This window comes from Myotis nattereri, assembly GCF_964212035.1.
Source record: "Myotis nattereri genome assembly, chromosome: 9".
In the NCBI taxonomy this organism is placed as follows: Eukaryota; Metazoa; Chordata; class Mammalia; order Chiroptera; family Vespertilionidae; genus Myotis; species Myotis nattereri.
In genome coordinates, this window is record NC_138084.1 from 46,283,532 (window position 1) to 46,346,123 (window position 62,592).

The window sequence follows — 62,592 nt, forward strand, 5'->3', positions numbered from 1 at the left end:
CGAGAGAACGGGCCCGATCGAGCCCAGAGGGGTTAGGCTGAGCCGCACGGTCCCCCACACCCCTTCCTATTTCCCAGCGGGAGCTCTGCAGCCTCCTCCCAGCGGGTTCGCCCCACAGCGCGGCGCCAGTTCGCATGCGCAGCAGGCAGGGTCCTCCCGCCCCTTTAGAGACCACGCCTCTGTCCCCCGATGGGCGGAGGCCGGGGGGCGGGGCGGGGTGGGCCGCAGGCAGGGAGTCCCAGCTCCAGCCCCGGCGTTTGCCAGCCCCACCTGATCCCCGGCCGGAACCGAAGCCTACTGCCCGGGCCCGTCGAGCCTCCGCTCCGGCGCCCGCATCCCGGAGTCCGGCTCGGCCGGTGGCGGCGCTGCAGGTAGGAGGCGCTGCGCAGAGGGAGGCGTGTGCGAGCGCGCGCGTGTTCCTGTGTGTGCCTCGGGTGCGTGTGCTTCGGGTGCGTGTGCTCCATTCGGGTGTGTGTGCGGGTGCAGTGCCGGCCAGTGCGTGCCCTGCGAGCCCCGGTCGGTGGGTGTGTGCACGTTCCTCTCCGCGGAGAAAGGGGGTGAGCGCTGGCTTCCAGCCCGGAGGACCGCAGCTGGGAGGATCCGACGGGGCCCCCAGGGTTCGTCCCCACCCAAGCCTCCACCCCGCAGCTAGGGCCCCACCCCCACCCCCACCCCCACCCCCCGGAGTTCCGGAGCAAGTTTCCTAGTTCTGACGCTCTGGGGTTGAACCGGGGGCTTGACCATCCCTTCCTCACGATTTTCCTTTCAGCCTTCCACCCATCCATGCCACAACCCTCCGGGGTGCCCGCCCTCCCTCCCGTCCCCCGTCCCCCGTCCTGGGAGCTTGGGAAAGGAAGGGGGGCAGAGTAGCTTCTCCTCCTGACCCTCCTCCGCTTGTGGAGCTGGGGCCTCCCCCCCCCCCCACCCCTCCCCCCGGCTGCGGGGTTTGGGTGTGGTGTGAGGGGCGGGGGAGGGGCGGGGAGGGCCGGGAGAGAGTGGATCGTGGGCTTCTCTGATCCTGCCTGGGCCCTTCAGATTTGGGGGTCTGAGGAGACCCGCCTGGGTCCAGAGATGAAGAAGGATAGATTGTTAGCAGGTGCCAAGTTCTCTCCAGGCTTCCTTCCTGTGGAGGGATCTCCCCTCCCCCTCCACACACACACCTCAACCCACAGGAATGGGGAGAGAGGGCACCCTGGGGTGTGAAGTGAGCCGCTCTCAGGGGTGTTGAGCCAGAATTTGAACCAGGGTCGCCTGGCTCTCAAGCCAGAATCTTCTTCTCCCTGCACCTGCCGCGGTGGAGAGAGAAGTGCCCGGGGCAACTCCTCCTGGGATCCTGGGGATGGAGACATCTGAGTGGACTTCCTGCGAGGCGGGGTTGGAGGGTGGGGTTCAGACTGGCTTGGAGAGTGAGGCCTCCCGGGGGAACCACTGTGTTCAGCTGCAAAGATGAACACCCCCCACCCCCCGCCCCCAGGGTCCTTGGGCCTGGTACTTGCTCCAGTCCCCAAAGTCCTGGGGTGGGGGTGGAGGCCTGGCTGCTGTCCCTGGCAGAGGGACTGGGCGGAGTAGGGTGGACCCAGCTGCTGCTTCAGGCCAGAGCTGGGTGCCAGGACAAAGGTGCTCAGGCAGGGTTATGCCCTGAGGAGCAGCTCCACTGACTAGTGAGTCAGATGGGGCCACAGATAAGCCCTTGCCCAGAGTTCCATCCTTGCTGGGAGCCAAGGTGGGAAGCCAGCCCCTGCCTGGGTGCTGGGGGAGATTTCCCTTTAGATACCTGGGTGTGGGGTCTCCAGGGATGCAAAGTTCACCAAGCAGAAGAGAGGGCAGGACACTGCAGGCCCGGGGGGCAGATGGGTAAGGGCCTGGAGGTGTGAAACTGAATGGCAGTCTGCGGGGAGGGCATTAGCAGTCAGATGTGTGTCTGAGAAAGGTCACCTTTAGCTGCTGTGGTGGGTGGGTCGCTACGGAGGACAGAGCTCCCTCACTCCCCACCCCCCACTTCCCCACTGGTGGGCACCTGCTACGGGTTCCGGAACAGGGGTGGGGTGAATGGGGGTCGCTCAGGGACTGCACCTGTCCCCAGCTTGGGGAAGGGTGGGTGGGGGAGCCCTGTCTGAGATGGGGTAGGCCTGGGAGATATTGACAAGGTAGGGGTTGGACACTGTGGTTGTGAGAGGCCTGTGGGCTTTTGGGGGTGACATCCGGACACTGCTCCCAGACCAGTGCTGCTCTGGCTGCTTCTGCCTCTGCTTTTCCCGCGGGCTGTCAGGACAGCCCAGACACTCTGGTCCCAGAGGGCACAGGGAAGCCCCTCTGCGTGACCCCTCCTACCTGTGCCTAAGTTACTCCTTGTGGAAACTGGCTCCGGGCATGACCTGGAGGCAGGGAACTTCCCTGTGGGTCTCAGCTTCTTCATGTGCCAAATGGGAATAAATGCTGCATAGTTGCAGGGGTTCAGGGAATGGCGATTAAGTTTAAAAGTGTCACTAGGGCCCCGCCTGCATGGCTCAGTGGTTGAGCGTCGACAGTTCAATTTACAGTCAGGACATGTGCCTGGGCTGCTGGCTTGATCCCCAGTGTGGGGTGTGCAGAAGGCAGCTGACCAATGATTCTATCTCCTCACTGATGCTTCTATCTCTTTCTCCCTCTCCCTTCCTCTCTGAAAGTCAATAAAAACACATATTTAAAAAAGTGTCACTGAAGCCCTGGCTGATTTGCTTAGTGGTTAGAGCATCGGCTCATGGACCGAAGGGTTGTGGGTTTGATTCTTGTCAAAGGCACATACCTCAGTTGCAAGTCTGATCCCTGGCCCTGGTTGGGGTGTGTGTAGGAGGCAGCCAGTCGATGTGTCTCTCTCAGGTTTTTCTCTACCCGCCCACCCCCCGCCTTCCACTCTGAAAAATCAATGGAAAAAATATCCTTTAAAAAAGTGTCCCTGAAGTGCTTTACCAGGACATGGTGTTTGGTAGCCATTGTAATTAATCGGAAGTAACCACCAGCATCACACAGCCTCTTCTTCCCGGGAGGTGGGGCGGTGCAGAGGAGGAGGGGCCCCATTTGGGAGAAGAAGGGTGAAAGGAAATGGGGTCCCCCATTGAAGTGGAAGCCCCTCTTGGTGTCAGTGGGTGTGACCCCCTGAGACCCCTCAAGTGGATGGTCTCTCTATCTGCCTGCGCTTCCCTAAAGCTCCTGACCCCGAAGTGTCAACATGAAGCTCAGCAGCCGGCTTGGCTCCCCCGGCGCAGAGGGCAGGTCTGCAAACCTCCCAGCCCCCTTCTGCTCCCCTGCTGTCTGGGGCCTGGGCAGTTGTGGAAGTCAGTCTGTCTGTCTGTCTATAGCTGGTCTTCTCACCTGGCCCCTTGCCTTTCGTGCCCCCATCTCCTCAAGTGTTGTGAGCACCTTTAAGAGCACGCGCCCCCCAACCCCCAGATCTCTTCCTTTCTCCATGCCTCACCTTTCCTGCTCAAAACATGCCCTGGCTGGCGGTGGTCCTTCCAGCCTCTCCTTGCCCCCCCCCCCCCCGCTCCCCCTCCCCCCGCTTCTCCTTTCTGGCTTGAATGTTATGCACAGATTTCAAGATCCCCAAAAGACCACACCAGGGAGACAGCCAGTCCGATGCAAAAGCTGAGAGTCTTTTATACAAGCTCGCTTGCCCCCCCCCCCCCGCCTCCATTACTGGATGCAAGAGAGAGCCCCGAGTTCAAGATAGGGGAGAGGGAGGGGAGTATGTTTCTGCTTTGTCCTTTCAATGTGACACCTGGGCTTGTCTTGCTTCGGTTCTGGCCAAGCAGCCAACTTCCCTTTGGCCTCAGGCCTTGCCTTTCCTGCTCCCTAAAGGCAGAAGGGCGACGTCCCTTTGGGGTTCTAGGAGGTTTTAAGGAGCCAGCCTCAGGCTTGGGCTGGGGAAGATGTAGAAGGCGAGCATTTGCAGTGACCCGAGTTACTGCTTCCCATTCTAATTGCTCAGGGATGTGTTTCTAGGGTTAGCTTTCCCAGGGCAAGGGGTGTCAGGGTGCCCGTGGCTGAGGCTGCGGTGGCCTGTGGACACGGCCTATGGTCAGTTGTGGGAAGAGGGGCTGGTGGCCAGAGCAGACAAATCCCAGCATTGGTACCTGGTGGCCACCCCTGTCCGGCGTCAGGGTGTGCCCAGTAATGGCCACAGGACCTTGAGGCCTGAGGGCAACAGGCAGAGGCCTGCTCTGCCTGCCGCTGCCCCAGTCGCCACCCCCGCGCCCCGCCCGCTGTGTAACTTCTGCCAGTCAGGTGAGTGGGACCCAACCAGTTTGTTACTAATAATAGCAACTCAGATACTGAACTTTGGGGTGACTTTGTTTTACACTGGAGCAGTTCCAGGTGTAATAACTTCATCCTCACTCGCTCACCCACTTCCTTGAGCAGGAGGGAGGAGTGAGGCCGTGCTCCCACCCACCCTTCCTCATGGACAGTGGCGTTCTCCGTTGCTGCTCTGACAAATCAACACAGACTGAGGGGTTTTAAACAATGCACGCGCATCCTCTTACAGTCCTGGGGATCAGCAGTCCGAAATGGGTCTTACGGGGCTAAAATCAAGGTGTCGTCAGGCTGTTCCTCCTGGAGGCTCCGGGCAGAGCTGCTCTGTGCCTCTCCCGGCTTCTGGTGGCTGCCGGCAGCCCCGAGACCTCATCCCCCGACTCCTCTACTTCCCTCTTGTGGAGTCCAATCTCCCTGTGCCTCCTTCTGATAAGAACACGTGTGACTACATTGAGGGCCCCCCTGGGTAATCCGGGATTAGCTGCTCATCTCAGAATCCTTCATGACATCTGCAAGGCCCCTTTGGCCATATAAGGTAACATTCGCTGTTCCGGGGTTAGGATGTTTATAACTTTGGGGGCCCTTATTGTACCTGCCACAGGACCCCACCGCAGTGTCATTGCAGGCTCCTTCCGCAGGGACCCGCAGTGCTGGCTGCTTCCCCACGAGGTCACGCTCCGTGTCTGTCTCCCCCCAGCCTGGGAGCTGCTGTGGGCAGGGCCTGGGCCTGCTGCACCTCCGGCCCCAGAGCCCAGCCTGCGACTGTGGTAGCCAGAGCTCAGGGGTATTCGGACGAGAGGCATGTCTCCATGGGCGGCTCCAGTGACCAGACCCAGCCTCGCATGTGACAGTTAGGCCTTTAATGAGCGCAGCTCATTTCATCCATTCATTCTATAAGCCCAGTGCTGGACAGGGGAGATCACCCTGTGAGGCTTGGCCGGCCGGCCGGCCGGCCGGGAGCCCCATTTTGTAGATCGGAGGCTGATGGAAGCTAAGTTCTGCCCGGGCAGAGGTGTGTGAGGGAGCAAGGCGGGGGGGCGGGGGGGCAGGCTGGGCAAGCCGAGGGAAGACCTTCATTTTACAGATGAGAGGTCTGAGGCACGCGGTTACAGTTGTGCCTCACCCGGGGCCTGTGCCCCCCTCTGGGGGGTGAGGATGTGGGTGGGCCATTCTGAAGCTCTGCGCTGCCTGGGCACGGGGAGAGGCGGCATTGGCAGGAAGGCCACCCCGGGCAGGAGGGGGACGTGGCGCCGAGCAGGGCCAGCGCCTGGGAGCTCGGCCAGCACACCCCTGCACGGAGACGTGGTTGCCATCCTGGCCGGTGACGAGCCTCCTGGGGCCGCCGAGGAAGAACCTCCAGCCCAACTTGCAGAGAGCCCCTGGCCTGCAAGCAGCAGATCCTGCCGTGTGGGTCTGCATTACCTCCCACGACCGAGGCCATGCCGCATGGAGCCCTGCCTCTCTCTCAGGGGCCATTTTCACAGCCAGGTCTCTGGGCCTGCGTCCTGGCCTCCTCTCCATCCCACCTTCCTGAGGACCGTCCAGTAGCACAGCAAACACTCCCGCACAGCCCCCAGTCCTTAGCCTGGCTCTCAGGCTGCCGTAACCCGGCGGTGGCAGTGTTTCTGGGGTAGCCCCCTCTTCCTTCTCTCTCCCCCCTGCCCCCTGCCCCCCAGCCTTGCGGAAGTGGTTTCTTCCTCCCGGAATGTTCCATTCATCTCCTGAAATCGCAGTCCACCCTTTGAGATCCCGCTTAGATGCCATCTCCTCCGTGCAGCCTCCCCTGCCCCATTTGAATGAATCGCTCCCCTCTGAGGGCAGATCGCTCTCCTCTACCAGGCGGGCCTCCGGGCAGAGCCCTGTCTGACTCCTCACTGCCCCAGAGCAGGCGTGAGTGAAGGAGCGGGACTCCCAGGGGCTGGCTAGTGCACGACTGTCTGCGTGAGTGGCGGGCCTGGCAGAGCAGGGGTCTGACATGAGATTGGCTCCTGGCTCGGCCTTGGTGCACCTTTTCCCTCTCTGAGATGCTGGATCTCATCTGTGCCATGAGAACAGCACAGCTCCTTTCTGAGGTTGTGCAGCGGCTTGGCCTAGGAATCAAGCCTCAGTTTCCCAGCCTGAGAAACGGGCACCCTTTCGCTAGATTTCCAACCTTGAGACTTAGAGGCAGGTGGTGCCAGGGGCAGAGACTGCCCATGCGGGAAGCAGGAAAAGAGGCTGTCCTGGTGACAACCCCTGCAGATGGGGAAAGAGCTGGACGTGTTCCCTTTCTCACAGTTCCATGGTGAGAACCTACCGGCCAGAGAGGGTAGGAGGCTGCCTGGAGTCACACAGCACAATGGAGCGGAGACGGCTTCTGTGACCTGATCAAGTCTCATTGTGTGGGGTTGCTTTCCCTGTGGAAAGCTCCGTGCTCCTCCCACTGCCCTGAGACTGAGAAAAGCCCCCACGGGAGGCACTCAGCTGCCCCTGCCCCTCCCTTGGCACAGTCTCCACAGGATGTGGTGGTGGGCTGGGCGCCCTGCGGCAGGCGATCGCTGCCCTGGGTTTCTGTGACACCCAGGTGTGGGGACTTTCAGTGCCCACACCAGCCAGACGGGCTGCTCACCCCACCCTGTGGGGCTGAGCCTTAGCCGTCCCCTGAGCCGGGAAGCCCCAGCCTCCAGGAACACGGCCAAGTTCCCCGCTTTGTCCTGCCTTCACTGGAGCGTGCTTGTGGAGGTCTGTCCCTCAGGTACTCCCCCGCTTACCCCGCCTCCCCAACACGCTGGGGTGGGACCCGAATCCCAATGAAGAACAGCTGTGGGGCCGAAGCCTGGCGACTCAGCCTGGCCACACAGCAAGCGGAGCTGGAGGCTGGGTTTTCCCTCCAAGCGCTGCCAGGGCGACACCAGTGCCTCAGGACCACTGCCCCCAGCACCAGTGAGGGACCCTGCACCCCCAACCCCTGGCCCGCCCTCCAGGCCCTTTGCGTCTCCCAGCAGGGGAGCTGCTGGCCGTATCTGTGCGAGAAAGTTGACTGCAGCTGGGTGGAGAACGGATTGGACGCAGACAGAAGCGATAAGGGGAGGGGAGGTAGAAGAAAGACAGGATTTCCCAGCCCTGGTGCCAGCCTGCTCCGCGTAGGCTGGACTGACTCACTGGGCATGGCCCCTAGCTCTGCTGGCGGAGCCTGGAGCCCAGCGCCTGGAACCCGGAATCTGGAACCCGGAACCTGGAACCCGGTGACCCCAGCCCCGCTCTCCCTCCACATTCTCCTCCCCAACCCTGTCATCCCTCCCTCCGTACACAGTGAGTGGGGTCCTGGGAGGCCAAAATGTACCCCACCTAGAAGAGGTACACATTAAGCTCATTATTGAAATGGTGGCTTGTGGGACAAGAGGAGGGTGGGATCAAAGAGAATGAGTACATTGACAAAAACACAAACACCCAGATAACCAGGAAGTCACCGAACTCCGGGGCTCTGCCCTCTCCCTGCCCCTACCCCTGGCACCTCGCCTTCCCGGCTGTTACTCAGGGCTCTGCCTCCTCCCCTCCGTCCATTGTGTCCCCTGCCTGCTCCCCCTGGGACCCTGGTGCAGCCTTCAAGCCCGCTCAGGTTCCATCTTCAAGACCACCCCCTCTCCCCGCCGCGCTAACCTGCCTGCCACATGCCTTCCTCCTCGGAGCACTGACCACTGGTCCGTGTCTGTCACGCTGGGCTCCTCCCCTCCTGGGACTTGACCCTTAAGGACCTGACCCCTTGTCGGCTCGGGGCCAGCCTAGAATGGGTGTCAGTGAAGACGTGCCCCCTGAATCATAAGACACAGCTACTCAGCCCTTCCCTTGTCATGTGGCAAAGAGAGGGGGTCCTGTGCCCTGGAGTGGGGTGCAGTGGAGTGGAGTGGATTGCCAGGCATTGGTGTGGGGCATCACCAGCTCCCCCACTGTTACTGAATGGTACCCACTCTGCTGGTCCCGTGCTGGACGGCGGGCACCGCTGTGGGGGTGGGGAATTGCGGTCCAGAGGAGGCAGGCCTTGCTTCCTTCTCCCTTTCATTCCCACAAGGGCTGGCCACAAGCAGGGGCAAGTCTCCTGCCCACAGAGCCCTGGACCGCGTCTGCTCACCACTCCCACGTGAGCTTCCCAGTGCCAGCTCTACCGCCTTCCTCCCGCCTTCCCGCTCCAGTCTTTCCTTTCCTAGTGCATTCTCCATGTGGCAGCAGGGGCATCCCAAGTCCCTGCCCTGCTCAGTACCTTCCCAGCTCTCCGTCCCCTCGGGACCAGGCCCGATTCTTGTGCCCGCACCCCAGGATCTCTGACTGGGACCCTGTGTACCTCCCCACTCTCCTCCACTCTGTCAGCTCAGCTCCTCTCAGGGCTGAGAGTGTCTCTGGGGATGGTCCCTGGGTGGCTGGCACCCCCACTCAGAGGGAGAGGAAACCTTGGAAGGAGGCAGGTTCCGGGATGAGGGGAGGGGGCACCCCCTTCACCTGTGGGACCCTCTCTGGGACATGAGCGCTCCAAGGGTGAAAGCTGTGGTGTTCTGAGAGATGGAGGCGACTTGCAGAAGGTCCCACAGCCTGTGTGAGCCAAGGCCAGGCCAGTGCTCTGACCCAGGCCAGGGCTCTTCCCTCCGGGTGTGTAATGTCCGGCCAGAGCTGGTGACGTCGGGTCTCCAGGTTCAGCCAAGCTTTCTGTCCAGGGCCACTGCTCTGACTTTTCAAAAACGTTTCATTGAAGCATAAAGAACAGTTCATACACCACAGGTGCGCAGCTCAGTGACATGCCCGTGAGGCCACCTCCCAGATCAAGGAGCCGTGGTCCCAGAACCCAGAAGCCCTCTCATCCTCTTTTAGTCGCCGCCCCCACAGGTGGCTGTTCCCCTGCCTTCTCTTCACCGGAGCTGGGTTCGGCCTGCTTGTCAATTTTGTATAAATGGGATCACAGTTTAGCTTCTTTTTTAATATTGTGCTCGTGAGATTCATCTGTGGAGTTTCATACAATAGTTTGTTTATTATTTGCTGTATAATATTCCATGATAACAGCATATGTATCCTTTCTTCTCTTGCACTGTTGGGCTGTTTCCCCTTTTCAGGTGTAACAAATACTGTGATAAAATTCTTGTACATGTATTCTGTTGAACACGTGCATGCATTTCTGTTCAATATGCACGTAGGAGTAGACTCGCTGAATGACAGAGTATGTGTTTGTTCAGCTTTGGTAGATATGGTCAGACGTTTTTGCAAAGTGGCTGTACCAACGTACACTCTCACCACCAATGTAGATCAGTTTGGGAGTGTGTGAGTGAGTGAGTGTGTGTGTGTGTGTGTGTGTGTGTGCTGTCTTCCATTTTAGCCATTCTAGGCGGGGGATGTAGTGGTATCTTATCGCATTTTTTTTATTTTTACCTTAGAGGACGTCTATTAAAGTTGAGGACAATGAAACAAGGAAGGCTGGGGAAATGAGCCCAGGCTGCTCTGCTTTGGTTCACTAAGAAGTCAGAACAAAGGGGCCTAGGGGACAGGTTCAGGGAGTTTGTCTGGGATGAACTGCTGCTGCTCATTGCTGCCCTGGTTGTAAGCCTGATCTCTCATTGCATTTTTCATGTGTATTTATTTTTCTGATGATTGGTGAAATCAAACATGTTTTTATTTATTGGCCATCTGAACATGCTCTTTTTCTTTCTTCAGAAAGCTTCGTTGTTTTATTTTTCATACTTTTGGATTCATACTCTCTGTGGAGTTGTTTTGTGTATGGTGTGAGGTAGGGGTCAAGGGGAAGCTTTTCCCATATGGATAGCCACTTGACCCAGCACCTTTCATTGAGAAGACCATCTTTCCCCCAGTGCCCTGTGGTGTCACCTTTGTCATACGTCAGGTGTCTGTGTCCTAGTGGCCTCCGTCTGGGCTTTCTGTTCTGTTCCCTACCCTCCGCCAGTTTCACACTGAGTCAATTACCAGAGCTTTGTGGTAGGTCTGGTTAACTGTTAGTGTGAGTCCTCCAGCTGTTCTTCAAATGGTCTTAGCGACTCATGACGCTCTGTGTGCTGGCTCCATTATCCCACCTCTTAGAGGAGATTCCCAAGGCTCAGAGAGGTCAGCTGACTTGCCCCTGCCACACAGCCCTCACTCCACAGCACCCTGCCCTCTGACGCTTGCTGTAACGCTAAGGTTCCCGCCTACACCACTAGGAACTCAATAGTTTTTTAAAATCAACTTCCTTTTTCCTTATTTCTTAAAGGAAACGGTGTCTATGTAAATGGAAAGTCAGCATTACTCTCCAGTCCTGGAAGAATCTTAAAAATCAAGTGAAAACAATAGAAAAATCCACCCCTTTCCAGGCAGGTGCCATGGCTCTGAGTCTGAGGCTGGCTTCTCCCTTGTTAGAGGAGGTGGGCAGGGGCTGTGCGGGGCTAAGGACCTGCTGGACCACAGTGAGCTCTCCTTGAGAGAGAGCTGGCAGAGGAACCACTTTCTGACGCCTTTATTGCTGTGTTTGCCCTAAATGGTAACAGTATTAACGCAGGCCCTGCTTCGGGAAGCCCTGGTGTGAAGCAGAGCCTGGAAGTTGGGATCCAGCTAACAAGCCACAGATTTTTTTTACGTGTGCTGATTAAAAGCTTTCATAATAAAATGAGAGTAGAAAATATGGTGTATGGTATAACAAAATGTGTTAAGATATTATGGGCCAATCATGCATTTAAACACCTCAAGACATTCTGCACAAAGAACTTACAGATCCTATTTATTTAATAGCACAACGTCTAGTCCTTTAAGAACATGCTTTTAAGAACATAACTACAATGAAATTTTCAAAACCAGAAATTAAAATAATATTTTTTTATTCATTAAAATATTGAACAAATGACTTTATGGGACAGGATGCCATAAACTTGTTTCTGTAATATAGCAGGCAGGTTGTGTGCTAGAAACGGAAGAGAGGAAGCTAAGTCAAACAAAATAAGTCCAGGGAGTGGGTAGTCCTACATTTCTGGTTAACTGAGGCTTCATATTGTTAAGGGGAGGGGGGTCTTTGAGCTTCAAATTTTGTTTATAAAAATAAAAACTTCGCCCTAGCCAGTTTGGCTCAGTGGATAGAGCGTTGGCCTGTGGACTGAAGGATCCTGGGTTCGATTCCAGTCAAGGGCACATGCCTGGGTTGTGGGCTCGATCCCCAGAAGGGGGCGTGCAGGAGGCAGCCAATTGATTCTCTCTCATCAGTGATGTTTCTAGCTCTCCCTCTTCCTTCCTCTCTGAAATCAATAAAAATATATTTAAAAATAAAAACTTCCCCAAACATCAGAAGTATGCCTTCCTACCTCAGCAAAGATTTCCCCCCCTTTTTACAATTTAGAATTCTGTGGTTCGTTTTTCAAATATATGAACAATACCTGGTTAATTTCTTAAACTACCAGTGTCACCCTTCAGATTATGGTTTTGTTGCATTTCCATATACTCCCCACCCCCACTCCCCTATTCCCTCGTGATGAATGTAGGGCCGGTGATAGGAAAGTTACTGAAACATGCTTAGATAAAAATTGCTCTCAGAAACACCTTATTTATAAATAATTCAGCAAGTGTTTTTTGAAAGCCTGCGACATTTCCAGGTCTAGGAAGAGCAGGACAGACACGAGGCCTGCCCCAGAGAGCTCACCATCTCGAACACGGCAGATCGAGCCCTGGTTCCAAGCCACTCTGAGCCTTCATTACATTTGTAAAGATTTGCATAGCTGAAACCGGTTTGGCTCAGTGATAGAGCCTCGGCCTATGGACTGAAGGGTCCCAGGTTCGATTCCGGTCAGGGGCATGTACCTTGGTTGCGGGCACATCCCCATTGGGGAGTGTGCAGGAGGCGGCTGGTCGATGTTTCTCTCTCATCGATGTTTCTAGCTCTCTATCTCTCTCCCTTCCTCTCTGTAAAAACTCAATAAAATATATTTAAAAAAAAAAAAAAAGATTTGCATAGATACGGATGTCCTCTGTGAGGGCAAAGAAAACATCCCTTATGCACATCGTCCTTTAGGTTCTCATGAGGGGAATTTGGAAACCTGCATGTTGAGTGGGGACTTTGCTCCGATTGCCTTGCGCTCCTTCTGACAGCGCCGAGCATCCCCGTCCGCTCCCCCAGCAGCCTCCGCGCTGTCTGGCTGGCTGGCTTTTCCTGTGATACTTTGCTACACCTTGCTGCTCCCCTTCGCTGGTGTTTCCTGTTTCTTTGCTTCTTACCAGAAGCCTGGCCACCTGGGCTTCCCATCTTCCCTTCCCTGGCTTCTCATTCACTTACCTAATCTTAACGCTTCCTTAAATGTTGGGCCTTCAGTGAGTGCAGTTCGCTGGCAATTCCAATGAGCATTCCCTTGAGCGCTGGTGTGAACTTCCCATCTTCTTTACAATACTCTCTTCCTGAATGCGATTTAGAAATATTATTCTCAAAAAAATAACGTTTCTTGAGAATTCCCGCTTTAAAGGCCGTATTGAAAGGAGACCGGTAAAGGAGTGCATAGCTCAGCAAGGGGCCCTTCTACTTCATCTTCGGTTCTTACCATTGCACGTATCGGATTCTGCAAGGTCATCGTTAAAACTCTTTGGTGGGGGATGTCAATTTTACACATAAGTGCTAAATCTAAAAATTTAATTTGGGGCTCCTTGATACCAAATTAAATTTTATATGAACACATGATGCTTGAAACTTAAAAAAAAACACACCTATGGGATAAAAAGTTAAGACAGTTAAGTATGCATTGATATGTCTATTTCCTGTATCATAAATGAAATATAATTAAGAATTCAACTGTTTTTGAGTCTGCAAGTCAGATGCTGTCAAGCAAACTGCCGTGAATAATCCACAATCCTGTTACAATTTTAACTTACAGGCAAATAGGGAGATTCAATACATTTTCCAAATGTTCTCAGAGAGGATTATCAGAAGCGTCCTCCAGTAATAAAACACAGTTGGATGATCCGTTTACTGCCGATGAACTGGCCGTGCGGGCCGTGAGGTAGCAATGAAAGACGGCATCTTCTGGGGACGTGGTACATGCCTTCCATGCATACGCGCTCCCTCTTCACATGAAATGTGGGAAGAGCGAGAAGGGACCGGCAGTCACCGTCCACTATTTCACCAAGTATTGGTGTTTTCATAGCTTTAAATGCCTGGTTTCCGTTTTACAACACCAAGACCAATAATTTATTTTGTAAGGTAATCCTGTCTTCCAAGTAGCAGATATGAACAGCTTCCAACACAATCTTTAGGCATGATTTGCCGTCGGAGCCATGCTTTAGGAAAACATGTCCAGCGTCTGTGGCGGATTTATTCCTTTTCCATCATTGCAGTTGGGGCTGCAGAAACTTTACCTTCTTCTACTGCAGACTTTGAAGACTGCTGTGAAAGGCGTGCCTTCAGAAACACAGAGGACTTGGTACACAGCCTCGGGTCGGACGTCAGCGTGATCTTAAAGGAAACCTTCGCCGTGGTGGAGCTGGTCTGGACAGGGAACACCGACGAGCCACAGGTTTTGGACACATTTCTGGACGTTCTCATCTACGAAACGGGACTACAGCCCTCTCTCCTGTTTCTTCCTGCCTTTGGCGCTGCACTGTCCCGGGGAGGCTCCTGGGAGTCAGCTGCTCAGCGTGGCCTGCTGCAAGATGAGCCCCCTCTCTGCCCCGTCCACCGTGTGAACACTTCCACAGATCCAGGGGAGAGCAGACAGGCTGCAGCCTCCTGGGAGCGGGTGCTCCACGTTTCCACGGCGAGGACAGAGACTCCTGTAGGGCAGGCCCGTGGCTGATGCCGCCTTCTTACCCTGCCACTTGAGAAGCTGGAATCAGGCGGGGCTGATAGCAGCTCAGAGGGCTTAGTGACTTGCCCCAGGACACAGCTCTAAGTGGTGTAGGCAGGACTTGAACTCAGGTCTGACTGACCTGCTGGAGGACTGGGTTCTCTGAGCTGCCTGGCAAGCCCTGGTTCTGACCCAGCTCAGTTCCCCTGCGCTCGGTCCACAGGGCCCCACTGTGCTAGCTGTGTCTGAATGGCTTTGCACTTTCCTGTGTGAGCCTTCTCTCTCTTCTCTCTTTAAAATATATTTTTATTGATTTCAGAGAGGGAGGGAGAGGGAGAAAGAAATGGAAACATCAATGATGAGAGAGAATCATTGATTGGCTGCCTCCTGCATGCCCCACACTGGGGATGGAGCCTGTAACCTGGGCATGTGCCCCGGCCTGGAATTGAACTGTGACCTCCTGGTACACAAGTCGATGTTCAACACGGAGCCACGCCAGCCGGGCCATGAGCCTTCTCCTGAGTTGTTCTCTCCTAAAGGACATCTGGCTCCTGGGGCCAGACCTTTGTGTCCCTCTTGCTGGAACCTCTGAAATGACACATTTTTTCATTTTGCTTGTATTCATGAAGTTCATCGGCGGCTGAAACCCTGAATTGTTGTAACCGTCCTGCCGGAGTCTGGGAACTTCGTAGATGTCCCCAGACATTGATGCTGACGTCCCCGGGGCGCAGTGCCTTAAAGTGTACAAAGCGCTCTTCCGTGCTGCGCGTCTCATTTGATCCTCCCAGAGGCCCTGGCACATTATCTCTTCCTTCCAGACTAGGACCGGGCAGGCCAGCGAGGCCACGTGGCCTGTCCAGGATCCCACAGCTTATGGCGACACTGGGGAACGAAAGTCCGTCTCCATCAGGAGCTGGAGAGAGGCTGGGCCGCTGCTGAGAGCACCCAGCCATCAGGAGGGGAGGGAAGGAGAGAGCGCGGCCGGGCCGGAGAGAGGGCGGGCCCTGTCTTCAGGAGGCCTGAGAGCTGGTGCCGCTCTGACATGGAAAGCTGATTCCCCCCCCCCCCCCCCCCCCGGCATCCCTCCACCCTGTGAGCCTGCTTCCCCGTCAGTGAAGGAATTCCTCCTGTAGCACCTGTGCTGGTTCATTCAGTGCAAAGTTACTAAATATGCCCCTCGATGCTGGGCCCTGGGGCACAGGCAGGAGCTGGGCAGGGCCCCCGCCTTGCAGGTGCGCAAGCTGGGCTAGAGAGATGGACAAGCCGTACAGAAGATGGGGTCCCACATAAGGAGCCTGTCGCAGGGGTTCCGGGATGGCGGGGGGGTGGGGGGCAGTGTCGGAGGCAGGTGGGAGGTACGTGGCTGCGTCTCTCAGGTGACGGGTCCTCCAGGCCTGCTGGTGCGGCAGGAGCAGTGTGCACAGAGGCCCTGAGTGCTGGAAGGGGCTCGCACCGCTGGGCGCAGGTGGGGATGGCAGAGGGTGGGTGAGATTGGCAGGGCGGAGGGATGAGGGCAGGCAGGAGGGAGGGCCGCGGGGTAGCTGGGGCTGTCCTGCTAGTGCCTGGCTCACACAGAAGACAGGCCGTGCCGCGGCCCCGGCAGGTCCAGCAGGGGAGGCCTGGCTTTCCTGTCTCTGGGTTATCCGTGGCCTTCGGTGCTTATGCCTGGAACTGCAGGGAGAGGGCAAAGTTCAGGGGCTGGTGGCTCAGTGACCCCAGGGGTATTGACTCAGTGGATGGAGTGGAAATGACCCCGGGGCAAATGCAGGGGCGGGAGGGTAGTCAGCATGAGGTGCAGGCTGTGCAGAGGCCGGGCCAAAAGAGCCTGCATAAGTAGGCCAGGGTCAGCCTGGCTGGCAGGGGTGAGGCAGGAGAGGTGGCTGGACTCGGTCAGACGCTCAGCAGCCAGGGGTGGCCCAGGTTCTCCCAGGCCCCGGCCCAGCTGAGCTTTCCCCTTTCCTACCCTCCCCCACCTCCCTGCTTCCCTTCTGTCCTCCCCAGGAGCAAGCCTTCCCAGCAGTGTTAGCTGTGCAGCCTGGAGGGCCGCCAGAACCCCCATCCTCCAGTAGCCGGGCTGTGTGACCCCAGCCAGCTCGCTCCCGCTCCCTGGGCCCTTTGGGCTCTGAGCACTGGAGCTGCTAGGGCTGATATCTGGGCTCCTGCTTTCAGCTTCTTTGATCTAATTCTCGCAGCTTAAATTGCTTCCTGAGAGGCCCTGCAGAAACTGGAAGCCGCGTTGCTAATGACTCTCCTGGGTGGCCGTGTGCCAGAGGCCCAGGGACTGGCGCCCCAGGCTCCCCCCTCTCTTTCCTTCAGGCCTCCAAGGCTGGGAGGCTGGGTGGGAGCCGGCAGAGTTATGGGCCTTCCTGGGCAGAGGATTGGCAGAGAGGTGAAGTGGCCAGCCTGAGGCCACAGCAGTGGAGCAAGCCATCCCAGTAGGATGTGGGGGCAGAAGATGAAATGGCTGTGGGTCCAGTGCCGAGGACAAACCACTTGTCAGCCCGAAGCAGGGACCACAGGCCCGCCGGCTGTCCGTGTTGTCCCTCATGTTCCACGCTCATTGCCCATTCTCACCTCCTTGCCTTCCTGCTTCTCCCTTCCCTGTGGATCCCCTTTTCCCTTCCCGGAGGCTGACGCAGCCAGGGTGTGTGTGGGGTGAGCCCTGCCCTGCCTGGGACTCAGCCCTCCCTCCTGCCTCGTGGGGTCGCCAGGCCAGGGGGGAGGCACCGAAGTCGGAGGATATGGCTTTGAGTCAGACTCTGCCATGGAACGTGGACAAGTCACCTCCCCTCATGAGCCTCAGTTCTCTAGTCTGGAAAATGGAAACCAGAAAAGGCCTGCCCAGCATTGTTTGCAAATGCCACGCACACACCTCTGGCCCCGCAGTTTGCACATGGGAGGTGCCAGAGGAATGGGGCTCTCTCTCGGAAATGAGAGGTGGCCTGCCCACTTCCCTTCTCCTTCCTCTCCCCGCTGGCCCACGAAGCAGTCTCCTTGGCCTTTGGTTAATTTTATCTTCCAATTACTGAAGCAATGATTGTTCCCATTGTGAAGATAATAGGATGGGGACTCAGAGAGGTTGAGGGACTTGTTTAAAGCCACGCAGCACAGGTAGTACAATTGGGACTGGCACCCACATTGGTCTTGCTCTCAAAGTTGTGTTTGCCCCCGAAGCCAGCCTTCCTTGCCTCAGTTTCCCTCAGCTGCACTGGACGTTGGAAGCTGTGCCTCCATGGGGCTGCAGTGTTGCTCTGGGCAGGTCCAGGACGGGTAGACGAGGGGAGTATGGCGCTCTGCCAGCAGCCCAGATGGAGTCTGAGACTCCGGGACGTACATGGGCTGTCAGTTATGTGTGTGCCCGGCTCTCTGAGCATCTGTCAGGGTGTCTGATGTGTCAGGGCCCACCCGCTGGCTGTTGCTCCTCACCCTGCCCTCCCCTCCCGGGGGCCTTGCCATGTCGGTCCAGGCCGTGTCCCTCGTGTTTGGTTGGGACATGGCTACGAGGTTCAGGGTGCTGGGCTGGGTCCGCCTGGACTCCAGGGGGCTAAGGGGAGGATGACGTGTGCAGCCACCTCCTGTGCCAGCCTCTGTGCCAGCCGCTGTGCGTGCAGGGGGACCAGACCAAGTGTACTCTGCCCTCTGGGGCTTCCGGTCTTGTGGGTGCTTGTGGGCCTATTCCCTGGGTTGGGGGAGGTTCGTGGGGAGATGAGGAGTTGGGTTTGGGATTGGTACCGGTAAGGGCCCTTGGCTCTCATAGGGAGTGGGCCAGCCAGGGGCCCAGAAAAGGCGTCCAGCCTGAACACAGGGGTCACTAGCTCAGGAGGCAGGAGTGAGCAGGCAGACCCCTGGGGTCCCTAGTGGGGGAGGAGAGGTCGGAGATGGGGGAGGGGCCCGAAGCCCAGGAGGAGGGGCTGCGGAGGAGTGTGAGACACCGAGGTCTGAGAGGCTGTCCTGGGAGGGTCAGACTTGGGGGACTGGGAGATCACGCGATGGGTGGGGGCCTTCAGGGGAATTAAGCCATTGGGATGAAGGAGCAATGATAACTGAAGACATTTATTCCAGAAGTGCTGGCGGGAGGGGCCAGAGGGAACGAATGTAAATGATGGCTGGATGGGGCCTGGGTCGAGGTTTCCCCCTCAGGGCAGAATTGTGCCGCTCCAGACTACGGACAAGGGTCCAGAGGAGGGACTTGGAGACAGTGCTGCTGTTTTCTGAGGGCGCGGCCAGGGAGGTCTAGGGAAGGCTGGTGAAACAGGAAGTGGAGTGGGTGAGGCCTGGCAGCCCAGAGCACCCCGTGGTTGTGCCCTAGGCCTGCTGGCTGGCTGGTCTGGTGTCACCTCTAAGCATCAGAAATCAGTTGGCTCCTCTTCCTGCTCTGTGTGTACTTGCTGTGTGACCCTGGGCAGGCCTCTCTCCCTCTCTGAGCCTTCATTCCTGGCTAATGGAAGTGAGGATGAGGGAGGGGCAGGTGGGGATCACCTGACGCAGGGCCTCCAGGCCTCAGACACTAATGATCTTCTCACCTCTGTCCTCCCAGGTGCCCCAGGGGCCGCCCACGCACCCACACAGCCCTCTGCTGGCTTGTCTTGGCCTCCCCGCCCTGGGCAGCGGCCACCATGTTCTCCTGCGTGAAGCCCTACGAAGAACAGAACTACTCAGCCCTGAAGCGGGCCTGTCGGCGCAGGAAGGTGCTCTTTGAAGACCCCAACTTCCCAGCCACCGATGACTCGCTGTACTACAAGGGCACCCCGGGGCCTGGCGTCAGGTGGAAGCGGCCCAAGGTCAGTGTCTGGTCTGCATTGGAGCTGAGGCCAGCAGGCCGGGACCCACCCAGGGCGCAGGGCACAGGGCGCGGGGCAGCGGGGGAGCAGGGGGGGGCGGTGATCCCGAGGCCTCAGGTGGCAGAGAAAGTGGAGGGGCTGATGCTGGGCCCTCCTGCTGTGGGATTTGATGTGGATGGGGGGAGGGGGTGCCAGGAGAATGGGCCCTCCTCCCCACTGCCCTGCCAGGACTCACCCCCTCTCTGGGCCTCAGCTTCCTTTGCCCTGTCACCCTCCCAGGGCCCCTGTTGGGATAAAAATGAGGTGATGTGACCTTTCTTAGTGAAATTCAAGCGTAAGTGACGTTTAAGTCCCATTTAGTGACGTTCAAGAGCAAGGCATAAACTTTGCTGATTATGTTCATAATGACTTTGAAATAGTCATTTGCTGTAAGTGGCAAGTACTTATTACGATGATTAATCAATAATAATAACAGTAGTAAAAACTAATAGCCCTTCCTGGGGTTGTTGTGAGCAGTAAAAGAGACGGTGCCTGGGAGCCTGGCTCGGAGCCTGGCGCCCAGTCCAGACGGCTCTTAGCCTCACTCGTGGGGATGGCGAGTTATGTGGCATCTGGCTGGCTGCTCCCGTCCTGGCCTCTAGCTGAGGCTAGAATGTGGTTAGTGGAAGTGCTTGGCCTCCTGGCTTGATTTCATCCTCTTTAACCTCGATTCCTGAGTCTGAGGGTGGGTGCCCTCGGGGCCTAGGTGATGGGGAGGCTGCTGGAGGCCACCTGTGAGCGTGGGTCCCACGGGAGGGACTAGTGCAGGAGCCTGAGCCGGGCCGGAGGGCTTGGGCCGGGAGACTCCCGCCGCCCGACCATCAGAGGTGTTTGCCAGGAAGGGCTGCGCAGGCCGGAGGCACAGTGTGAGGACACGGCTTGGAACCCTCCGGGGCATCTGGGACACGGCGGTGCCTCGGCCCGGCTTGTGGAGGGCGGTGAGGGGAGGCGGAGGCTGGGGTCCTGGTCCTCAGACGGTGTGCTCTGGGTCGGCGGGGCCATCGAAGGTGAGGTGCTCTGCAGGGTGTGCGGGTCATATTAGCACTAGAAAGTTCCCTCTGAGCACCTGCACGTTGGGGGAAATGAAGTTTAGTTTTCATGTTCCTCTCCTAGACTGTGATCTCCAGTCCATGCTAACTCAAAAAATAAAACCCTGTGTATTTCCTTAGACTGATAAGGAAGGGAAACTGAGGCTGAGAGGGGAAGGTGGGTGCCCGGAGTGTCCAGCGAGCCATCAGCAGAGGTGGGCAGGGACCCAGGAGTCCTGCCTTCCGGCCCCCTCCCCTCCCCCCGACAACAGAGAAAGGGTCCGTGCTGCCTTTGACCTCAGCCCCAGGAGCCACACTAGAATCTCCAGAACTCCCAGCAGCCTCCTGTCTCGGCCACAGATTCCTGCCTCTTGGGCCACCGCTCCCACGCCTTTCTCTCTCCTTTGTCCGGCTTTGGGGGAGGAGGCCGGCCTCAAAGGGCCTTTGTGAGGCCTTGGGTGAGAGGAGGAGGGGGAGACACCCGAGCTCTCTGCCCTTCTCTCACTCCACCCTTTGCTGCCCCATCCTGACCCTCTCCTGCCCTCCTGCCATCACCGGGACATTTTCAGTCCATGGCTGTGAAGGAGGCTGGTGAGGCCTGCCTGGGGAAGTTGAGGCTCGGTGCCCTGAGAAGAGGAGATGCCAGGCTGGCGGGCTCAGCAGCCCCTGCTGTGTGACCCCAGGGGAGTGTCTGCCCTCTCTGGGCCTCTTTCCGTCCCTGCCACACCGCCTCCTCTCTCACCACCGTCCTCACTGGGCTTGGTGCCTGGTCCCTTCCAGACACTGGAAGAGGAGGAACAGAAGCACCTGGGTGTGCAGGCACGTGGAGGTCGGTGTGGAGTCGGACGTGCCTGAGCGGGGCCGGCCTCGGTGGGGGATCAGCTCCAGGCAGGCCTGGCTGAGTGGTGGTGGAGGAGGTGAGGCCACGGGGACCAGGGTGTGATGGGCTGTCCCTCCGTGTGTCAGCAGGGCCTGTGTCCCGGGCAGGCTCACCCCACTGACAGGATGGGGTTTGGTGGAGCAGGAAGTTGGGCCAGGCTTGCCTCGGGCGGGCGGGCAGGCGGGCGGGCGGGGTGAGAGAGCCCAGCAGGCTGACCATTAACTCCCTGCTGCTTGGCCCTTGGCCTGAGAGATGACTGCAGCTGCTGCATTTCTGTGGAATCCCACTTCCTGGTCCTGTGACCTGACTGTTTACAAACAGCAAACGCCAACTTTCCCAACAGCCGGGGAGGCCCTTCTTCACTCTCAGGCACCTCCCGCTCCCCCTCTGCCGTCGCGGGCATCACGGCCTGTGTGTTCTTGGAGGAGCTGCTCCGCCAGCCTCCTGCCTGCCAGCCCCCCTCCGCCCACCCCTCCGCCTTTCTCCCAGAACGGAGTGAAGAGGCTGGTTTTCAGCCAGTTGGACTTGGCCTCACGGGAGGTGTCGCCTTGAGCAGTCACGTCCCCTCCCTGGGCCTCAGTTGCCTCATCTGTAAATGGGGAGAGTAATTCTCACTGATGGTGATTTCTGGGGGTTGACATGACTTGCAGCATCTGTGGGGTCTGACACCGGGGCGGGGGGGGTGGGTGGGGAGGGGCAGATGACAAACTGGCTCCCCTCTCCCCCACCTGCCAGCCCTGTGATGGGGACCAGGGCTGGCCCTGCCCGAAAAGGCCCATCTCTAATGGGCTCTACAGGTGGGGCCTGGTCCTCTCAGTCCCCATCCAGGGTGTCCCCACCCAGGGCACCTGCCTTGGGCTCTCCTCCTCCTCCTCCTCCTCCTCCTCCTCCTCCTCCTCCTCCTCCTCCTCCTCCCAGGTTCATTGTTTCTTTGTTCCTTCCAGTTCAGTGAACACCTGCTGGCCTCCCCCAGGGGATGGGCTGGGGAGAGGAGAGGAGAAGGGGAGGTCAGCTTGTGGCTCAGGGGGAATCCCCATGTGAAGGGGTGTATGTTTCTTTCTCTCAGGCCCAGAGCCTTTAGTAGAGACCCCTTCTCATCCCTGAGGAGGCAGAGTGCCCCCCACTCTCTAGCCAACATTCTGCCCCCCCATCTCTGCAGGGAAGCCTGCAGGCACCTGGGTGGGACCAAGAAGGGCACTGATAGGGGTTCTACAAGCAGCTATTAGGTTTGGAACCTCCTGGAATTCTCCCAAGGTGGCCTGCTGGTGCCCAGCCCCCTGCCCGGGCTCGTGCCCATCGTACCAGCACCTGGAGAACCTCACTCCCTCGCCGTGCTGAACAGTAGTCCCTTTGTGCCATGAAGGAGGCGGTTTGCACCAAGGCCAGCCACCTGGGCCTCTGCCCTGCCCAGGAACGATCCCCTTCATGGCACAGGGGCATGGGATTGCTGTGGGCATGGGATGGGGAGGCAAGTCTGTTGCAGGGATGGGGGGGGGGGTGGGAGGGACAAGCTATAGCCCCCGAGAACACTGCTCTGGTTTCCTGCCCCAGGCAGAGGTCCCGCTTCCTTCCTCAGCCGTTTGCCCACTTGTCCGGTTGATTCCTGCTGTGTTCCTAGGGGGAGGTGACTGGGGAGGTGAATGCATGTGGAGGGGAAGGGAGGTGAATGCGTGTGGAGGGGAAGGGAGGGGAGGTGGAGGTGCCCTGGGCCCGCTGCCTGCTGCATTCCTGTGGGCACACCGGGCCTGGAAACCGGAAGTTCTTGCTGCGCCGCTGAGGGAGGTGGTTATGGGCAGTGACCTGTGTTGGTGGAACTGGTCTAACGTCCTGGGAGGGGCTGAGAGGGAACCGCAGGTGCAGAGGCGGTGCCCCAGACAGAGCCCGGCTAGCCCAGGGCTCGCACAGGTGCCTGTCCGGTCCAGTCCTGCACGCCTTCCCTCCAGGGCTGCTGCTGAGCCCCAGCGAGGGAAGGGAGCACAGGTGGCCGGGAGCCTGGGGGAGGATGGTGGCAAAGGTGGGGGCTGTCTGGAGGCTGTGGCACAATTGTGTTTGGGGGGATTTGGAATCCTCATTCCCCTCTGGAGCCTCCCTGCCCACCATTGCTTTCCGTGCCTGCTCTGCGGGGGTTGCCACCTCCAGGCAGCCTCCTCTGAGCTCTCTGTTCAGCTGTCACAGCTGTGCTCACGTGGAGGGTGGTAGTCGGATTTCTCCTCGTCAAGGGCCCTGCCTGTGGGCTGGGAGCCTCTCTGTCCAGCTCTGTGTGTCTGTGCCCAGCTGATGGCCCAGGACAGGCGGAAGGACAAACACGGGCCTTGGGAAGCCTGGCGCTGACCCCTTGGTCTCACTGTCACATAGTGAGACCCCCTAAGCGAGGCGCAGGGCGTGTGCGGGGACCAGTGAAGGGAGGGTGGTGCTGTCACTCGAAAGCCCTAGCCCTAGCCCTAGCCCGCCGGCAGGCTCTGGAGCTGACTGCCTGAGTTGGAATCTCAGTTCACCTCTTCCTGTGTGGCTCTGAGCAAGTGACTTAACCTCTCTGTGCCTTGGTTTCCTCGTCTGTGCAGTGGGGATGCTAACAGTACCCCTCTGGCTGGGTTGTTTTGAGCAGGTTCCCAGTCGTTGTGAGCACTTCCTGTGATTGTTCCATTCAGGGTGCCCGAGATGGCCTCTGGGACCCAGGTGCTGCCACCTTCAAGTGGTTCCTCTAGGTTAGAGCTGGCGAACCCGAACTCCCCCAGCAGTGGGAACACTCCCAGCAGTGGGAACTCCCCCAGCAGTGGGAACTCCCCCAGCAGTGGGAACACTCCCCGCAGTGGGAACACTCCCCGCAGTGGGAACTCCCCCAGCAGTGGGAACTCCCCCAGCAGTGGGAACTCCCCCAGCAGTGGGAACACTCCCCCCGCAGTGGGAACTCCCCCAGCAGTGGGAACTCCCCCAGCAGTGGGAACTCCCCCAGCAGTGGGAACACTCCCAGCAGTGGGAACTCCCCCAGCAGTGGGAACACTCCCAGCAGTGGGAACACTCCCAGCAGTGGGAACTCCCCCAGCAGTGGGAACACTCCCAGCAGTGGGAACACTCCCAGCAGTGGGAACTCCCCCGGCAGTGGGAACTCCCCCAGCAGTGGGAACACTCCCAGCAGTGGGAACACTCCCAGCAGTGGGAACTCCCCCGGCAGTGGGAACACTCCCAGCAGTGGGAACTCCCCCAGCAGTGGGAACTCCCCCAGCAGTGGGAACACTCCCAGCAGTGGGAACACTCCCAGACCTCCGCCTCCTCTCTGCTCCCTCCCAGGCTTGTGGATTTGCGCCAGACCCATTTTCTGCTACAGCGAGTCAGGGCAATGCTGGTCCTGGAGCACAGGCCTCCTGACTCCTGAGCTCAGTCTGTCTGTCTGTCTGTCTCTCCACCCGCCCCCTCCCCCCTGCCCCAGGAAAGTCTGGAGCCAGAGCCCTGTTCTGGGGTGGCAGGGCCAGGCTGAGACCGTTTGTTGCTCTGTGGGGAGGAGAGTGCTGGGTGGGGAGCCCAGCAGACCGAGGTTCCGTCCCATTGGCCCACTGACTTGGCTCGTGACGAGCATCATCGGCTCCTGGGCCTCAGTGTCCTCCCCTGTGGAATGGGCAGTCGTGTCTCTGTCCAGGGCACTGGCTGGGAGGATCTGACGGGGAGGAGCGCCTGGGAAGTCACCTCTGCTGCTGGCCCTGGAGATGCCAGGCTGCAGTTGTCTCTCCCCGGGTGGGCTGCGGCTGCGGTCATCCAGATAGGAAGCCCCCCCAACCCCTGTCCTGCTGGTCCTTCTGGACCCCAGGGAGCAGGGCTCAAAGCGCGGCCTGGGAGGTTAGGAGGCAGCAGGAAGGGAGGTGAGACTCCTGATGGCTGCCTCACTGGTTCCTACGACCTGGGGCAGCATTCCTGCAGTCTGTGCTCTGGGAAAGCCGCCTGTGGCTGGTCCCTGAACTGGTCCCTCTGAGGTCCTATCTGGAGCCGCTCATATCCTCAGAGGAGTGATGGCCCTCGATCCGGCCCGCAAAGCACCGCTCTTCCCAGGCAGAGGTGGCTACAGGGCTCCCCAACACCTTAGTGGGAAGGGATAGCCCTTTGCCCCATTTTCCCTACCTCCTTTGCACAGGGTAGGAAACAGGGGCTCAGAGGGGCTGAGCCACTGGCCCAAAGTTGCACAGCCAATGGTAAATAAGTGGGGAGCAAGAACTTGAATTCTGACTTCCTGACTCTGGAACCCTCTGCTGGCTGCTTTCGGTAGGACCTCAGGAGCTCAGTTGTGGTTGAACTAGCTCCAGCGTTCACCCGCTGAAGTCGAGGCAGGCCCGTGCTGTGTGGTGGGCATTGTTCCACTTCTCATCTGTAAAATGAGCACAATCCCCACCTCTAAGGATCATGGGGAGGACTGATTATAGCACCAGCAGGATGCCTGGCGCCGGGGAGGTATGTCTTAGTGTGTACCCCCCCCACCCCCCCCCCGCCACTGTAGCCAGCCCTCCTTGGGGAGCATGCACTCCCTTTAAGCCCTGTGGGGGTGAGGATGCTGATGGGTGAGGAGGGTGGGCCTGAGGTGGGCACTCTGGGAGCTCTGTGGGTGTCTGCTCAGCTCTGTTTGGCCTTTGCTTGCTGTGTGCCCCTGACAAGTCACTGCCCCTCTCTGAGCCTTCATTCCTCATCTATAAAATGGAATGACAATGTCACACTTCTGAGGCAGAGTGAGGGTCAGATAAACAGCCTGAGGGTATGCCCACAGGGGGCATGGTGCGTCATGTCGCTCCCTGCTTCTCCTTCTCCCGCCCTCTGCCCTCTGCACTCATCACATGTACGTTTGGTGTGTTCCCCCCTGTGCCGCCCCCCGCCCCCGGGGGGGCTTCATGACTGTGGGCCTGTGAAGGCTGCGGTGCTGGTCAGGGAAGACCCAGGGCAGGAGGAAGGTGGTGGCCCCGGGTCCAGCCCCCCGAAGTCCTTCCACAGTGTTCATTCATTGTGGAGCCTTTGGCAGCGAACAGAGCTCTCCAACCAGGGGGAGGGCGAGGGCCTTCCAGGGAGCACTGGGGGGAGCTGGTTTGGGGAAACTCACTGGCCATGCAGGGGGCCCAGGTGCAGGGGGAGACAGACGGCGAATCTTACACTCACACTGAGGCCTCCTCTCGGCTTCCCGGCAGGACATCTGCGAGGACCCCCGCCTCTTTGTGGACGGCATCAGCTCCCACGACCTGCACCAGGGCCAGGTGGGCAACTGCTGGTTTGTGGCAGCCTGCTCATCGCTCGCCTCCCGAGAGTCGCTGTGGCAGAAGGTGAGCCTGGGGTGAGCCTGGGGTGGGGGGGAGGGGGGTGTTGGGGGGGGGGGCTGGGGAAAGGGAGCTCAGGCTCAGCCTGGGCCCTCACTGATCGGCAGTGGGGGGTGCAGCCGGAACATGCAGGTGAGACTTCATGGGGTTTGTTCCCGGGGCGGGTGGGAGGTGACGCCGGGCTCTCCAGCGTCGGCTGAGTGTTAGACCACCTTCCCCTCACCTGCCAGCCTAAGGGCCCTGGGCAGCTGCTGGGAATCTGCTCCCACTGGGATTCTGGTGTGTTTCCTCCCCACGATGGGCCCGCAGTGTCCCTGGGCCACTTGGCAGAACGTGTCCTTGAGAAATGAGCATGGTTCCAAGATGCTGATGTTCCGGACCAGCGGCAGAGGGTTTAGGTTGGAAAACACGGGCGCTGGTCCTTACACTTCGCCCTCTGGCGGCAGCAGTCGGCGGTGCAGCCCTTCTCCGCCTCCTCTCGGGGGAGGCCTGGAAGCTGGAGTAGAGGCGGGGCCTGTGCTCTCCAAAGAATGATCAACAGGGATTGCATCCTGGGTTCCCATGCCAGCAAATACAAGTCACTGCCTCTCTCTCATCCCTGCCCTTTCCTCTCTTCCTGTAGGGGCGAGCGGCAGGGCATCAGAGCACTGGGCATCTCAGTCTTACAAGCTCAGGTGCGAGCCTCAGGCTCACCATTTGGCTTTATAAATGCCCTCATCGGAAAGTCAGGCTACCAGGCAGCTCCCTGTCGGGGAGTCGTGAGGGTGAGAGGAGACACTGTACTTGGAGGCCTTGTGCAGTGCTCTGTGAACGTGGCTGCCTTACCCGCGTTAGGACAATTACTATCCGTAGATGATCTGGGAATTGTTACCCATCCAATCAGGAGCAGAGTGAGTTTGTTCTCATCCCCTGCGATGCCCCTCAGCCATCAGAGGGAGCTGTGCCTGAGGCTGAGGCTGAGGCTGAGGCTGGGACTGAGGCTGGGACTGGTGGGGCCCTGCTGTCGTATCTTCTGAATGGAGTGTGACTTCTCACAGCCACCCCAGGCGGCATTCCCGGAGCCCGGCCCCTGGTGGTCCTGTGGGGATAGGGTGGCTTCGGGCTGTAGGGCCCTTGCCAAGGCCACTGGTTCCGCCCACAGACATGGGTACTCTTGGGGTGTCAGAGAGCCACCTGTGGGATCGTTGCACTTATGGGCCTCAAGGCCTAGAGAGGGTTGGGCCCTGCACTGTTCTCGGGGTGGCACTGTCCTCAGGGCTCCAACCACCTGTTCTGATCCCAGAACAAGGCCCCCCTGCCTCTGAGCCCCACCCTCGCTCGGTCAGGACTGGTCTGGGGGTGGAGGTGGCCCACGGATTCCGATAGTGCTGGCCTCACACTTCCCACCCTGCCCTGTCGTCGTCGTTGGGCCCAGCCACTGGCCTGCAGCCCCACAGTCGTCCTGCTGCTGTAGGCATCCTGGAGCCTTCCGTGGGGACGGAGCCTGACCTGCTGTGTCCCCCCCGGGGAGCGGGCTGTGGTCATCTGCAGGGAGGAGCCTCAGCTTGCTCCTGCCCCAGGCTCTGGTGCAGCTGCTCATCTCAGGAGTGGGGAAGGGGCCCAGCACCTGCAGGGCAGCCTGTCCTTGATGTTGTGTGACCGTGCAGACCTGTGTTTGTCTCCGGCCAGAGGTTCTTCCTGCAGAGGTTGGGGCACCTGGCCTAGCTGGAGGCTCCGAGGGCCAGGCGGCTGATGTCCAGGACCTCATGTCCCAGGGCTGTGGCTGGTGGGGTGTTTGGGACTAATTGCTCTCTGCCTCCTGGTGCCATGGGGCCAGCCCTGGGTCTGGGGAGGAGAGGTGAGGCCCTGGGGAGCTCATTACTGTGCCTTCCCTCCCTCCTGTCCCTGCTGACAGGGCCCTGTTTGTTGTCACCCCTCACCCCTGGGCCTGTTGCCCTGCAGAGCCTCCCCTGCCCCACCCTGTTTTCTCTATGGAATGGGTGGGGGCGGCCGCTCAGCCTGACCTGCACCCATGCTTCCCCCACCCACCTCACTCCGGGATGCTGAGCCTCCGATGCGGGCTTGCCACGCCCTTGACGCACATGCCCTTTCTCCAGGATGCTGGTCCATTACCTCAGCTCTCGATGAAGCCTGAGGCACAATGATGGAAGCCAGCCAGGCCTGGGTTTCGTTCCGACTGGGTTCCTTGCTAGTCATGTGACCTTGGGCAGGTCGCATTCCTTCTCTTGGCCTCAGTGAAAACCTGACCTTTCCAGTCTTCAGGGCTGTGGGGTAATTAAAGGAGCCTGTGTGTGTGTGTGTGGGGGGGGGGGGGCGGTGGGGGTAGGTCAAGCCCATGGCATAAGGGGCAATTCGCATGCGTTAAACCCCCTCCCTGTCCCTCCTCTGGGCTCTCACCTATTTCTCTGTTCTGCGGGACAACTCTTGGGATCCCACTATGGGATCCCTTGTGGGGGCATTATATCCTCCCACCCTTGACTGTACATTCCTTGGGGCCAGGGCATGGACTCTGGGGGACCACAAGCAGGATGTGACAGTGGGGTGCAGCATGTACCTACCATCACCTCCCCCAGAGCCTGGCGAAGCCCCAGGCATGAGGGCAGGCCTAGTCCCTGCTCTGAGCCATGGGGTGCCCGGGCCCAGGAGGCAACTGTGCCCCGGCCATAGGAAGCCGCAGTGAGGGCAGTCCCAGTGGAGTGCCTGATGTCTGAGAGGGGTGCAGGACTGGGCTGTCTTTGGTTCCATTTAAATGTTTTCCATCCCACCCCTACCCCTGTTGGATGAGCAGTTCCCCATCAGTAGAAGCTGAACACCTGCCCCCATGCCCTGCAGGTTCAGAGGGGTGGGCATTCTTTGCCCTCAGTGCTGCCTCCAGACCAGACCCTCCCCATGGAAACCCCTAGGCAAGGGGTGGGCAAACTGTTTGACTCGAGGGCCACAATGGGTTCTTAAACTGGACCGGAGGGCCGGAACAAAAGCATGGATGGAGTGTTTGTGTGAACTAATATAAATTCAAAGTAAACATCATTACATAAAATGTACGGTCTTTTTTTTTTTTTTTTTTTTTAGTTTTATTCATTTCAAACGGGCCGGATCCGGCCCACGGGCCGTAGTTTGCCCACGGCTGCCCTAGGCTCATGCCATTTGCTCTCCCCCCAGCCCAGCCCACCTTACTGCCATCCCTGCCAACCAGCTACCATGGCCTCCCGCCCAGGCACCAAGGCCGTGGTACCTCTGATTTCCCAGCCTTCCCCACCCCATCCATCCACAGTCCTGCTGTGTCCCCGGGATTACTGTGCCCCTGTGCTGACACCCCACCCTCGTCACCCCAGCCTCAGTTCTTGATAACCTGTCCATCAGCCTTCGCCATCAGCGCCCTTGATCTCCCGTTGCCATGGCGGCCACAGCCTGTGCCTGGACTGTTCTCCCTGCAGGTCTTCAGCGGAAGGATCCATCTCTCTGGCCTCCCTCTCCAGGCACCCCCCTCACTCCTCCACCCTAGCCAGCGCTCCTGTCCCTAAACCGCACTTTTGACCACGTACTCTCTTCCCATCTGTCCATCTCCTTTTTGTTGTCCTTGGTTTGGGGCCCTGTGGTCCGTCACATCAACTGTTCCCTCACCATCCATCCATCCATCCATCCATCCATCCATCCATCCATCCGTTCGTCCATCCATTCAACCAGCACTTTCTGAGGGCCTCCTATGTGGCGGGCCCTGGTCTAGGTGCTGGCCTAGAGTGATGGACAAGACAGACATGGCCCCTGCTCCCTCGGGGCTTAAGGTCTAGTGGAGAGAGAGACAAAAACTAAGCAAATGTCCAACTGAAAAGCCAGGTTTAGTGCTGGGAAGGAGAGAAACGAGGACAGAGCAGCCCCTCCCCCCAGTAACTCCTCAGCCACGTTGCTCCTTCTCTACTCCCCTGTGAGGGTCGGCCGACTCAGTCTCCCCTCGGTGGTTCTCTCAGATACTCCTGGGGAATTGCTGCCAGAATAGCCCCCAGGGCGGGCAGGGCCAGGGGCGCTGTCCTCTGCTGTTCAGGAGGCCCGCGATCCCACGGACTGACCTGGCCTCCGTCCAGCAAGGGGCTGTGCTTGTGGTCCCCTGGGCCCTTCGGAGTGTCTCCAGGTGTGCCACGTGGGCCCGGGCCTGTCCTGTCTCCTGTGTCATGGCAGCAGCTCGCCGCGCCCACCCCCAGCTACACGCACATACTCCAGTCCTTCCATTTGCCCACATGTCCTGGCTAAGGCCCTGGCTCCACCTCAGGCTCAGGGGGTATGGATGTTGGTCAGATTCTTCTGCTGCCTCAGGCTTCCTGGGGAAACGGAGGATCGATACAGGTGGACCAAGAAGTGAGATTCTAGCCCTGACCGGTTTGGCTCAGTGGATAGAGCGTCGGCCTGCGGACTGAAGGGTCCCAGGTTCGATTCTGGTCGGGGGCATGCGCCTTGGTGGCGGGCGCATCCCCAGTGGGGGGTGTGCAGGAGGCAGCTGATCGATGTTTCTCTCTCATCGATGTTTCTAACTCTCCCTCTCCCTTTCTCTCTGTAAGGATTCAATAAATTTTTTTTTATTTTTTTTTTAAAGAAGTAAGATTCTAGTATGAGGGAAACCTGGGCATGTGCCTGCCAGGTGGTGCAGGGCTGAGGCAGAGTCCGAGCACAGGACTTGTCTACGACCCAGTGGTCAGCAAACGGCGGCTCGGCAAACCGTGGCTCAAGAGCCACATGCGGCTCTTTGGCCCCTTCAGTGTGGCTCTTCCACAAAATACCACATTTGGGTGCACACGTACAGTGCAATTGAAACTTCGTGGCCCATGCACAGAAGTCGGTATTTTGTGGAAGAGTCAGTATTTTGTGTAAGAGCCACACTGAAGGGGCCAAAGAGCCGCATGTGGCTCGCGAGCCGCGGTTTGCCGACCATGGGTCAGTGGTTCTCCGAGCACAGGCCCCGACCAGAGGCAGCAGCCGGGAAACGTGCCAACGCCCAGGCCCCAGCAGAGATCTGTTCAATCAGAAACTCGGTCTCACATCCTACAGTGTCCTGATGCTCAGTAAAGTCTGAGGGCACAGGTCTCGGTGAGAGACGGTGGCTGGCCCGGGCCCCAGCAGAGGGTATGGTCGGGGAGGGCTCTCGGGCCATCTGGGAGGTAGAATGGAGAGGCCTTGGTGATTGGGTGCGGAGGGTGAGGGCTATGCTGAGTCCAGGATGGCTCCAGGTTTGGCTTGGGTGACTTCAGATCTCAAATCAGCAGGCCCTCTGGTCCTGTTGCCCCCACCCTCCTGCCGGGGGTCTCCATGCTTGTCTTGCATGCCTCCAGTGAGCACCTGCTCTCCCCCCGCCCCCCCTTTACTGCCCGGTTTCAGTGCTCCCTTCTTCACAAACAAGCCGCTCCCAGCCCATCCGTGGTAGTCAGGGTGGTTGCCACAGCAGTTGACATCAGCCATCTGGTCCCCGAGGAGCCTGTCACCCTCCCGCCTGCCTGCAGTGCCTCCATTACCGCTTCTTCGAGGAGCGGAGAGGAGGCATTTGGGGACTCCCGCCCTCATACACCCCCCATTTTGAGGACTGGGTGGAGCTGGGAGGGCCCAGTGGCTGAGAGGGGACAGGAGGAGGGGAGGGAGGAAGGGTGGGCGGGGCCCCTCCTTGGTGGCCTCTTGCCTGGGCAGGGAGGCCCCAGCCCATTCGGCTCCTGGACCGCAGCAGAGGCAGCAGCAGCACCTGGGCCATGGCAGAGGACGGGCCGAAGCAGCCGCAGATCAGCATGCCGCTGGTCCTGGACGAGGCCCTGACCAAGCAGATGCGTCTGCGCGTGGAGAGCCTGAAGCAGCGCGGGGAGAAGCGCCAGGACGGGGAGAAGCTGCTGCGGCCGGCGGAGTTCGTGTACCGCCTCGACTTCATCCAGCAGCAGAAGCTGCAGTTTGAGCGCTGGGACGTCCTGCTGGACAAGCCGGGCAAGGTCACCATCACGGGCACCTCCCAGAACTGGACGCCCGACCTCACCAACCTCATGACGCGCCAGCTGCTGGAACCCGCGGCCATCTTCTGGCGCATGGAAGGCTCGGATGCCATGGATTGGAACGAGGCCGACGCCCTGGAGTTCGGGGAGCGCCTGTCGGAACTGGCCAAGATCCGCAAGGCCATGTACTTCCTCATCACCTTCGGCGAGGGCATGGAGCCCGCCAACCTCAAGGCCACCGTGGTCTTTAACCAGCTCTGAGGCAGCTGCCCACTGCTGCCCCCTGCTCTTGCCCATCTGCTCTGCCCCCTGCCCCCGCCCCCAGGTGTGTATTTGGGGACCTGTTCCTAGTTGCTGTCCTGTGCTCAGCGTGGCCAGGACCCCCAGGCCTGTGTCCTCCCTCCTCTCCTCTCCTGGTGCGGGCGCTCCTGCTCAGGGAGGAAGATGCGAAGGCTCTGTAGTCTAGAAGCTGAACTGGCTGCCGCTGCTTGAGCTGTAGACCCGGAGGCCAGGCCGGGGCTAGTGCAGGAGGATGGCGCATCCGTGGGCACCTGCCTTCTCTGTGCCTCGCTGTCGGGAGAGAGACCGAGGGAGACCGAGGGAGACAGACACAGACACAGACAGGGATCCGAAGAACCAGCCATCGGCTTCCTCTGCAGACGGGGAGGGGGAGACGGAGACGGCAGAGCGGCTCCTCGGGAACCCAGCAAACAGGCATTTGCTGCCCGTCCGGCCACATCCAGGAAGGTGCTGCCCCTGGCCTGGGCCTGGTGTGAGCGCCTCGGGGGCCCTCGGGACGTTTGGGCAGTGAGGACTGGCTGGCACGCTGGAGGCTATTCGGACCAACCTTCTTGCTCTTCTGAGAATGACTGCAGGAGGGAGCGTGAAGGGGAGCATAAAAGTCATGCAGAGATGACCTATCCATACATGTGCATATACGCTGAGAGAGAGCACGCTGCCTTCACATGGGTATATTCTGGAGTCTATGCCTGCCCTGTGGCCACCTGACCTGAGATGATCTATGATAGGATTGCCCAGCTGGCTCACGCCTGGCCCGTAGCAGGGGCTTGGTCAGCATGACCTTAGGGAGCGGGGCTTCCTGTGCTGGGAGGCTCTGAGGTTCATACTGTGAAGGGGGAACAGTGTAGTATAGGGGTTCCCTCTGCCTGGGGAGCTGGGTGGAGGGGTTCAGAGCCCGGGAGTTGGGACGGTAGGTTGTAGGGCCTTGGATGTCCCCACTGGGTCATCAGCTTCCCAGCTCACTGGCCAGAGGAGGTGAGTGTGCCGCCTGTGTGCCATCTCTGGCATCTGTGGTGGAGCTGAGGGGTGGGAGCGGCCTGCCAGGGCAGTTGTGATGGCCGATGGTCAGAAGCGGGCTGCAGGGGGCCGCATGCTGTGATGGGAGGACACCGGCCTCAGGGGTCACTGGGCACAATCCACCCACCGAACAGGGAACAGGAGACACCGTTATCAGCAGACTCAGTTCTCCCCAAGCCTCACGCCCCTGCACAGGCCCAGTGAGCCCCCTTCGAAGGAGGGGCCTGGCCCGCCTGGCATCAGCTGAGGGCACCTCAGGAAGTGCCCCCAACACCCTGCCGCAGGCCAGCCCCGGCTTTTGTCAGGGACGTGCCCTGTCAGGGACCTGCCGTGACATTTTTCTCACAATGCAGAGCCCTTGGGGGTTGCAGGTCCTGGGAACAGATGCACTGAGAGGTGGAGGTCAGAGCCCTCCCCACTGGCCATGGCTGCTGGCAGGCGGGCCCCCACTTTGGAGGTGTGGGTGGAAGTCTGGATTCCTCAGGTGGGAGACTGGCTGTGGTGTGGGCTACGGTCCTTTGTAACACGGCTCTGGCCTGTCCGGGATGTGCTTAAAGTCCTGGCATTGCCTGCTTTGCTTCCCCACTGACTATTGGGGGAGGCCAGGCCCCTGGGGCTGGCCCTGCCCCCTGCCTCTTTGCTTGCCCTCTCCCTGCAGCTCTGGGGACCCTCTTTGGCAGACTAACCGCCTGTACCCCCACCCTGCCCTGTGCATGACCCCAATAAAGCCAGTGAGCCCCTGCCTCCGTGGTGTGCAGTCCCTCGCCGTGAGCCACCCTCCTCTCAGGAGCTCTGCCTTAGCCCCGTCCCCTCACAGCCCAGAGCACCCCTCCCCAGGCCTCTCCCACACTCCCGACCCCCCTCCAGCTGCTTCCTGGGATGAGGCCAGCGTGGTCAGGTGACTGGCCCATGGTCAGGCAGCAGGAAGGAGTTTAGAACGAGGTCTCCTGACACCCGCCCTGGAACCAGTGCCCCTGACGGCATTTTCTCCAGTGGCCCCAGACCAGCCTCTGTGTGGGGCCTGCAGAGCCGGGCTGAGGCAACCAGGAGGCACCTTCTGGTTCAGGAGGTGGGGCCCCAGGGGATGGGTGGGATGCACCAAGCTGTGCTCAACCTGGCAGGCGGGCTGGGTGGTGCAGATGGGACAGGGGCATAGCTAGGGGGTGGGGTTAGGCCTGGGCCCAGGTTTCACCCGACCTCCTCACCAATTTGCTGCCTGTCCTCAGCCATCTCCCAGCCTCGGCCTCTCTGGAGGGGGCAAGCTGCTCCTGTGAAGTCCTTTCCGCCCTGCCCACTGACCAGATAAGACGGATATTTCACATCCCAGTGTCCCATCTGAGCCTTCCTCAGAGCTCTGGCCCTTGCCATCTCTAGCTCACTCCGTTTTGGGGCAGAGACAGAGGCCTAAAGGAGGAAGCAGAGGGCGGGGACCAGGATGCCCCCTGGGATGAGCAGAGGCGATACCTCCACTGACCAGAGGGCCTGGTCTCGGGCGAGGCTACTTCCTTCCCAGAGGCCACGGTCAGACCCTGCTTCAAAGCCCACACTGAGGGTTTTGCTTGCGAACAACCCCCTGCTTCGAAAGGCTCGCCCCAGCCAGGTCTCACATGCCTGTTGTCCACCCAGAGCCCTCCGCAGAGCTCGGGCACACACCTGCGGGAGTCCAGGTCAGCCCTGCCCAGCAGGATTTGAGCCCAGCCACTTGGGTCGAGGTGGGAGTCCACTGGGACAATCCTGGGAGCATCCAAGGGCTGGGGATACCAGGGGGCGCTGTGGTGCACCCATTAGTGGGGCCCAGAGGTCTCTGAGTGATTCTGCAGTGAGTGCTGGTTCATGGGGTCCCCTGGATGTGGTGGGGAGGAGGTTCCAAATCCCACACAGCTTTTACCTCGCTGCCTGGTCAGGCCAAGTGAGTGCCTCGACCTCTCAGGCCTCCCTTTTCCCATTTGCACAGGGGGCTGTTGGGAGGCTTGCTTTTCTCCTTTGCAGGGGAGGTTGACGGGGTCACCCCGGCTCCCTCCCACCCCCGAGGTTTGTGAATTGTGTGCATGCACCACACACTCCCTACACCAACAGGGATGACCCTTCACACGTGCACAGCCCTCCACAGTCTATGCAGCACCTCCCAGGCCATGATCCACCTTAGTCCCCACAACAGTCCTGGAGGGAGGGCAGGTAGGTGCGGGCACCAGAAAGGCGGTCCAGTCCAGACTCAGGTCCCTGCCGGGCAGCGCAGCTGGTGCTTGTCCCCGTGTGTCCCGGTCACCGTCAGCCGGGGCCTCACAGAAGCCGGTGTCTGGGGATTGCCCTCTCAGGAAGACACAGCCGGCTATGGAGCTGGGCCAGGCCCTGCCCGGGTGCTGGGATCCTAGCAGGAGTGAGACACACCCTGCCCTCCAGGAGCTCCCCTCAGGGGGCAGGGAAGGAGGAGGAGCTGCCCGGTGGTGCCCAAGGGGGTGTGAGGTCAGGAGGCCCTGCAAGGTGCGACTCAGCTATCCCTGAGGGACAGGGAGCAGGGCAGGTGCCTGCAGGGAGCCACACATGCATAGCTGAGGTGGCTAATGCCTCACAGGGTGTGGGTTCTGTGGGGCCCCAGGGAGGCAGTGTGCAGGGGTGAGGTTGAGAGCACAGCCACCCCTCACAGGCTTTGAATGCCAGGCCAGGGAGCTGGTGTCCCTGGTGATGGGGCATTTCAACCATAGACAGCCAAGAAGAGGGAGGCAGCCTAATGAGCTGCCCATACCCATCCCTCTGCTTCAACAATTGTCAACTCACGGCCCACCTCTTTTCTCTCCCCCCCCCTTCCCCCAGAAACATCTGTATGTATAAAAGCCTAAGCAACCATTATGACCAGACGACTGGCCAGTAGCTCTGACATGCACTGACCACCAGGGGGCAGATGCTCAATGCAGGAGCTGCCCCGTGGTGGTCAGTGCACTCTCACAGCCAACCTCCCTTGTTCCCTACCCCTGGCTGCCCTGATCGGCCCCAATCGCCAGCCAGGCCAAGGGACCCACCCGTGCACGAATTCGTGCACCGGGCCTCTAGGATCATTATATTTCTGGATGCGTTTCTGAATGATAACGACTTGTTTCAAGTAAAACAAAGAACCCTCACAGTAATAATATAGCCCAACTAAATTTTACACTAACTTTTTAATATCATCAAATACCCAGGAAATCTTCTGATGCACAGTCTGTGCCATAAACGCGTGTGTTACAGTTTGTTTGTTCGATGAGATCCAGGTCCGCCACTGCTCCTGGCTGCGCCCACTTCACCTTTCAGGGTTTTCCTTGCCGTCTCTTTGCGGAAGAGCCGCCGTCCTGTGCAGTTTCCCGCGGCAGCAGGGCCCCCTTGGCAGCAGTTCTGCTGTCTGCCGTTCCAGTTACCCATGGTCAACCGTGGTCCGAAAATATGAAAAGGAAAATTCCAGAAATAAACAGTTCACAAGTTTCAAATTGAACGTTGCTCTGAGTAGCGTGGTGAGCTCTTGTGCTGTCCCCTCCCTCCCGCCTGGACGTGAGTCATCCCTTCGTCCCGTGCATCCTCGCGGGGTAAGCGGCCCGTCTGTCTCCGTTTTCAGGTCAACTGTCCCAGCATCAAAGTGCTTGTCTCTTAACGGTGCCCAAGGTATAAGGTGAGCTTTATCGTAGGCGTGCATGTATAGGAAAAAAAGGATACAGGAAAAATAGAGTTTACAGCTACTAAGTATAAACTTTTCCTAAATTAATATCTCACTCTGCCTGATTTATAACTTTAGCTTTATCGTAGGTCTGTGTGCACAGGAAAAAACAGAATAGATAGGGTTTGGTACGAGCTGCGGCGTTAGACATCCACCGGGGTCTTGGAATGCTCCCTGCGGGGAGGCTAAGGCGGGGAGGGGCTCCTCTATCAGGATTTGCTGGCTTTGTTTTCATGGCTGGATCAGGTTCAGACTCAAATTCTCTTTGGCACAACTGCTTCACAGGCGATGGTCGCTCAGGAGGCGCGTCGTGTCTGGTCATCTCTCTGTTCTGTGATGCTAGAAGCCATGATTTCGTAAATCCACTGGTTGCAAAATAGTGGGCGTCTAAAACGCCCATGTCTTTCTCATTTCTTACCTGGAATGCATCCCCAGATATAAAGCTCCCTTCGTGTGCTATTGGTCCCCCCGTGGGACAATTTGTGCGCAAAAGGCAGCACAAACCTCCCATTCTTTCCCTTCATGTTCCAGGCTCAAAAGCATGAGCTGATTCCCCGCCATCCTCCGGTAGTGACTAATTGTGTTTCATCATGAGCTCATGGCTGTGAATGTGTTTGACATGTTTTCATCCATCGAAGTTGTTACCCTTATTGCTGCGCGGATTGGCCGTTGGAGCCTCTTTAAGTCGGTCCCGAATCCTTTGATGTGGCTCCAGGGGCTTTGGTTTCTCCCTTGGTTTCGGGCTTGATCTGATGTTGTTAGGAAGGGAGTGGAGGTTGTGTGCCTGTGAAGTGCTCCTTCTCCGACAGTCTTATCCCCCTGGCTTGGCACCCAGCAGACAGCGGGGGGCGTGGGGGAGGCTGGAAAGCTGGCCTGGGGCCCACCCCTGCCTGATCCAATGGCCGTGATGCAGAAGCGGGAAGGAGGCCCAAGGGATCTCTCACTCCAGGTCTCTGGGCCCTGGAGCCTCATTAGAGCTTCTTGAGCCGCAGAGGGCTCAGAGCCAAGCCCTGGCTTTGGCTAATGATCCTCCCGCTGCCCCAGCAGGCCCTCCGGGTGCCCTGTGAGGGCTCCTCTTCCTCCCTCCTCGGCCCCCCGCCCCGTCTCCCCCCTTCGTGTCCCCTCCCCCATTCCCATGCAGTCCAGGGCTTTCAGAGCCGGGAGGAGCTGAGCAGCCTGTAGTGGCCACGCCAGTGTTCTCAGCTTTGGACTCCCCGTCGCTCTGTGCCCTTGGGCAGCCCCTTGCTCCTCGGTGGGCCTCAGCCTTCCCGCCTGTGTAGTGGGGATGGCACCCCACCCTGCATGCGCCCTATTTCGTGCACAACTTTCTGTCCTGAGCGTAAAGCAGGAGAGAGTGCTGGGGGTCAGTCTGGAGCTTTTGCTTAGAAAGGGCACAGAGGGGCTCGGAGGGGAGGAAGGAGGCAGGAGGGATGGGCCCAGCCAGTCTCAGGCCCCCGCTGGGTTCCAGACGCTGCGCCAGGCTCCGGAGGCCTGAGTGTGAGTCCTGCCTCCCTCGCTGTGGCCCTGGGCGGCTCTGCCAGCAGTGTCTGTACATTGTCCCAGAAGACAGCAGCGAGGGTCAGGGTGATGGAGTGAACAGCGGCCCTGCGCCTGGCACCGCAGTCCTGGCACCTCCCGGGCTCCTTCATGACCGTGACGCCTCTCACTGGGCTTAGCATTTTCATTTTCTTGGTCTTGAATGTCCCACTAGGGAGCATGTCTCTTTCCCAACATCCCTGCTGATGGTATGAGGCGTATAAACAAAAACATCTTTAATGAGTGTGGGGGCTGGGGAATGGCTTCTGGCTGAAGTCTCTGTGCTCAGGCCCGCCCGGCCCTGGGGTTTACAGCCTCCTGAGGCGTGTCTGGCTCCCCAGCCTGGATGCCTGCGTGTCCGCCCTGATCCTGGGAGTGGTTTCCTTCTAGAAGGAGCTGCACATGGTCCCGATGGTGCTCGGCCCCTCTAGTCTCCTGGTTAGCAGGAGCCAGGTCCCCCTGGCTCGGCAGGATAAAGGGTTTTCCCTTTCCTGCCCACCTCCTGATGCCCTTGTTGCCACTGTTTGTCCTTTCTGCGAGGGGACATTCACTGCCAGTTCTCAGGACACGTGCTCAGAAGCTGCTACTGCCGCCCCCCAGGCCGGGCCCTGCACCCCTTCTCTCCGAGGCCCGAACGCACCCTGTGTGCCTGCCTCTCCCACAAGACTGGGAGCCTCCTGTGGGCAGGGCCACGTCTGATTCATCTGGGTCCTCGGTGGCAGCATGGGGCCCAGCGAAGAGCAGTCCTCCCTGATGAAGAATACGTATATTTTCTAGCTGTGTGACTCTGGACAGGTTACTTGCCCTCTCTGAGGCTTGATTTTTTTTTTTCATCTGTAAAGTAGGGATGAATAATTGTTATCTACCCACGGGGGTTATTGTGGGAATGAAACTGACATGACTCATGGCACTCACAGGCTTGCTGCCTGACATTTCCAAGATGCTCCATAATAAGAATTGTTATTAGAGTCCCGTGTAATGCCCGTGAATTTGTTCATTTAGGCAACACATGTTTACCAAGCACCCTCTCTGGACCAGGCTCTGGGCTAGGTGCTGAGAACAGCAGTGACCAAAGACTGGTGTGTCCCTGCCTTCAGAGAGCTGACATTCCAGGGACGGTATCAGACCTGTTCATGCCATCACATACGTGTTTAATGATAACGGGAATAAGTACCTCAGAGGAGAAGTACCAGAAGCCATGAGACTGATGGACAGGGGTCCTAGCCCAGTCCGAAGGGTCTAGGAGGGCTTCCTGGAGGAGGAGGGGTGGACCCTAAAGGACAAGTGAGAGTCAGCTGGAGGAAGAACAGAGAATGAGCCTGGAGCAGGGAGCGGGGTGGGGGTGGGGGTGGGGGTCGGGTCAGAAACCAGGCTGGGAGGTGGTGCAGGGGGCGGAGCACCTTACGTGTTTTTCCAGGAACGTGGTGACCAGAAAGCTCACTCTTCTGCTGTGTGGGGTGAAGGCAGATGTGGCTGCTGACGCTGTTAGTGTCCCAGGCGGGCGAGGAGATGGAAGACTGGACCAGGGGTTGCTGGGGGAAGGACAGGAGGCGATGGGTTTTAGCAGAATGGAGGAGCTAGGATTGGCCTGATTGGATGGACAGGGGGAGGAGGCCAGCATGGTTGCCAACTCCTGTCGCAGGCTGGGGGGCCGGGGAGAGGGTGGGGGGTGTGGCATTCACCAGGTAGGGACTGGGGTGGATATATGCTTCTGGGGGGGGGTAGCGGGGAGAAGCAGATGGAGGCACGAGGACGGAGGGGAAGCTCATAGGATCTTAGAATGACAGAGCTGGAGGAGACAAGGGAGCCTCCAGCCACTGCAGGGAAAGGGAAGGGTTTGCCCAAGTCCCACATGGTTCATGGCAGAATGGGCATCGAACCCAGTATTCCTTTCCATCTGGAAGCATGCCCCCCATTTCCCCAGGAAGCCAGATGTGACCTCAGTGTGCCCCCATCATGTCTCCCCCCTCCAGGTCATCCCAGACTGGAAGGAGCAGGAGTGGGACCCCGAGAAGCCTGATGCCTACGCGGGCATCTTCCACTTCCATTTCTGGCGCTTTGGGGAGTGGGTGGACGTGGTCATCGACGACCGGCTGCCCACCGTCAACAACCAGCTCATCTACTGCCACTCCAACTCCCCCAACGAGTTCTGGTGTGCCCTGGTGGAGAAGGCCTATGCCAAGTAGGTGCCGGCAGGGGCAGGAGGGCAGGTGGCCAGGCCGGGGTGGCACTGCTGCTGGGCTCTACATGGGTTCCTTTAGCCAGGGCTCCCGGCACAGAGAGGGCAGGGGCTGGTGCAAAGTCACACAGCATGCTCAGAGCCCAGGCACCCAGGGCACGGCCCGCTGAGCCTGTGCTGGGTGAGGTGGAGGCCTGGACTGAAGGCCCTCTGGGTACCGGGTTGTCAAGTCCCCACAACCAACCCACATCGGGAGGAAGAGTTACTCCCACTTACACCAGAGAAGGCGGAGGTCCAAGACGGTTTCCTGCCAGTGGCCGGGGCGGAGCCAGCACCCACATTCCGGTCGGTGGTTCTTCCCCTAAGATCCTCCCTGGAGGCCTTGTTGGGGATGTGGTCTCTGAGTCTGGGCCGGCTGTGGAACCTTCCCTGCTCACCGGCCTCCCTCTTGTCCATCCATCCTTCTACCTGACTGACTGTCCATCCATTCGTTCTGCCTTTGCTGCCCTCCTCCTCCTGCTCTGTGCCAGACCCTGGGTCCCCAGCCCGGCATGAGCAAGGGTTTGCTAAGCTGTTGGGGCATAGCCACCTGCCCAGGCCTCTGCAGGACAATGGCAGGCCTGGGGCAGGAGGGCCACCGCTGGGTCCTAGCACCTGGTGGGGTGCATATAGTAGGTGTTCATTCGTTTTTAAATGAATGCACTGAAACATCATCGGAACCCGGCTGCGCTGTTTTTTCAAATAGCATGTCCCGGCCACAGGAGTGCTTCGTCGTCTTGTTCAGTGGCTGCTGACTGTGCAGTGTTAGCTTTTAAAACCAAATCCCTGTTGTCAGACCATTTGGGTGATTTCTCGTTCTACATTATTACAAATAATGTTACTCATCCAGATCGATGTGTCAAAAGACACATGAGCTTTTAACGCTTTGGAAAAGAATTGATAGACTTCTGGGCAGCTAACTTCTGAAGATGGGCCGCTAAGTCTAAGGGGCACTGGAGTGGCAAGGTGGTGTGGCTCAGTGGGACACATGTTGGCTCTGCTGCGGCTGCTGTGTGACCGGAGCAGTCTGCTTGACCTCTCTGAGCCTCAGAATCTCCCCTGTAGTGTGAAGGGCTTAGAGTGGCTGGGGAGCGTGAGCTGGGAACTCTTTCCACGTTGCCCCCCAGGCTGGCGGGCTGTTACCAGGCCCTGGATGGAGGCAACACGGCGGATGCGCTGGTAGACTTCACAGGTGGCGTTTCTGAGCCCATCGACCTCGCCGAGGGTGACTTTGCCAATGACGAAGCCAAGAGGAACGCGCTCTTTGAGCGCATGCTGAAGGTGCACAGCCGGGGAGGCCTCATCAGTGCCTCCATCAAGGTGAGAACACCGAGCCAGACCCCAGAGGGCCCTCCCCTTCATCGACTCTAATCGGGGGGGAGGTGGCTGTGGTGTCCCAGGCAGAGCCCCTGCCCAGGTTGGTTCATAAGTCCAGACCCTCAGCCCCATGGGGGAAGGGAGCAGCTGGCGGGTGCAAGCCCCTCCCCAGTGCTGGGCAGCCCAAGCCGCCTGCCCCCGCCCCCTCCGCTCTGAAATGCCTCGCCCACACTGTTTGACCAGCACCCTCTTTCCTGGCCCTCTCAGATTGGGGCGAATGGTGTCTATATATCTGAGGTCCCTCAGTCAGAATCTGGGGCATCACAAATGATGAGGTGACTGGGGGAGGGGAGGGAGCCAGCTGCCTGCTGGCACAGGCCTGGGTGCGTCATCTCATTCCGTTGACTGCTCGGGCTTCCTTGGGAAAGCTGGGACTCAGTGAAGGCAGCATTTGAGTCCAGGTTTGGCTGACCCAGGGGTGTGGGGCTGCCATTCTCTCCCCGTTCTGTAGGGGGCGCTGGGCCCCTGGCTCCACCTGCAGCCTCCCTGAGCCACCTCGCCCTCACCCTCCTCTGCAGGCCGTGACTGCGGCAGACATGGAGGTCCGCCTGGCCTGCGGCCTGGTGAAAGGCCACGCCTATGCCATCACCGACGTGCGCAAGGTGCGCCTGGGCCACGGCCTGCTGGCCTTTTTCAAGTCCGAGAAGCTGGACATGATCCGCCTGCGCAACCCCTGGGGCGAGCGAGAGTGGAACGGGCCGTGGAGCGACACGTGAGGCCCGGGCGGACCACGGGCGGTGGTGGGGTGGCTTGGTGTGAGGGCTCGGGCGAGGACAGGTGAGCTTCCTGGAGGAGGCGGGTCCAGGGCTGGGTCTTGAAGGATCTGGGAGTTAGATGGCCTTAGGAGACTACTTTATTTTTATTATTATTATTATTTTTTAAAATATATGTTAATGATTTTTTACAGAGAGGAAGGGAGAGGGATAGAGAGTTAGAAACATCGATGAGAGAGAAACATCGATCAGCTGCCTCCTGCACACCCCCCACTGGGGATGTGCCTGCAACCAAGGTACATGCCCTTGACCAGAATCGAACCTGGGACCCTTCAGTCCGTAGGCCGACGCTCTATCCACTGAGCCAAACTGGTCAGGGCAGGAGACTACTTTAGAGGGCACCTGGGGGTGGATTCAGCATGCGCAGAGGCCTGGAGGTGGGGACGTAGAGACCAATCTGGCCAGTGAGGGGGGAGGAAAGCAGGGAGGAAGGCCACCGGGGGTGAGGGTGGGGGTGACTGCTTGTGCTTGGTGAACAGAGACCAGGCCCCCAGTAAAGGAGCCCCTCCACTGAGGGTCTTGCTCCCCGGCTCCCCCACCCTGCAGCTCTGCTCCCTGACCTTCAGGCCGTGCCCCCGGTTACTGTGGACGTGGGCAGACAGGCGTCTTAGAGGGGGGCTGGGCCCACCCCAGGTGCCCACCCACACCCACCCTGATGGAGGCCTGGTGCACACATCCCTCGTCCTCCTTGCCCTTGCCCGGGGCCCTGGTGGGGTCCCTCCCCTCACCCTCTCCTGTTCCCTTCCCCTGTGCTCGCACCCCAGCTCAGAGGAGTGGCGGAAGGTGAGCAAGAGCGAGCGGGAGAAGATGGGTGTGACTGTGCAGGATGACGGCGAGTTCTGGTGAGTGTGCCCTTGCCCCGGGTGGACGTCCGGGCTGAGGGAGGACCTCCGTGTGCTGGGCAGGGACTCCGAGGGAGGTGGGAGCCTGGCCCTAGCAAATGCCACACCCTCCACCTGCCCTGCGGCCTTGGACAAGTCACGCTGTCCCTCTGGGCCGGTTTCCTGCTCTGTAAGGTGAGTTGGGCAGCCCTGTCATCTCCACAGTGCCCTCCGCCACCTCAGGGGCACCAGGCTGCTGGGGCACCAGGCGGAGGCCCTCAGCAACTCGGCCAGGAGGCCAGTAGGTGGGGGACCGGCCAGAGGGCAGGGGCACGCTGGCAGCCTGCTTGCCCAGAGCGGATAGGGAAGAAGGGAGGCCTCACAGCGAGGAGCTGACTCCTAAGCTGAGACTCGGCAAGCAGAGGAGCCGTTGTTGGTCAGGGAGAGAGACCCGTCCCAGAGGCAAGAGTGCACTTAGATTTTTAAGAGTAAGTTTAGGGAGGCACGGGGGTCGGGGAGGGCGGGGAGATGGCTGCAGCATCGCTTAGAGCAGTGATGGCGAACCTTCTGAGCTCGGCGTGTCAGCATTTTGAAAAACCCTAACTTTGGTGCCGTGTCACATATAGAAATTTTTTGATATTTGCAACCATAGTAAAACAAAGACATATTTTTGAAATTTATTTTATATGTTTAAATGCCATTTAACAAAGAAAAATCAACCAAAAAAATGAGTTCGCGTGTCACCTATGACACGCATGTCATAGGTTCGCCATCACTGGCTTAGAGTCCAATGATTCCTGTACTCATTCATCCTGCATCCACACAGCCTGCATCCACCCAGCCTGCATCCACCCAGCCTGCATCCACCCAGCCTGCATCCACCATCCTCCATCCACCATCCTCCATCCACCATCCTGCATCCACCATCCTGCATCCACTCATCCTCCATCCACCATCCTCCATCCACCATCCTCCATCCACCACCCTGCATCCACCATCCTCCATCCACCATCCTGCATCCATCATCCTGCATCCACCATCCTCCATCCACCATCCTGCATCCACCATCCTCCATCCACCATCCTCCATCCACCATCCTGCATCCACCATCCTCCATCCACCATCCTGCATCCACCATCCTCCATCCACCATCCTCCATCCACCATCCTGCATCCACCATCCTCCATCCACCATCCTGCATCCACCATCCTCCATCCACCATCCTCCATCCACCATCCTCCATCCACCATCCTCCATCCACCATCCTGCATCCACCATCCTCCATCCACCATCCTCCATCCACCATCCTGCATCCACTCATCCTGCATCCACTCATCCTCCATCCACTCATCCTGCATCCACCATCCTGTACTCACTCATCCTGCATCCACCATCCTCCATCCACTCATCCTGCATCCACTCATCCTCCATCCACCATCCTGCATCCACTCATTCTGCATCCACCATCCTCCATCCACCATCCTGCATCCACCATCCTCCATCCACCATCCTGCATCCACCATCCTGCATCCACCATCCTCCATCCACCATCCTGCATCCACCATCCTCCATCCACCATCCTCCATCCACCATCCTCCATCCACCATCCTGCATCCACCATCCTCCATCCACCACCCTGCATCCACCATCCTCCATCCACCATCCTCCATCCACCATCCTGCATCCACTCATCCTCCATCCACCATCCTGCATCCACCATCCTCCATCCACCATCCTCCATCCACCATCCTCCATCCACTCATCCTGCATCCACCATCCTGCATCCACTCATCCTGCATCCACTCATCCTCCATCCACCATCCTGCATCCACCATCCTCCATCCACCATCCTCCATCCACTCATCCTGCATCCACTCATCCTGCATCCACTCATCCTCCATCCACCATCCTGCATCCACTCATCCTGCATCCACCATCCTGCATCCACTCATCCTGCATCCACTCATCCTCCATCCACCATCCTGCATCCACTCATCCTGCATCCACTCATCCTCCATCCACCATCCTGCATCCACCATCCTCCATCCACCATCCTCCATCCACTCATCCTGCATCCACTCATCCTGCATCCACTCATCCTCCATCCACCATCCTGCATCCACTCATCCTGCATCCACCATCCTCCATCCACTCATCCTGCATCCACCATCCTGTACTCACTCATCCTGCATCCACCATCCTCCATCCACTCATCCTGCATCCACCATCCTCCATCCACTCATCCTGCATCCACCATCCTCCATCCACTCATCCTGCATCCACTCATCCTCCATCCACCATCCTGCGTCCACCATCCTGCATCCACCATCCTGCACTCACTCACCTCTGCATCCCTCAGCCTGGATTTAGTCCTCACTGTGTGCCAGACTCAGCATCACTCTGCAACAGGACCTTTGACTCAGAGACTCAGCCACTTCCTGGAGGGGACCTGGGCAGCCTGTGTGTAGTGGAAGCTGTGAGGCCCCGACAGGCCCAGAGGCAGATGGAGTGACCGTGGAACCCCAGTGAGGACCCCTCCTGCTGGTGTCAGGGGAGCCCGGCTGGAGGCCCCCAGGTTCCTGGTCTCAGCGCCTATGGATGAGATCCACTGCGCCCAGTCTGGCTCAGGGCTCGGTTGAGTTAAAACATAGTAATAGAAACTCCTCATTAGCGTAAGGGGTTTCTTTCTAAGGCCTTTCTCATACGTGTACACATGTGGTGCCTACCTGTGCATGTTCTCATATGTGCCTGCTTGAAGGGAGTGGGCACTTCCCCTCCCTCACCCAGGCTCCTGGAGGTGTGTGCAGCACCCAGTGACCATGGCAACGTCCTGGCCACAGCAGCACGCTTACCAAGGGGTTCCTGCCGCCAGTTTATTCAGGTTCAGGCCCCACAACAGCCGTGGAAGATAATGGATGGGAGCATGCTTTATGAACTGTCCACATTAGCGATTGATCCTATCAATAACTGTAACGGCCAGCCTTTGCAATTGCCTCTGTCTGCCAGGAGTCGTACAACGTGCTTGTGTTGCCTTAGTCGATTCCTACACTAGCTCTGTGGGTGGCAGCTGTTGTTCGATCCTGTCCCAAGTTACAAATCGGGAAACTGAGGCCAGAAGAGACGTGCAGGGTCTGTGTGATGCCACGTCCGTGCTCACTGTGGTGTGAGTCGCGGTGCTGAGCAGGCAGGGCGAGCAGAGGGGGGCCGGACGGGGACCTGCCTGACTCAGCCCTCGCCGCGCCAGGATGACCTTCCAGGACGTGTGCCAGTACTTCACCGACATCATCAAGTGCCGCCTGCTCAACACATCCTACCTGAGCATCCACAAGACCTGGGAGGAGGCCCGGCTGCGCGGGGCCTGGACGCGGCACGAGGACCCGTGGCAGAACCGCAGTGGGGGCTGCATCAACCACAAGGACACCTTCTTCCAGAACCCGCAGGTGCGCAGCTGCCGGGGACGCCTGCATCCCCCTGTGGCCTCAGCACACCCATCCCTGCAGTGGGGGCGGGGTGGCGTGTCTGGGTGGTCGTGTAGACCCCAGCCTCGCAATCTGACCCACAGCCGGCAGAACCGAGGGAGAGGCTCTGAGGATGAGGGTCTTGTCCAGAGTTACAGGGACATGTAGAGGCTGAACCGGGGCTCACACCCCTTATTTCCACACACACATGGGGGAGCTTGGCCAGGCCGCTCCTCCACAGGCACCTCTCCCCTGCAGCCTCCTCTGTCGTGCCCCTCCAACTGCCTAGTCCTCATGCTTGGTGTGTCTTTTGTTTGTTTGTTTGTTGGTTGGTTGGTTTTTTGGTGCCAAAACCTGGGATCAAAGGTGTGTCTTTATTGAGCACCAACTGCATGCGTCTCCGCGCTGAGCATGCGTGATCTCAAGTCCTCCACTCCTCATGCACTGTAGGCATTCTAGGCCCATCTTGCAGGTGAGGGACTGAGGCTCAGAGCGGTGATGTGACTTGCCCACGCTCACACAGCTGAGCCTGGCTGTGGGCTGAGCTTCCGGGAGCCGGCGAGCCCATGACCAGCCTGGCCTCACCGGTGTCTCCACTCCTCTCCGTGCCCGCAGTACATCTTTGATGTCAAGAAGGCAGAAGATGAGGTGCTGATCTCCATCCAGCAGCGGCCTAAGCAGTCCACCCGTCGGGACGGCAAGGGCGAAAACCTGGCCATCGGCTTCGACATCTACAAGGTGAGGTCTGCTCTGGGTGAGGAGAGTGAGGGAGCTGGCGTCAGGGCCGCCTGCACCAGGGGAAGAACACCTTGGTCACCGACATCATCCCTGCCACCCTGACCACGTTGGCTGACGCCGGGGCATGCTGTGGCATCGGCCCTGTTCGCAGGACCCACAGAGGCCCAGCCTGCCTGGGATTGGCTCCCAGGGCAGCACTCAGCCTGATTTCTTCCTGCCTCAGACCCATAGGCCTGGGCTGCTTGGTGGGTGGGGCCAGGCTCTGGGAGCCCCCTGCCGCCCCCCCTCCCTCAGGGCTCCGGGTCCCGCTGAATTGGAGGCTTTGCTGGGCACAGGGAGGCGGCACCCTGAGCAGAGCCAGGCAGGCTCACCAGTGGCCACTCCTGGCCCGGGACCCGGGTACCTTCCACAGAGCGTGATGCTCAGTGCGTGATGACACTCAGCGTAGAGCCAGACGCCGAGAGCCTAGTGACACCACGTGGATATGCTGGGCGCATGGTCTGAGTCGAGTCCCTGGCATTTGACATGCTGGTCATGACACTTTGTTCATGTCATTGTGTTGTCCATTCACTGTGTGCTGATGTGCTGTCACTTTGATATGACATGTCTGGCCCTCACTGACGTGACTGTAGCTTATCGATGGCACTTATTGAAGCGATGGCTAGCTTGTCCTACCGGCTGGCGATGTTCCTTCATGGACACCGGCTGTGACCTGGGCGGATATGATGGTCAGAATCCCCACAGACATTGTTATCGGGGATTCCTCTTGCCCCCGACTCACATCCCATACCAATCAGCCATTTAAAGTGTGCAGTGATGTTGGTGTGTCCATAGGGCTCTGCAACCAGCACCACCTCGATTTTAGAACATCTCATCACCCCACACCCTTTAGTCACCATCAGCCGGTCCCATGCACCCCGCCCTCCCAGCCCCAGGCAAACCCTCGTCTGCTGTGTCTCTGTAGATGTGCCTGTTCTGGGCATTCCACGGGAGTGGTTCTGTTGCTCTGTTGCACGGTGGTGAGGAGAGATGTGAGGTGGGGGGTGGGGGGGGGCGGGCCGGGGGCTCGGTGTGACCGCCGCTGCCTGCAGGTGGAGGAGAACCGCCAGTTCCGCATGCACAGCCTGCAGCACAGGGCCGCCAGCTCCATCTACATCAACTCTCGCAGCGTCTTCCTGCGCACGGACCAGCGGGCGGGGCGCTACGTCATCATCCCCACCACCTTCGAGCCCGGCCACACCGGCGAGTTCCTGCTCCGAGTCTTCACTGACGTGCCCTCCAGCTGCCGGTGCGCAGGGCCCGGCTCGGGCCCCGGGGGGTGGGTGGGTGGGTGGGTGGGCCGAGGTCCACACCAGGCTGGCCCAGAACCTGACCCAGAGATGCTCAGTGTCTGCCCAGGCGTAGAGCCCAGGCCTCCAGCCACCCCAGCGCCTGTCTCCTTCCTCTCCCTTCCCCTGCGACCTTGTTCCAGCCCCTCTCAGCCACATAATGGCACAGCTTCTCATCGGAGCATAGCATAGCTCTTCACAGTTTACAAAGAAGCTTTCACTCGTCCCATCTGCTTCTCTCCAACCGGAACTAGGAGGCCTGACCCCTTTATGGATCAGAACTGGGGATTGAGGTTGGGGATGTTTTCCAAGATCTCGCCTCAGGCTAGGTAGACTGCTAAGTCATCCCCTCCCTGCGGGGGTGCAGACCCTGTGGGCTCCACACTGCTCTCCACCAGGGTAGGCAGCCCAGATTCGGTGCTGCCTGCCCACATCCCACGCCCGGGGCCAGCTCGTGTGGTGGACCCAGTGGGCCTCAGTCCTGCCAGACTGGCCTCCACCAGCTGACAGGCAGTCCCCTTCCCTGCTGAGCCTGATGCCTCCCAATCTGTAAAATGGGCATAATAGTCACCTACCTTCCGGGGCTTTGTGGGGATTAGAAATAATTCCTATAACATCCCAGCAGAGGGCTTGGCACACAGTAGGTGCTCAGTAAATTGCTTTTCCCTTGGGGAAGGATGGGGCACCCTTGGGTGGGGATAGAGCAGCAAGAAGCCCAGGGAGTTTGCCCAGGACAAGAAACGTCTGGACTAAATACTGCTCCTCTCCCCTCCCCTCTTCTTGAACCCCCTTGTGCTCCATCTTCCTGACCCCCCTCCGTGACCTCCCGCCTCTTCTCCTCTGCCCTGTCCCAGGGAGCTGTGCCTGGATGAGCCGCCTCGCTCTTGCTGGAGCTCCCTGTGCGGCTACCCTCAGCTGGTGACCCAGGTGCATGTCCTGGGGGCTGCTGGTCTCAAGGACTCCCCGACAGGTGCGCTGGCTCGAGGAAAGCCCCCTACCCTCCTCCGCTGGGAGGTTGCCCATGTCTCCCACCACCCTCCCCGCTGAAGACGCCCAGCCTCCAGAGCTCCCCTGCCCTCGATCACTGAATGAGCAAACGTTTCCTGACGTCCACTCAGGCCCAGCCCCGGGAGGAATCTGGGTGCATAGAGAGGGACACTCAGCCTCCTACTCTTGGGAGGACTCTAATGAGGGGGACACTAGGGCTCGGGGACAGGCAGCTGGGGGGAGGGCTTCCTGAAGGGAGTGGCCTTTCTCCAGGCTGAGGAGGTGTTAAGGTGGGAAGCCTGGTGAAATGGACTAGGGCGGAAGGATGCTCTGGACAGAACAACATGGGTAAAGGCCTGGAGGCCAGAGATGACCGGTGTGTCCCCTCCTGGTCTGCCTCCTCTTGAATACATGAGCCCAAGCTTCTGCTCTGGCGAGAGGACCTCACCCCCCAGATATCTGTTCCATCCAGGCCCAGCCCCAACCCCCCATCCTCACCCCATCACCCCCTCCATCTCTGTAGGGGCTAACTCTTATGTGATCATCAAGTGTGAGGGGCACAAAGTCCGCTCAGCCATGCAGAAGGGTACCTCGACACCTGAGTACGATGTAAAAGGCATCTTCTACCGCAAAAAGCCAGGCCAGCCCATCACTGTGCAGGTGAGCCCGCGGGTCCTGGGGCCCCTCCTGTGCCCCTAGCCTGACACTTCCCCGTTCAGAGGGGTGAGCCCGGGGTGGCAGAGCCTTTGACGGGACCCGGGAATGCTCGGTGCTGGTTCGCACTCTGTCCCCGGCACAGTGTGGCCTTGGGAATTCTCTCGCCTGCCCCTCCTGGTGCCCCAGAGTCCCCGCAGCGGGGTGGGGAGTTAGCTCAGCTGCTGTGATTCTGAGCCCCAGCAGGGTCTGGCCAGGGACAGTGGCCATCTCTGCCGACTTCGCCCCAAAGCCTGGGGAGTGGTTCCTTAAACCCCCTGCAGGGGGCTCACCTGGAAACGTGGCACTGAAGTGGCACATGGCAGGTCAGAGGGTAGGGGTCAGAGGGCAGGGGTCAGAGAGCCAGTCCCTGTGCCTGGGCTTCCTTGTCCTCCCAGGCCAAGGTGGCCAGTGGATGACCATCCTGAGCTCATTAGCAGGAAGCCCTCTGTCCCCCGGGCCCAGGCCAGCATCTCTGTGGTGAGAAACCATCTGTAAAAATGAACATTTAGGCACCCTGCAGGGGAGGCACTGCAGGTTTTCCGAATGTTCCTAACCCCGGATCCAACACAGACCTAGAGATGTTGGGGCAAGAAGGACCGTAGGGGCCACTCATTTTATATTTATATATATATTTTTTTATTGATTTTTACAGAGAGGAAGGGAGAGGGATAGAGAGTTAGAAACATCGATGAGAGAGAAACATTGATCAGCTGCCTCCTGCACATCTCCCATTGGGGATGTGCCCGCAACCAAGGTACATGCCCTTGACCGGAATCGAACCTGGGACCCTTCAGTCCGTAGGCGGATGCTCTATCCACTGAGCCAAACTGGTTAGGGCGGGACCACTCATTTTAAAGATGGGGCCAACAGGCAGGGGGTGAGTATATCACTCTCCAAGGTCACCCAGACTTCAAGGTCACACAGAGCTAATAGCAACACACTTAACGTTATATGTGGAAGGGGCTTGGACAGAGGAGGACGCCGAGGCTCTGGAAAGGGCAGGCTTAGGCAGAGGCAATGAAGGGCGGGATCGAGGCCCTGCCAGAACTGCCAGCAGCCCCCGCAGACCTATCCATGGAGATGGCCCCCATGTTCCTCTGTCTCCCCCAGATCTGGAACCACCGAGTCCTGAAGGATGAGTTCCTGGGCCAGGTGCAGCTGAAGGCTGACCCCGATGACCTCCAGGCCCTGCACACCCTCCACCTCCGGGACCGAGACCGCCGGCAGCCCAGCGACCTGCCGGGCACCATTGCCGTGCGCATCCTTAGCAGCGCCACCCTCACGGCTGTCTGATGCCTGGCCGCCTGCCTGGCCCCCACAATTCTCACCGCCGTCTGCATGCCCCAGCCAGGGATTAGCCTGGGAGCTAGGACACCGGGGTCCTTGTCCCAACTTGTCCACTGACTCGGTGTGTGACCGTGGGGGGTCTCTGGCCCTCTCTGGGCCTCAGTGTCCTGAGGACCCCACAGCATTCCTTTCTCACGGAGAAGTCTTCTTGCCTGAGATTTAAATAGCCCGCCCTTCCCCAGCTGTTCCCACTGCTAAGGGACTCTCTCCGTTGAAAATGTTTCCCCAAGGCCCTGCTGTCAGCCCACGGAGTGCCAAGATGCCACTTGTTTACACACAAACTGCCATACCCCCGAGCCCCACTCTTGCCCCTCCTTTCCTGCAACGGCCCCCGTGCCCCGGGCATCGCTTTCTCTGTCACCAGATCTTGACTTTCTGGCCACCTTGAAAGGGCTCTTGGCCTTGCCTGGGCTCCTGCTCCGGCTGGGATTTGGGAACATGCAGGTGACATCTGTTCATTCTCAAATTCCATCCACATGCCCATCCCTTCATTTCTCCAAGCGATTTGCCAAGTGAGTAAGCGACCCCATGAGACCTCAGAGGGAGCTGGGCCCCTGCCCACAGCTCTGGGAGACCTGGTGTCCATGCTGGGCTGCAGCTCTGCTCCTCTCTGGCAAGTGGTTGGGTGCCCAGAGAGCTGCGGCTACCATCTCACCCTGTGTTGATTTCATCCCCAGCCTCTGGTTTAAGGCCCTCCCCCCGCCCCCCGCCACCCTGAGAGGTTTTGTCAGCGATGGAAAGGAAGGGCGTTTTCCTGACTCCACGGCCCTGGTCCCAGAAGGCGTGTGCCCAGTTTGGTGGCCAGGGGCCAGGCGGGTAGGGAGGACATGTGGACGCAAGTGGGGGTGGGGGGACATAGTCTCAGGACCCCCTTTGCTGCAAGCACTGGGATTTCCTGGGAGAAGGGGCTCTGGGTTGTTGGCGTCAGGGCTTGGAAGGAGAGAGGGAAACCCACCACCAGACCAGAGGCTCTCCGCCAACATTCCCCCCAAAATGCAGCCAGGGAGGCCACAGCCCTCTTCTTGCTGCCCGGACCAAAATGTTCCTTTCAGTCCTCAACATTTTATATTTTTTCTGTTTTAAAACTCTCAGTTTTAACCAGGGGTTTTAAAAGGAAAACTGAAAGCCTGTGCACCCCTTTTCTCTTCTTAAACTCCAGTTCTTGTGGTCCTCTGGTTTTATTTTTATATGTTTTTATTGATTTTTTTTTTTTTAGATAGAGAGGAAGGGAGAGGGATAGAGGGATAGAAACATCGATGAGAGAGAAACATCATCGATCGGCTGCCTCCTGCAAGCCCCCTCCTGGGGGGATCAAGCCCGCAAACTGGGCATGTGTCCTGACTAGGAATTGAACCAGTGACCTCTTGGTTCCTGGGTCGACGCTCGACCGCTGAGCCATACCGGCTCGGCCGATTTTATCTTGATTCCACTTGGGGAGGGATGAGGAGAAGCCATACTTTCTCAGAAGGGGTCTGGAGGTGGATGAAGAAGAGGGTGTTTCTATTCTGATGTTTTGCAAGTCAGCACCAATCGTGTGGGTGCTGTGACCCGCGTAGGGTCTCTCTGCAACCCTTCCCGGGCTCCAGACCAGGCAACGTTAAATGAAAATGTTCAGCTGGCTCCAGAACAGGAGTTCCCGTCGGCTTGCTGGCTGGGAAGTCCTTTGGAAGCCTGGATTTCTGGCTCCGTGTCCTGGCTCTTTGGTCCAGTGTCCTGGCTGGAGACGCTGGATCCTTGACTTTGCCTCCTCACCCTGTGGCCAGCTCTGCTCCCGTGTCGGGGCCCTTGGCCACGTGAGGGCCAGGAACTGCACAACAGGGAGGACAAGACTCCTGGGCAAGCGGCAGCTTCCTCTCGAGAGCCTGGCCTGGGGCCAGGACCCTACCGATGACCAGGAGCAAACCACTCACCCTCCTGTGCCTCGATTGCCCCTCTGCCATGCGGGGCCACTGACTCCTGTTTGCCAGCACTCTCGCTAACAAGTGCTGGATAAGGGCAACCCCCGTTCTCTATGTACCTGTATGCGTGCACACTGTACACTCATGTAATCACTTTTCCATGTCTATTTCCAATGAACACTCCTGACTCAGAGTGGAGAAGCAAGGGCCGGAGGAGCCCACTTGGGTCTGTTCTCAGCTACATCCACCTGAGCCTTGGGTCGAACCAGGACCGACTGGCAGGCCTGTGGGCTCCAGCCCCGCCCCCCAACAGGACTTGTGCGGCAGCCCTGCCCTTGCTTTCTGCTCCTCGGGGTGGGCCAGGCTGGATCCTGGATGTGTGGAGGACCCTGGCTGGGGATGGGGCAGGTGAGGTTGGAGTTCTGGGCTGGGGCTGGAGGGTGCGTGGGGAGAACCGTTGCTCCATGCGCCTGATGGACCCTCAGTCCACAGGGGCCTGTGCGTTTGCAGATGGGCCCGGCCTCCGGTCCACACCACCCCATCTGGGCTTCACTCCCCTCAGGGCCCACCTTGGGGCCAGGGAGACCTGTTCTGTTCTCAGAATAAACGTTACCACAATCTCAGAAAGACCGTCCTGTGTCCGTCTGTCCCTCTGGGGGTTAGGGATAATGGAGGGAATATTTCTTAGGCCCTGGTGCCTGTCCTCTGGTCAGCGACAACGTGAGGGAGGACCTGGCGCTCTAGCCAGGCTGGGCCCCGCTGCCTGCCCGTTGCATGTCTGAGCTGAGGTCACTGGGGTCATTCGGTTATTCCCTCAGCTGGCCTTGTCCCAAGGCCCTAGGGATGCCGGGGACCAGCCACAGCCCCTGCTCTAGTGGGAAGACCAATAGAGATACTCTCTGATCCGGACCAAGGTCCACAGAGAATTCCCGGCAAGGTGGTGTGGGAGTTGCGGTGGGAAGGAAGGTTAGTTCTGCTCCAATTGTGAGATGGAGGGAGCAGCCGCATCAAGGGCCTCAGACAGAGGAGATGGGCTTATGGGGGTGCAGGTGGATGTGGGCAGACCAGAGCGAGCAGCTTGAGCCAAGAAGCCAGGGGTGGTGGTGGTGGGGAGAAACAGGACAGATGGTGGAGGCAGAGGAGACAGAACTCAGTCCACTGGGCTGGGTTGGGGTGAAGAGTGAGAAACACAAATGCATTAAGGCCAATCCCTAGATTTCCCCAATGGGCCATGGAGAAAAGGACATTGAATTTTGTGCCCACCTCAGCACAGGGGTGCTGAATGCATTGTGGCATCTGGAGATCACCCCTCCCCAGCTCCCCACCACGCCTCGCCCACCCCTCACAGCTCACAACCTGTGCCTTAGGGGGCCCAGCTTTCCCATCTGTGCAGGGCTGACGCTCTTGCCTGCCCAGCCTGGCTCGGGGGTGGGGGTGGGGGGGGGGGTGATGGAGGCGTGGTAGGTCCCGAGTCTAGGAGTGGGGACCGTGTTCCAGAGTAGTTCCTGCGAGGGCCACCTGGCCAGGCACACTCAGCACCCCGGGCCTTCGGGGGCCAGGACTGTGGGGTCAGAGGAAGTCCTGACCTACAGCGGCTGAGTCCCCGCGTCCCTTCTCCAGGCGGAGCTGGATGCTCAGCCTGGCTCCCCAGGGGGCGCCATTGGCAGCCACGCCTGTGCCAGCAGGTGGCGCACTTGGACCACTGGATCCTGGCGGATGGGCACCCCAGCTTTGGAGTGGTCCCGGCCTGGCCTGGGTACAGCCACTGGGCATCCAAAGAGCCCTCCCTCCGCCCAGGCCAAGAGCTGCCCCTGAAGAGGCCGCACTGGCTCCAGGCAAAGGGTGATGGTGAGGAAGTGCCAGGACTCAGCCGGGGTCCCCTGTTACTGTCTTTCCAGTGCTAACAATGAACACTGGGCTCCTCCTTGCTTATCTTTCCCCCCTTCCCCCCTCCGTCCCCCCCACTTTAAAATCACACGGTTCAGCTTGCTCTGCATGTGCCCGGCTCATGCTGGGCTGAGGAAGTTTCCTGTGTGCTCACAGCCTCCTGCCCCTCCTCCCCAGCAGCTGTGGGGCGTGGTGAGGTGAGGAGCTTCAGGGACACATCTGAGGGGAGCCCACAGGGAGGGTCCTGCGTGCACAGGGATGAGGGAGAAAGGGCTAGAACATGGGGCTTGCGTTCATTTCCTCTCAGAGTCTCAAACAGCCATTTTTGGAGGAGAAAACAGGCTTGGCGGAGGGAGGCAGGGGCCAGGACTCCGCAAATCCTGCCCGTGCTGAGGGAGCAGGTGGTGCTACTGCGAATGATAGGAGGCACCTGAGGTCATAGCCCGGGCCCAAGCTGGTCCCAGCACAGCGAGAGAGACCCCTTGCCCTGCCTCCCTCTGGGCAGCCAGCGCTCTGCACTGGGCCCTGGGCAGCACAGCCCGCCCCCCACGCTGATGTCATGGCACCCAGGCCTCCAGGCCCCTCGGACTCCGCCTCCTGGGGGAAGGCTCTGGAGAGGGGAGGAGAGGGCAGCAGTGCGGCTGGAGGCTGGACAGCCGACCTGGGCAGGAAAGGGAGGGAGAGGCTGAGAGGGAGAAGGAGTCACATAGTGAAAAACGGAAAGGCCCAGAGAGGCCCCCAGAGCAAGTTCTGGAGCAAGACAGAGGAAGAGGGGACGTGTCTACAGATTGTGCCAGACCTTTGACCCCAGCTTCCCGAGCCCTCCGTGCGGGTGGCAGCTGGGAGCCAGGTAAGCATGGGCTGCCCCTGTCCTGGGCATCAGGAGGAGGGTTTGCTGGACTTTGGAGGGTGTCCTGGGCTTGGGTCCCCTGGAGCTCCCTGTGATCACAGCCATTTGCTCCCGGTCTGGGCCTCCTGCCACCTTTGGGGGCTCAGCCACAGCAGCCATCGAATGAAACTGCCCGAGCCTGGCGAGATGGAGGCTGGGACCCTGGAATGGGAAGAGCCAGGGGCATGGTGCTCATTGAATTGTCTCTGACCAGGGCTGGGGCTGGGAGCAGCTGTACTGGGGGTGGGAGAGAGAGAGAGAGAGAGAGAGAGAGAGAGAGAGAGGGAGCTCTGTCCCTGTCTCTGTCTCCTTTGGCCTTTCTGCTACATTTTATCTCTTTCTTTCTCTCTCTCCTCAGATAAGCCCCTTCCTCTGAGCTTCAGAGTTCCCATCTGTAAAATGGGACCATGAAGCCACCAGCCAGGGTTGCTGTGAGGATGAAGTAACCCAGGGGCGGCATAGAAATAGTTCCGTGTTCCCTGCTCTCAATCTGCAAAGCAATTACCTTGAACATGGGCTAGTTCTTTTTTTTAGGGAAAAAAAAAAAAGTTGATCTTATAGTTTTTCCTTATGGGTGGCCCTTAACTTCTATGCCCTCATCCAAGGCCCTGAGTCTTAATGAAAACCCTGGTTCTGCCACCGGCTCTCAGGGCTCCTGCTGGCTCGGGGTGCTGGCACAGCCAGGCTTCCTCTTCAGGCTAACCCCCGTGGCAGCTGCCTGGTGGCCTTGCTGAATTCCCTTCCCTGCCAGACACCCAGGCCTAGTGCCCGTCTCCGGGAGGACTGAGTGCCCGCTGTGTCCCAGAGCTCCAGGCAGGGGTCAGGGCTCGGGTGTCAGGAGTGTCATGGGCAGAGGATCAAATGCCCCAGTGCCTCTGAATGGGCCTTGTGAAAAATTGATGCTCATCCTGGGGGCAGGTGGGGGGCTGGAGGGCCGCGTGCCAGGGCTGTGGGCTGGGGCTGCCTTGAATCACCACACTCAGTCCCACAAGTCCTTCCTGAGTCCTCTCCGGGCCTGGCCCTGTGTTGTGTGAGGAGATGGCTGAACCCATGCCCTGCCCTGGATCAACTCTCTGACTTTGGGGTCAGAGGTAGGAACAGACCCAATCGGATAACATAATACATATAATCAGGGATGGATAGAGGGAAATAGGACTCTCCGCAGCCTGGGGGTGGTCAGGGAAGGCTTCCCAGAGGAGGTAACATCTGAACTGAGCATAGGAATTTGCTAGTCAGAATTCCAGGTGGAGGAGCCAGTGTATGCCAAGGCCAGGAGGTATGAAAAGGGCTGGTGCATTTCAGGAAGAGTGAGTGCTGAGAAGGGTCCCAGTGCAGGGCCGGGGAAGGAAGAAAACTGATGACTGAGACATCAGCAGGAGCCACATGGTGCTGGGCCTTAAAAGCCAGACTGGGGTCATGGAGCCTCCATCCTGATGGCAGTGGGTGCTCTGGATGGATTTAGGCAGCTCAGCCCATGACCCTCCCCTTGGGCCAGGCTGCCCCTGCCACTCACACTCCTGGGGCAGCCCTCAGCTGGGAGGCCTGAGACCAAGTCCTCATCCTGGACTTGCCCTGTCCAGCTGTGTGAACTTAGGCAAGTCTTGGTCCCTCTCTGGGCCCCTTTGCCCATATGTCCAGGTGAGGGGTGCCGACTTGCTACTTCCTAGGAGCCTTTTGGAATCTCTGAATAACAGCAGCTGCTCTGGACAATAGAGCTGTGATGGTGGCTGAGGCTCAGGTCACACGCCTGGGCTGCAAAGAGAGGGAGAGAGCCAGGGAGGGTTCCCCAGAGGCAGGGGCGGCTGTGGCGTTGGGAGGAGCCCAGGTGACCCCTGCCAGGTGCAAGGCTGACACGGCTGGCTGCTCAGAAGTTTGACATGATCTCTCCCTGCAGAACTGTGTCTGGCCAGGTGGGCAGCAGGAGCGTCTGACAAAGGACAATGGTGATTCTTCAGCAGGTGAGTGCTGTCTGCACCCCATTGGCCTTCATCCTTCTGTGCCAGGAATAACCCTGTTGGGTGGCTCATCTTACCCCGTCCCATATTCTCTCGTGCATAGGCTTAACGGTGGCACACCCTTCCCAATCCTTGCTTTCAGAAAACTCCTATCTATGCTTCAAAACCCAGCTATGAAACTTTTCCTGCCTGTCAGGACCAGCCTAGAATTACTCCGTCTGATTTGTCTTTTGGGACTTCCCTTTCTCACTGGGTAGAAGTTATTTATTTACATGCATCTCTGAATCGCCAGACATTCCAGGCAGTGGAACAGCATGTGCAAAGGTCCAATATGGGAAAGCCCTTGGGGGAAGGGAAGAGGAACTTAGCAAGTTTACGGATGCCAGACTAGGAAGGACCTTGACCCTGACTGGGGGCCGTGAGTTGAGGATGCCACGACCGGAGCTGGAGCCCCCGCGGGTAATATGGGGAAGAAGCAGAGGTGCTGTCTCCTCTCTGGCTGAGTCCTTCTGCCCTGCTTCCTTCCCAAGGCTCCAGTGGCCCCTGACCCCTAGCTCTTCCCGTGATCGGCCTGAGGCTCTAATGAGCTCCTGCTCTCCAGAGCCAGGAATGTGGGCCCTGAGCCAGGTGGGCCTGGCCCCAGGCCTTAGGGCTGGTGGCAGGGTGTCCTCTGGGACCATCAGAGGCCAGCGGGCAGCGTGTTCTGAGGCTGTGTGCTTTTGTGCGGGCTTGTGGGCTGGGTGTGTGAGAAGCAGGCATCAGGGCAGAATCAGGAGAGACAGTCTTGTGTCCTGGGACTGAAGACCCGCTCTGAAGCCCCTTGGTTCCCTGGCTTGAGAGTCTGTTCACAGGCCCATCAGGGACAGCCAGGACCAATGAAAGAAGGGAAGTCACTGTCTCCGAGTGTTTGCGGTGTGCCAGGGCCCGTGCTACAGCTGGGGCTGGGCGGGTGGGGGCACGCGCAGCCCCCAGAAGGAGAGTTTGGGCCACCCACAGCCCTCCAAGGGTGTTTGCCCTCCGGGGGCCTCTGAGGCAGACCTCTGCTGACTCTCCCCTCCGAGCACTGGCCCACCTCACCGAGCCGGCAGCCTCTGCTGGGAGCAGGTGTCTGCAGGTGAACGCCGGCTTTGCCCACCCCTCACACAGCAAGACAGAAAGTATATTTCTGATACTTATTTGGTCCTAGAAATGGTCCCAACTCTGAGGAGCCGGCCAGCTACACAGACAGTGCCACAGGCAGAGCCCACACACCCGGGCTCTGTCTTGGGCGGATTTCAGGCATGTTCTTCAGCCTTCCTGAGCCTCAGTTTCCCCATCTGCAAAACAAGGACAAAACCCTCCTTTCCTGGGATGGCTGTTGGGAAGATAACATGCCTGAGGGATCAGTCAAAGCGCTGCTTCTTTCACCTGCCTCTGTGTCCCCTTTTCCTGGCTGACTTCCCCTCAGCCCTCCCAGGGGTCATGACTCCCTTTGCTAGTCCTGCCACTCCACCTTCCCCTGCTCATGGGGTGGGGGTGGGAGGAGGGTTCATGGGGTGGGGGTGGGAGGGGGGTCCTGCTCCCACTGCCTCCTCAGCCCGGCCCGGGCCACTCACAGATGGAGCTCTGTGCTGAATGAATGTCACTACACCCTCATTTGGTCCGAGGGGCTAGGGCAGACACTGGAACCTACTTGAAAGGGATGTTGAGAGTGAAATGGCATCGCGCACACACACTGCTCCACCCGATGCCAGACAGCTCATGAAAGGCTAGCTGCGTGACGACGACTGCCGATAAAATCACATTGGTAGTGTTCCTGTGCGTGAGGATTCTCCATCTTTATTTAGGAGAAAAACCTCAGGAAACCTCAAAGGAGACGATGCTTCTCTCCCAGGTGTAGAGTGTCCCCATGTGGAGACACTCCGTTGCAGAGATCCACACACCTTTCTGAACCCCACAGGGTACCAGGCACAGGAAACGCTTTTATAATTCAAAACATGGAAGATTCTTTTCATGGGTTGAGAGTTCTAATTCTTCAAAAGTAACACCCGCATGGGTCCATAGGCACTCTCTACCCAGGATCTATTGTTTTGCCATTGGGCTGTGAGGTAGGGAGCTGCATGCTTATCACAGGTGAAGAGACTGGTGTCCAGAGCAAGTAATTTAGACATAAGCTGTGCAGGTCCACACAGGCCAGGGAGCCATGATGGTGAGGGGGCAGCTATGCAGGGCACAAGGATGTGTCATAGGAGCAGGCACAGGAAGGGGGTCAGATGGCCCCTGCTAGGTGGCATCTGCAGGACATGGGCTCTTTCCTAGGGGCCCTGGGGCAGTCTGGGCAGACCTGTTGTGTTGACAGCTTCAGGCGTGGGGTGGGGGTGCCTGGAGATTCCTATCGTGCCAAAAGCTACCTCCTCCAGCCAAGTTCTCACTCACCCACCCAGCAAAGTGGCACTAGGCCTCTTCTCTGTACCAGCCTGGGCACAAGGGATGCAGAGATAAACTGACTGCTCCCAGTCCTCGAGGAGTTACCAGACTAAAGTGGGAGAAGCACAGCAAGGATGCCTATGAGTGGAACTGTGATAGCAGGAGTCCCGGGGGTGGAGTGGGCTGGGAGGGAGCCTGGGGGAGGGACTAGTCCCAGGTGGCAAGGTCAGCTGGTGCTTGCAAGAACCCAGAGATCCGTGGTGCACATGACCCCCTTCTTCAGGGACCTCGGTGAGGGCTGCTGTGCCTCAGTGGGATATGAGTTCTGGCTCCATGGTGGGGTCAGCATAGGGACTGGATGTACTTTGCTCACCATCCTGGGCAAAGGGGATTTTGAAGATAAATTTGTGGGCTGTTGATAACAGTTGGATTGACCCATTTATTAAAATACAATGCCCTTTGTCTCTTGTAACACTTTTGACTTAAAATACATTCGGCCTGATATTAGCATAGCCATCCCAGCTTTTCTTTGGTTATTATTTACATGGAATATATTTTTCTACCCTTTCACTTTCAGCACATTTCTATCTTTGGATGGAAAGTGAGTCTCTTGTAGATAGCATATAAATGGATCTTATTTTTAAACCTATTCTGCTAACCTCAACCTTTTGAGAGTTTAATTCATTTCCATCTATTTCTGCCATTTTGCTGTTTTTAATAGGTCATATCATTTCTCCCTCAGTTCCTCTATTACTGCCTTCTTTTGTGTTTAATTGATCTCTCCCACACCAGTGTACTGTTTTGATTCTCTTCTCATTTCTTCTTCTGTATATAGACACTTTTTTTAGTGGTGACCTTAGGCTTTGCAAATAATGTCTTACATTTATAACAATCTAGTGGGACTTAACACCAACTTAGCTTCAATAGGATATAGAAACTTTGCTCCTATACAGCTCCATCCCTCTCTTTGTATTGTTATTATCAGAAATTACATCTCTGTATACTGTGTGCCCATTAACACAGATTTGTAATTGTTGTTTTATGCATTTGTCTTTTAAATCCTATAGGGAAAAAATGGGGAAAAGATGATTTACAAACCAAAAATAACAATAATCTGGCTTATAATTGCCTATGTGGTTACTTTTACCAAGCTTCTTTATTTTTTGTGGCTTTGAATGACTGTCTAGTGCTCTTTAATTTTAGTTGACTACTTTTAGCATATCTTGTAAGGCAAGTCAACAAGTGACAAACTCAG

At 58.6% G+C, this 62,592-nt stretch overlaps 2 protein-coding genes across 2 annotated transcripts; both read left to right on the top strand.

Moving 5' to 3' along the window:
* Positions 1 to 204: 204 nt before the first annotated feature.
* CAPN5 (calpain 5) lies at positions 205 to 54,824 on the top strand. Its single transcript, XM_081099631.1, has 13 exons — positions 205 to 371; positions 18,592 to 18,835; positions 25,942 to 26,073; positions 40,533 to 40,741; positions 41,905 to 42,097; positions 42,673 to 42,866; positions 43,692 to 43,769; positions 46,993 to 47,188; positions 47,822 to 47,944; positions 49,036 to 49,232; positions 50,127 to 50,242; positions 50,783 to 50,919; positions 52,066 to 54,824. The coding sequence occupies exons 2-13, from the start codon at positions 18,671 to 18,673 to the stop codon at positions 52,246 to 52,248; spliced, it is 1,923 nt and encodes a 640-aa protein (XP_080955757.1). The 5' UTR covers positions 205 to 371; positions 18,592 to 18,670; the 3' UTR covers positions 52,249 to 54,824.
* OMP (olfactory marker protein) lies at positions 31,794 to 32,285 on the top strand (the record flags this gene model as incomplete). Its single annotated transcript, XM_081099511.1, has 1 exon — positions 31,794 to 32,285. One exon carries the CDS (start codon positions 31,794 to 31,796, stop codon positions 32,283 to 32,285), a length of 492 nt encoding a protein of 163 aa, XP_080955637.1.
* Positions 54,825 to 62,592: the final 7,768 nt, after the last annotated feature.

Bases quoted from the DNA above. Each gene is read 5' to 3' on its own strand.
- CAPN5 (XM_081099631.1), top strand. From the start codon at position 18,671: ATGTTCTCCTGCGTGAAGCCCTACGAAGAACAGAACTACTCAGCCCTG. The intron at 18,836-25,941 runs GTCAGTGTCTGG...GCTTCCCGGCAG, and splicing joins TCAGGTGGAAGCGGCCCAAG to GACATCTGCGAGGACCCCCG. The intron at 42,867-43,691 runs GTGAGGCCCGGG...CTCGCACCCCAG, and splicing joins AACGGGCCGTGGAGCGACAC to CTCAGAGGAGTGGCGGAAGG.